We start from the raw sequence: 72,089 nt of genomic DNA, 5'->3' as shown, positions 1-72,089 counted from the left end.
CAGATTCATGAGATTTTTCTATTGAATTTACTATTTTTACTTTAAAATTTTTCTTTGCTTCTCAAATCATTTTTTTTATTTTTAATATTTTTTTATTTTATGGTATTGTGAAACATTTTTTTATTTAATTATTTTTAGATATTTATTTTTTTGTTTATTGATTTTTATTTCAACCACTTTTTTATTTTTTAAATATTTATTTATCTTTAATTTTTATTTATTTTTAAATCCTATTTATTATTTAATTTTTATTTATTTTATTTATAATTTTTATTATTTTATTTATAATTTTTATTATTTTATTTTTAATTTTTATTATTTTATTTTTAATTTTTATTATTTCATTTTATTTTTACTTTTTTATATTTTATTTATCCAAATTTAATATTGATTTTTTATTTATTTAATTTTAAATCATTTTTGTTTTTGTTTTGTTTATTTAATTTTTATATATTTAAATTTTTATCAAATTTAATATTGACTTTTTTATTTGTTTGTTTTTTAATTCATATTTAATATTTATTTTTTATTTATTTATTTTTCTCTATTTTATTTATCATATTTATTATTGATGTGCATTTATTTAATTGTAAATCATGTTTAAACCACTGTGCTGTACCAACAAACAATAATAATAGTAACAATATAGGCGGAAGCAAATCAGTACTAAAAGGTATAGGCCTGACCCAAAAGTTAGGTATCAGCCGACAGCTCATATGCTGTTTGGGAGCTTTCGCAACTGCGAAGAAGTAAGAAAAATACAATGCAAGCAAAACTGTGGGCAGCTGCTGCGTGGCCGAACAGGCACCAACATATGTATGTATGTATGTAATTACATATGTACGAATATTTATGTTATAAAACTTCTTTTATGTATTTTTATTTCGGACACTCGGACTTAAACTTACCCGACAGAACCCAATGACGAAGGCCTTCATGATGTTGTTGCTGTTGGTGATGATGATGTTAATGATGATGATGATTTTAATGATGATGATAAAATGATTGTTTATATACCTTATAGGGTATATTCTTTTGTTTGGTTGTTCACATACACACACATTGTCATAATTATTATTGTTTTGCACAGGGTTTTATGGTGGCTTGTTATTATGTATGAGATTATATTTGCATTATTTATTTATTTATATATATATTTTTTAATTATTGTGTTTCACGTTGATATACCCTTTAAGGCCTAGGGCAATAATGGCCTAGGCAATAATGGCAATAATATATAATAATAATAATAAATAAAAATAGCAAAAAAAAAAAAAAAATAAGTGCCAAATTACAATTGATATTTTTCTTTACTTTTCGTTATCTTTTTCGTTACTTATTATTTTATATGTATGGCAACTAAATTGTTTTAATATATTGACGGCAAATGCAAATCTTTTGCTTTTATTTGGGCTTTTACCCCTTTTACTATTGCCTCTGTGTACAACTATTGTATGACCTTTTCATTTTAACAAACTTATTTTTGTCATACTATTATTCACAAACTTGCACTACACATCTTCACTAGCACTGGCACTGGCACTGCACTGCTGCTGATGCTGCTGCTGCTGAGTGGAGACGGCGAACGATAGAAGCGGCAAACGGGAGAAGTGACGATTCTGGTACAAGAGCCTTGCGGCGGCTCGGCACAGTGGTGCAAGAGTGATCGCCCAGAGATGCACTGCACTTCACTGTTGTTGTTTTTGGTTCTGCAGGCGGCAGACCAGAAATATAAAAAAGGCTTCCGGCACGAAATAGTCGGCCTCCGCTGACTAACATGCGCCGGAATTGTGGAATTCAAATCCACTATAGGTGTAGAATTTATCTATCCGTATTATTTAATTAGAAAATAATGACGGCTTAGACGAATTTTCACAATCTACATATAAGAAAAAATACGAAGTTAGGACCAATGTAAAATTTCATTATTTCATAGAAATAATTACCTTTACGTAGCAAGCGTAACGAGTTGGTGTATTTATTTTGCTCAAGGCAAAAAAGCATCGATGGATGCTGATGATAATGACAGATTATGTTGTCTTTTATATTCTGGTGATGCATGTGTTTTATATTTGTTTTATTAAAAACACCATCAACCAAGAATGCATCCGTCTCTGATCGTAGTCCAATAAGAAAAGAATGAGAGCTGTCGTTGCCAGAGTGACAAAGCTCGTCTCCTTCTCCTACGATCTTTCGCTAGACAATTCACCACGGAGGGAAATTTAATTTGCAGAGGTGTATTGTCCCTTTATCGTGCCATGGTTTGTGTCTTCGCTAACTTTACGCGGCAAATTTAAAATCTCAAAAAGAAAGAGATTTTACGCCCAATTTTTTTATTTGCGACCATTACAGCGCGCAGGCGCAGCCAATTTAAGCTGGGCCGGTTCCGGTCAAATCACTTTTCTGGTGACGGGCTGCGTGTATAGACGCGTATATGCAATTGTGTAAAAATATTTGTGCATCGAGCCACAATTGGTTTTTTTATACCCGCTACCCATAGGGTAGAAGGGTATTATAACTTTGTGCCGGCAGGAAATGTATGTAACAGGTAGAAGGAGGCATCTCCGACCCTATAAAGTATATATATTCTTGATCAGTGTCAAGCCATATAGCCATGTCCGTTTGTCCGTCTGTGTGTCTGTGTGTCTGTCCGTCTGTCCGTATGAAACACTGGATCTAAGAGACTATAATAGACAGAGCTATAATATAATATATATCGACAGCATTTGTTATGTTTGCACGCAGATCAAGTTTGTTTCAAAATTTTGCCACGCCCACTTCCGCCCCCGCAAATCAAAAAAATCGAATAACAAGCGTAAATTGTCGAAGTTATTAAAGAAATACTTTTGTATGGGCAAACACGTCTACTTACTAGGGCTCTTAGTTGCTTTGGGTGACAATCTGGTATATTGTGCTGTCTATGGTATATTTTGAATGCGGTACTACATCGATTTTGGTATTATACCAAAATCGATGTAGTACCGCATTACCGCATTGGTATTACCAAACATACCATTTGGTATATTTTTAGTATTTTTGCAGTATATTCGGTATATTTTGAGAAAATTACCGCAAAATATATTTCTTTTTTTTTAAATGGGTAGCTGGTATCTCACAGTCGAGTACACTCCACTGTAGCTTTCTCACTTGTTTTTTCTCGGATTTGTATCTGGTAAGCATTAATTAGGTTGAATTCTTCTTAGATATTGCATACTTGGTGTTGTTGATTTCGCAGGTCGTTTTCGTTATTTTCTTGGCTTTTTGGTTTGGCTCTTTCTGAGCGCGACAGTGCCTGCACCAGCGACACTGAGCGCCATCTTTGTCACCGCACTAGCGGTTAGCGAAGCGCACCAGAGTGCTCTCTTTGCCGGCGCACTAACGGCCAGAGGAGCGGCACCGAGCGCCATTTTTGCGGCTTACTAGCGGCCAGCGGAGCGTCACTTAGCGCCCTCTTTGACGGCTCACTAACGGCCAGCAAAACGCCTCTGAACGGCATCTTTCTTGTCCACCTTTCGACCGAGCAGAGAGTCTTACTGCGCCGGCGAAGCGCCAAGCATCTGATCGAGCCGCCTGAGCTGCGCACCTGCGAATCATTTTGGACAGCATCTGCTTCTTTAAACCTCAACTTTAGTCATCCACATCAACGACTAGTTCGCATCTACAAAATTCTGTGTGTGTGTTAAAAGTGTTGAGTTAAATCTATGAAAAATTAAAAGAAAAAGTTTACGAAAAGTGACGCGCTCCATTATTTAAAAGAAATAGATAAAAAGATAAAAGTTGAAAATTAATTAATTAGCGTCACTCAGCACAAATTTAAATGGGGAAAAAATGATTAAAATTTAGTAGTGCTAAAAGTTGCACAATGAAAAATTAAAACAAAGAATTAAAAATTGTTGCGCTATTCTGATGTGTTAAAAATTGTAAAAATTTAAACAAATATAAAAAGTTAAAAGTTAAGTGAAAAAAATGATTTAAAAATATTAAAAATAGCGCAGCTGATTTGTTAACAAAGAATACATAAAAGAAATTCAAATTGAAATTTAAAGCTAAAATATTGTACAACAACAAATTAAAAAAATAAAGCGCTTCAAAATTTAACAAATACAAATGTACAGATACAATTTAAATAGTTGATATGAAATTTAAAAAATGTAGCGCAATGAAAATTTAGAATAGTAAAACAATGGTTGAATGTGTTGTGTATAAATGAAAATAAAGTTAGAATTTATAAAATAAAACAGCTAAAAGCCTAAACAAAAAAAAGACAGTGCAAGTTTAAATTAGCTGAAAATTATATATATATATATATATTTTTTTTTTGTCGCAATTGTGCCATATGATGTGTCAATATGTTAGTGGAAATTTTTTCTTTTATACAGCAATGTTCCAGTACTTCGCCGGAGATAAATAAAAAACATTTATAGATTTAAAAAGAAACTATTGAAATATTGCCACCATCTTCTTATAATATTATTATTAATAATTTTGTACGATTTATTTTCTTGTTTATAATGCATTATTGCTTAACATTTATTATTAATTAAATTTTATTAACTATGAAAAAATTTACTCATTATTTAGCCGAAAGAAGCCAGCGACACCATTGTCGTAGGGTTAGAAGGATCACCAGAGCCATGCTCTGATGCAGTGATCGTAGGTTGGGACTCTCACCATTTAACAGCTGTGATGACCTACCCTAATTCTCGCTCTCTCTCTCTCTCACTTTCTTTCTCACTCTCTCTTTGTTTTTTTTTCCTTTTTTTATTTTTTTGAGACATATTTGGATTTTTCTTCCTCTTCCTCTTAGTTTTCTAGCAATTGTTTCTTCGTCGCAGCATGCTCAACTCTTGTCTTTAATTAATAATAGTGCGCAGCGAAGGAAAGGGCTATTGGTATAAGCAAGGCCACTACCCCCAAAGCCGGCGAGCTAGAGCCGGACTCTAAAGCGTGCCCGCAAATACCGATAGCCCTGTCGCCTTGTGCTTCCTTTTCGTTTCACGTTACAATTGTTTTCATTAAAGTTTTTAGCATATTTTGGTCTAGGAGAGACCAAAATTTCCCGTTTGAGACTATTGACGGTTTCAAATTTAGTATTGTTGGCGTAAACTCGCCTAGCTAGGATACCCCATAGGTTTTCTCAATGATTAAGGTCAGGAGAGCAAGCTGGCCAATCTAAAACATTTACGGAATGCTTGTTTAAAAACCGTTGCGTTTCTTTGCTTTTATGGATTGATGCATTATCCTGCATAAAAAATGTCGCAGAAGACCTCTAATACTTTTTGTATTCTGTGCTATTTATGCGAGAACTTGTGAAACACAGATTAAGCGTTCCAGGCACATGGAAGGCTCCCCAAACCATAGCGTATCCACCTCCGAAATTGCGCCTTGAGAACATAAGCGGATCTTTACGCAAATCTGATCTGGACTATCCAGATTAAATTTTTTCTCATCAGAAAAAAATGATCTAAGTGACAAATATTGATTAAATTTGTATAATCCAAATAAAGTTGAAATTCCACACCGAGGCTCAGTTGGTTTCCAAATTCTTTTCAGCAAAATGAAGGCGTGCTTCTTTGTGTTTTGTTTTAGGAATGAAGCCTCTCCTTACAATATATTCCGAGGCTTGCAACGTTCGCCAGATAGTCATCCGAGACACTGGACGACTGTAAGACGTGGCAAGTGAGGCGCATGATAGAAAAGAATTGCTTTCTTTTTTTAATATGAGTCGTCTGTCACGATCGGACAGCTTGGATTTTCTGCCGGAGCTACGTTTAACACCATATCCATCCATATCGCTTAAAAATTTGGTGATACACTTAGCGTGTTCGACCCATTATGATCGATATTTTGCTAATATTGAATCCGGCATCGTTGTAAGCTCTAATTCTTCCCTTTTCTTCTTCACTTAATAAGCAACCACGCGGCATTTTATTCAAAACTTATTAAATGTTAAACAAACCTTGAAAGTAAACAAATTCGCACCAAATCTTTCTCTCCAGCAGCAATAAAAGGAATGTGTCGCATAGTTTTGATACACTAAAATTGAAGCGTGTGAGCTTTTTTACCGTCACTTGAAAACGGGAGTCCATATAGATGATGACAAAGGAATTTGCTAGATCCCCTAGCGCCAGCATTACTAGTCGTTGAAAAACAAAAGGTGCGTTATTGAGGCCGAATGGCATAAATAGAAACTTGTACTGACCATCTAGAGTCACAAACGCCGGATACTCGATAGAATCTGAATGTAAAGGAATTTGGTAATATTCCTGTGTGTGAATTCAGCTCTCTAAAGTCAACACAAAGTCTGTCCGAACCATTTTTTTCTTAACCAATAATATAGAACTTGCATAAGGTGAGCAGCTTGGCCTAATTATATTGCATTTTAGCAGTTCATTAATTTTTTCCCGAACGAAATCTCGCTCGCATGGACTTAAACGATATGGCCTTCTTTTTACGATTTCTGTTGGATCAATCAACCTAATTTTCATTTCACCAATTCTGATTTTAATATTTGGGATACCAGTTAAAAATTAATCTGAGTACTTTGCCAACAATTAAGTTTTACTTATCCCTCAAGCTCAGTATTAATATCGGCTGGTTCATTGGCGGTACGTAAATTAACTACTTTGGTCCTAGAAATTTTAAATTGGTTGGATAAAATAACAATATCAAGACCCTGATTTAGAATTTCACGGCCAATTACAATGTCGTTTTGCATATGGGTAATTCCATGGCGATATTTGTCCCGTGCGAGACTATTTACAGTGCACTGCATTGAAAATAACATAAACTGAAACAATTTTAAAAATAAGTAAATGATATTCTTAAAGCTCTAGATAAGCACTATATTTAGAGCTAAGATTGATTTTAGGAACTTGTATAATTTCGTTCATTTTTTGGTTTTGCGTACGGTTTTGAACGGAATTGGTTAATTTTTGCAATTATCACAACAGAAAACAAAACAGAAAGAAAATTCCAAAACCATTCTTAGCTCTAATTAAAATACTTATCTAGAGCTATAAAAATAAACTTTTTTTATTTTCAAGTATCAAGTCAGCCAAAGGGAAATTTAAATTTCCCTCGGCTGCGCTCTGGAACGTGTACTTGACGTGTCTACCAGACAGTCTGGTGTCCAGGTAATGCATAAAATACTGTGTTTAGATTCTAGTGCGTAGTTCGGAATATTCAAAATAAAAATACGCTCAAAAATATATGCAGTAAATAAAATGTTTATTGTTTATTTATTTAAACTAATCAAAAGAGTACTTAAATTTACATATGGGTATGAAATTTAAAAAATGTAGCGCAATGAAAATTTAGAATAGTAAAACAATGGTTGAATGTGTTGTGTATAAATGAAAATAAAGTTAGAATTTATAAAATAAAACAGCTAAAAGCTTCTCAACGTAAATGCCTAAACAAAAAAAAGACAGTGCAAGTTTAAATTAGCTGAAAATTATATATATATATATATTTTTTTTTTGTCGCAATTGTGCCATATGATGTGTCAATATGTTAGTGGAAATTTTTTCTTTTATACAGCAATGTTCCAGTACTTCGCCGGAGATAAATAAAAAACATTTATAGATTTAAAAAGAAACTATTGAAATATTGCCACCATCTTCTTATAATATTATTATTAATAATTTTGTACGATTTATTTTCTTGTTTATAATGCATTATTGCTTAACATTTATTATTAATTAAATTTTATTAACTATGAAATAATTTACTCATTATTTAGCCGAAAGAAGCCAGCGACACCATTGTCGTAGGGTTAGAAGGGATCACCAGAGCCATGCTCTGATGCAGTGATCGTAGGTTGGGACTCTCACCATTTAACAGCTGTGATGACCTACCCTAATTCTCGCTCTCTCTCTCTCTCTCACTTTCTTTCTCACTCTCTCTTTGTTTTTTTTTCCTTTTTTTATTTTTTTGAGACATATTTGGATTTTTCTTCCTCTTTCCTCTTAGTTTTCTAGCAATTGTTTCTTCGTCGCAGCATGCTCAACTCTTGTCTTTAATTAATAATAGTGCGCAGCGAAGGAAAGGGCTATTGGTATAAGCAAGGCCACTACCCCCAAAGCCGGCGAGCTAGAGCCGGACTCTAAAGCGTGCCCCGCAAATACCGATAGCCCTGTCGCCTTGTGCTTCTTTTTCGTTTCACGTTACAATTGTTTTCATTAAAGTTTTTAGCATATTTTGGTCTAGGAGAGACCAAAATTTCCCGTTTGAGACTATTGACGGTTTCAAATTTAGTGTTGTTGGCGTAAACTCGCCTAGCTAGGATACCCCATAGGTTTTCTCAATGATTAAGGTCAGGAGAGCAAGCTGGCCAATCTAAAACATTTACGGAATGCTTGTTTAAAAACCGTTGCGTTTCTTTGCTTTTATGGATTGATGCATTATCCTGCATAAAAAATGTCGCAGAAGACCTCTAATACTTTTTGTATTCTGTGCTATTTATGCGAGAACTTGTGAAACACAGATTAAGCGTTCCAGGCACATGGAAGGCTCCCCAAACCATAGCGTATCCACCTCCGAAATTGCGCCTTGAGAACATAAGCGGATCTTTACGCAAATCTGATCTGGACTATCCAGATTAAATTTTTTTCTCATCAGAAAAAAATGATCTAAGTGACAAATATTGATTAAATTTGTATAATCCAAATAAAGTTGAAATTCCACACCGAGGCTCAGTTGGTTTCCAAATTCTTTTCAGCAAAATGAAGGCGTGCTTCTTTGTGTTTGGGTTTTAGGAATGAAGCCTCTCCTTACAATATATTCCGAGGCTTGCAACGTTCGCCAGATAGTCATCCGAGACACAGGACGACTGTAAGACGTAGCAAGTGAGGCGCATGATAGAAAAGAATTGCTTTCTTTTTTTTTAATATGAGTCGTCTGTCACGATCGGACAGCTTGGATTTTCTGCCGGAGCTACGTTTAACACCATATCCATCCATATCGCTTAAAAATTTTGTGATACACTTAGCGTGTTCGACCCATTATGATCGATATTTTGCTAATATTGAATCCGGCATCGTTGTAAGCTCTAATTCTTCCCTTTTCTTCTTCACTTAATAAGCAACCACGCGGCATTTTATTCAAATCTTATTAAATGTTAAACAAACCTTGAAAGTAAACAAATTCGCACCAAATCTTTCTCTCCAGCAGCAATAAAAGGAATGTGTCGCATAGTTTTGATACACTAAAATTGAAGCGTGTGAGCTTTTTTACCGTCACTTGAAAACGGGAGTCCATATAGACGATGACAAAGGAATTTGCTAGATCCCCTAGCGCCAGCATTACTAGTCGTTGAAAAACAAAAGGTGCATTATTGAGGCCGAATGGCATAGATAGAAACTTGTACTGACCATCTAGAGTCACAAACGCCGGATACTCGATAGAATCTGAATGTAAAGGAATTTGGTAATATTCCTGTGTGTGAATTCAGCTCTCTAAAGTCAACACAAAGTCTGCCTGAACCATTTTTTTCTTAACCAATAATATAGAACTTGCATAAGGTGAGCAGCTTGGCCTAATTATATTGCATTTTAGCAGTTCATTAATTTTTTCCCGAACGAAATCTCGCTCGCATGGACTTAAACGATATGGCCTTCTTTTTACGATTTCTGTTGGATCAATCAACCTAATTTTCATTTCACCAATTCTGATTTTAATATTTGGGATACCAGTTAAAAATTAATCTGAGTACTTTGCCAACAATTAAGTTTTACTTATCCCTCAAGCTCAGTATTAATTTTGGCTGGCTCATTGGCGGTACGTAAATTAACTACTTTGGTCCTAGAAATTTTAAATTGGTTGGATAAAATAACAATATCAGCATTTAGGGAGTCTGAGCAGCAGGCTGATACTTCACGAAGACGTATACGTAGACGGGATACACTGTACAGGACCAACGAACAAAGACGAAACTCGGCATTAAGGGCAGCGAGACGGACAGATCTTGAAAGGCGTCTATTAAAAAGGGAACTAGATCGGGTTAATAGGTCACAGGTTAGAAATAATCTTACTAGGAGGATTATTGAGCAGGTGCGCAACACCGGTGCGCGTCGAAGTGCCCGGTTATTGGCGCGACAAGCAGCATTTGATGCCTCAAGACGACTTAGCCAAAGAGTTAGCCAATATAGAGAAAATATTGAAAATAGATTACCAGAAAACCGTCGAAATGCTGCCCATAATAGAGAGGAACGTGGGAATAGTCTTCAGGAAGAGAATTCACCCAGACCAACTAGAATAGAAGCTCTGATTGAGAATTTTAATAGAGTTGTCAAGCTGGGCCCCAACAAAATTTGCCTTTCTTGTAAAGGTCTCTGGTTTCCTCATCAAGTAAGTAGGATACCTAGAACCATAATTGAAGACAATTATGAGTTTTCTGCGGAGATTTTCGATGTTGAGCTTCAGTTCCCTTCATCTTGCGATCAGATAAAAATTGTGGAAGGTTTTAAAGAAATACTTTTGCATGGGCAAAAACGCCTACTTACTAGGGGTCTTAGTTACTTTGGCTAAAAGCTGGTGTATTGTACCGTCTATGGTATATTTTGAATGTGGTATTATATCGATATAACAAATATACCGTTTGGTATAATTTTAGTTTATTTGTATTTTTGGTATATTTTGATAAAATACCGCAATATTTTGCATTTATTTTGACATCGATTTACAATATTGCAATATTGTATGTGTATCAGACAACATCAAGGGTGGCAAATTTCAACACTAAACTCATACCCATAAATTTTTGAGTGCCGGTGTTACTTAGTACTCGCAAACCGAGTAAGAGGTACACACATACTCAAAATCATGTGAGTACTGCAAGTGTGAGTGATTGTCATACTCAGGCCTTTCTTGCACTCTCCTATTTGGCACCCGATCATTTTAGACACTCGGCTTGTAGACACTTGTGTTTTGCCGGTGGTTGTTCTTCGTGCTGCCGATCATTTTTGCTCTCATGACGAAATGGCTTGTGTCTTATAAGCATCTGCTCAAATTCTCCGAAACAACCGAGTATGCAAGTGTTTTGCTCAGACACCCGAGGTTCTGACCAAATTCTCGGGTGTTTTTCCCCCACCCCTATTGATGCTTGTGTGTCGCGGCTCGCGGTTAGATTTTATGACTTTTGACTTCTTTGAATGACTTTTGGGTGATTTTTTTTCCCGGAATTTATGGAAATTGCACAAATTTGCAAAATACCATTTTGTAATTATATAGGCTTTTACAATAGGGTTATAAACATGTAATAAAATTTCGGATTTTCCGGTTATGATGATGAATGAAATCTAAAAACTCGTAAAACATGTACAATTGCACCAGAAAAATCCGGATTTTCCCCTTTTTATTGAATTATAATATTAATTAGGTAAGAATTGGCGTTACATTTCGCTGGGTCAGGTCAGTTTGGAAAATTTAGTTGTTGAACCTTTTGAAATTTTATTGTTCTTTACCTAGAAAACACTAAAATCATAAAAATATATGCACTTGTCACCAAACAGAGGTATTGTTCTATCTCATTGTTAATCCTTTCGTCAGTTCGAATTGTGCGTTATTTGTGATCGTTTGTGAAAAAGTCATTAACATTGTGAGTTTTAAAACGTGATTTTCATTACGAAAAAATAAATTAAATTAAATAATTTTCTACGTGTTGTGAACAATTTGCATACGTTGTCAATCCATTCGTCAATTCGAATTGTGCGTTTTTTGTGATCGGTTGTGAAAAGTTTTAACATTGTGAGTTTTAAAACGTAATTTTCATTACGAAAAAATAAATTAAATTAAATAATTTTCAATATATATCGGATGTGGAAATAAATAATTATCTTTTTGTTTGAAAAAAAAAATATAAATCTTTTATTCCATTTTTTAAATGTATTAAAAACTATTACATTAGAGGCATAATCGTTCATTGTGTATCGTGTATCGATAGTGCTAATCGTTCATTGTGTATCGTGTATCGATGGTGCCATTTATTGCCTCTTTTGCATCGTGCCCTGCCTAGGAGTTACACCGTATGTAAAATTTCATATTTAATATTTTTGTAAAACTTTTAAAATATTGTCTAAATTCATATATTTAATATATATTATAAGCGTATAATAATTACTAATAGTTATATTTAATATTTAAGTGCAGATATTTTGTAGAAATGCCACGAGTTAGTCGACAGTCTGCATCACAAAGAGCACGCTCTAGGCAGTTAATAAATAGAAGAAATAGGGAAAATAGCGATTATGTTGTAGAAGAGAGGGAAAGCAATGCAAGTTCGAAGAGGAATCGTAGAGCTGATCAGGAGTATAGGAAAGCGAACAGATTAGAAATAGTCAGCGACGTTTAGTAAGGAGACGATCAGCACGAGTTAGGCAGCATGAGCAAACGACAGATACAGACCATAGAAGATTGAGACGCACAGACGCCGACTATCGACAAAGCGAACAATCGGACAATACAGAAAATAGAAGACAACGACGGACGAATTCAGTGTATCGGCAGCCAGAACAGGTGGCTGATACTCTGCGACGATCGAACCGTAGGCAGGACTCTGACTATCGACGAATCGAACAAACAGAAAACTCAGAATTTAGGAGACTACGACGAACAACAGTAGCTTTTAGAGAGCCTGAACAGCAGGCTGACACTTTACGAAGATCGAGACGTAGGCAAAACTTAGACTACAGGACAGTAGAACGGACTCAGAACTCTGAATATATGAGAGAGCGACGGGCGGACGTAGCTTTTAGAGAGCCTGAACAGCAGGCTGATACTTTACGTAGATCGACACGTAGGCGTAACGTAGGAGCACTAGGAGGATTATTGAGCAGGTGCGCAACACCGGTGCGCGTCGAAGTGCCCGGTTATTGGCGCGACAAGCAGCATTTGATGCCTCAAGACGACTTAGCCAAAGAGTTAGCCAATATAGAGAAAATATTGAAAATAGATTACCAGAAAACCGTCGAAATGCTGCCCATAATAGAGAGGAACGTGCGAATAGTCTTCAGGAAGAGAATTCACCCAGACCAACTAGGATAGAAGCTTTGATTGAGAATTTTAATAGAGTTGTCAAGCTGGGCCCCAACAAAATTTGCCTTTCTTGTAAAGGTCTCTGGTTTCCTCATCAAGTAAGTAGGATACCCAGAACCATAATTGAAGACAATTATGAGTCTGCGGAGATTTTCGATGTTAAGCGTCAGTTCCCTTCATCTTGCGATCAGATAAAAATTGTGGAAGGTTTTAAAGAAATACTTTTGCATGGGCAAAAACGCCTACTTACTAGGGGTCTTAGTTACTTTGGCTAAAAGCTGGTGTATTGTACCGTCTATGGTATATTTTGAATGTGGTATTATATCGATATAACAAATATACCGTTTGGTATATTTTTAGTATATTTGTATTTTTGGTATATTTTGATAAAATACCGCAATATTTTGCACTTATGTTGACATCGATTTACAATATTGCAATATTGTATGTGTATCAGACAACATCAAGGGTGGCAAATTTCAACACTAAACTCATACCCATAAATTTTTGAGTGCCGGTGTTACTTAGTACTCGCAAACCGAGTAAGAGGTACACACATACTCAAAATCATGTGAGTACTGCAAGTGTGAGTGATTGTCATACTCAGGCCTTTCTTGCACTCTCCTATTTGGCACCCGATCATTTTAGACACTCGGTTTGTAGACACTTGTGTTTTGCCGGTGGTTGTTCTTCGTGCTGCCGATCATTTTTTGCTCTCATGACGAAATGGCTTGTGTCTTATAAGCATCTGCTCAAATTCTCCGAAACAACCGAGTATGCAAGTGTTTTGCTCAGACACCCGAGGTTCTGACCAAATTCTCGGGTGTTTTTCCCCCCACCCCTATTGATGCTTGTGTGTCGCGGCCCGCGGTTAGATTTTATGACTTTTGACTTCTTTGAATGACTTTTGGGTGTTTTTTTTCCCGGAATTTATGGAAATTGCACAAATTTGCAAAATACCATTTTGTAATTATATAGGCTTTTACAATAGGGTTATAAACATGTAATAAAATTTCGGATTTTCCGGTTATGATGATGAATGAAATCTAAAAACTCGTAAAACATGTACAATTGCACCAGAAAAAATCCGGATTTTCCCCTTTTTTTATTGAATTATAATATTAATTAGGTAAGAATTGGCGTTACATTTCGCTGGGTCAGGTCAGTTTGGAAAATTTAGTTGTTGAACCTTTTGAAATTTTATTGTTCTTTACCTAGAAAAACACTAAAATCATAAAAAAATATATGCACTTGTCACCAAACAGAGGTATTGTTCTATCTCATTGTTAATCCTTTCGTCAGTTCGAATTGTGCGTTATTTGTGATCGTTTGTGAAAAAGTCATTAACATTGTGAGTTTTAAAACGTGATTTTCATTACGAAAAAATAAATTAAATTAAATAATTTTGTACGTGTTGTGAACAATTTGCATACGTTGTCAATCCTTTCGTCAATTTGAATTGTGCGTTTTTTGTGATCGGTTGTGAAAAGTTTTAACATTGTGAGTTTTAAAACGTAATTTTCATTACGAAAAAATAAATTAAATTAAATAATTTTCAATATATATCGGATGTGGAAATAAATAATTATCTTTTTGTTTGAAAATAAAAATATAAATCTTTTATTAAATTTTTTAAAGTTATATAGTTATATTTAATATTTAAGTGCAGATATTTTGTAGAAATGCCACGAGTTAGTCGACAGTCTGCATCACAAAGAGCACGCTCTAGGCAGTTAATAAATAGAAGAAATAGGGAAAATAGCGATTATGTTGTAGAAGAGAGGGAAAGCAATGCAAGTTCGAAGAGGAATCGTAGAGCTGATCAGGAGTATAGGGAAAGCGAACAGATTAGAAATAGTCAGCGACGTTTAGTAAGGAGACGATCAGCACGAATTAGGCAGCATGAGCAAACGACAGATAGAGACCATAGAAGATTGAGACGCACAGACGCCGACTATCGACAAAGCGAACAATCGGACAATACAGAAAATAGAAGACAACGACGGACGAATTCAGTGTATCGGCAGCCAGAACAGGTGGCTGATACTCTGCGACGATCGAACCGTAGGCAGGACTCTGACTATCGACGAATCGAACAAACAGAAAACTCAGAATTTAGGAGACTACGACGAACAACAGTAGCTTTTAGAGAGCCTGAACAGCACGCTGACACTTTACGAAGATCGAGACGTAGGCAAAACTTAGACTACAGGACAGTAGAACGGACTCAGAACTCTGAATATATGAGAGAGCGACGGGCGGACGTAGCTTTTAGAGAGCCTGAACAGCAGGCTGATACTTTACGTAGATCGACACGTAGGCGTAACGTAGGAGCACTAGGAGGATTATTGAGCAGGTGCGCAACACCGGTGCGCGTCGAAGTGCCCGGTTATTGGCGCGACAAGCAGCATTTGATGCCTCAAGACGACTTAGCCAAAGAGTTAGCCAATATAGAGAAAATATTGAAAATAGATTACCAGAAAACCGTCGAAATGCTGCCCATAATAGAGAGGAACGTGCGAATAGTCTTCAGGAAGAGAATTCACCCAGACCAACTAGAATAGAAGCTCTGATTGAGAATTTTAATAGAGTTGTCAAGCTGGGCCCCAACAAAATTTGCCTTTCTTGTAAAGGTCTCTGGTTTCCTCATCAAGTAAGTAGGATACCCAGAACCATAATTGAAGACAATTATGAGTTTTCTGCGGAGATTTTCGATGTTAAGCGTCAGTTCCCTTCATCTTGCGATCAGATAAAAATTGTGGAAGGTTTTAAAGAAATACTTTCTTTAAAAAAACGCCTACTTACTAGGGGCCTACTTACTAGGGGTCTTAGTTACTTTGGCTAAAAGCTGGTGTATTGTACCGTCTATGGTATATTTTGAATGTGGTATTATATCGATATAACAAATATACCGTTTGGTATATTTTTAGTATATTTGTATTTTTGGTATATTTTGATAAAATACCGCAATATTTTGCATTTATGTTGACATCGATTTACAATATTGCAATATTGTATGTGTATCAGACAACATCAAGGGTGGCAAATTTCAACACTAAACTCATACCCATAAATTTTTGAGTGCCGGTGTTACTTAGTACTCGCAAACCGAGTAAGAGGTACACACATACTCAAAATCATGTGAGTACTGCAAGTGTGAGTGATTGTCATACTCAGGCCTTTCTTGCACTCTCCTATTTGGCACCCGATCATTTTAGACACTCGGCTTGTAGACACTTGTGTTTTGCCGGTGGTTGTTCTTCGTGCTGCCGATCATTTTTGCTCTCATGACGAAATGGCTTGTGTCTTATAAGCATCTGCTCAAATTCTCCGAAACAACCGAGTATGCAAGTGTTTTGCTCAGACACCCGAGGTTCTGACCAAATTCTCGGGTGTTTTTCCCCCACCCCTATTGATGCTTGTGTGTCGCGGCTCGCGGTTAGATTTTATGACTTTTGACTTCTTTGAATGACTTTTGGGTTTTTTTTTCCCGGAATTTATGGAAATTGCACAAATTTGCAAAATACCATTTTGTAATTATATAGGCATTTACAATAGGGTTATAAACAGGTAAAAAAATTTCGGATTTTCCGGTTATGATGATGAATGAAACCTAAAAACTCGTAAAACATGTACAATTGCACCAGAAGAAACCAGGATTTTCCCCTTTTTTTTATTGAATTATAATATTAATTAGGTAAGAATTGGCGTTACATTTCGCTGGGTCAGGTCAGTTTGGAAAATTTAGTTGTTGAACCTTTTGAAATTTTATTGTTCTTTACCTAGAAAAACACTAAAATCATAAAAAATATATGCACTTGTCACCAAACAGAGGTATTGTTCTATCTCATTGTTAATCCTTTCGTCAGTTCGAATTGTGCGTTATTTGTGATCGTTTGTGAAAAAGTCATTAACATTGTGAGTTTTAAAACGTGATTTTCATTACGAAAAATAAATTAAATTAAATAATTTTGTACGTGTTGTGAACAATTTGCATACGTTGTCAATCCTTTCGTCAATTTGAATTGTGCGTTTTTTGTGATCGGTTGTGAAAAGTTTTAACATTGTGAGTTTTAAAACGTAATTTTCATTACGAAAAAATAAATTAAATTAAATAATTTTCAATATATATCGGATGTGGAAATAAATAATTATCTTTTTGTTTGAAAATAAAAATATAAATCTTTTATTCCATTTTTTAAATGTATTAAAAACTATTACATTAGAAGCATAATCGTTCATTGTGTATCGTGTATCGATAGTGCTAATCGTTCATTGTGTATCGTGTATCGATGGTGCCATTTATTGCCTCTTTTGCATCGTGCCCTGCCTAGGAGTTACACCGTATGTAAAATTTCATATTTAATATTTTGTAAAACTTTTAAAATATTGTCTAAATTCATATATTTAATATATATTATAAGCGTATAATAATTACTAATAGTTATATTTAATATTTAAGTGCAGATATTTTGTAGAAATGCCACGAGTTAGTCGACAGTCTGCATCACAAAGAGCACGCTCTAGGCAGTTAATAAATAGAAGAAATAGGGAAAATAGCGATTATGTTGTAGAAGAGAGGGAAAGCAATGCAAGTTCGAAGAGGAATCGTAGAGCTGATCAGGAGTATAGGAAAGCGAACAGATTAGAAATAGTCAGCGACGTTTAGTAAGGAGACGATCAGCACGAATTAGGCAGCATGAGCAAACGACAGATACAGACCATAGAAGATTGAGACGCACAGACGCCGACTATCGACAAAACGAACAATCGGACAATACAGAAAATAGAAGACAACGACGGACGAATTCAGTGTATCGGCAGCCAGAACAGGCGGCTGATACTCTGCGACGATCGAACCGTAGGCAGGACTCTGACTATCGACGAATCGAACAAACAGAAAACTCAGAATTTAGGAGACTACGACGAACAACAGTAGCTTTTAGAGAGCCTGAACAGCAGGCTGACACTTTACGAAGATCGAGACGTAGGCAAAACTTAGACTACAGGACAGTAGAACGGACTCAGAACTCTGAATCTAGGAGAGAGCGACGGACGGACGTAGCTTTTAGAGAGCCTGAACAGCAGGCTGATACTTTACGTAGATCGACACGTAGGCGTAACGTAGGAGCACTAGGAGGATTATTGAGCAGGTGCGCAACACCGGTGCGCGTCGAAGTGCCTGGTTATTGGCGCGACAAGCAGCATTTGATGCCTCAAGACGACTTAGCCAAAGAGTTAGCCAATATAGAAAATATTGAAAATAGATTAGCAGAAAACCGTCGAAATGCTGCCCATAATAGAGAGGAACGTGCGAATAGTCTTCAGGAAGAGAATTCACCCAGACCAACTAGAATAGAAGCTCTGATTGAGAATTTTAATAGAGTTGTCAAGCTGGGCCCCAACAAAATTTGCCTTTCTTGTAAAGGTCTCTGGTTTCCTCATCAAGTAAGTAGGATACCTAGAACCATAATTGAAGACAATTATGAGTTTTCTGCGGAGATTTTCGATGTTAAGCGTCAGTTCCCTTCATCTTGCGATCAGATAAAAATTGTGGAAGGTTTTAAAGAAATACTTTCTTTTGCATGGGCAAACTAGGGGCCTACTTACTAGGGGTCTTAGTTACTTTGGCTAAAAGCTGGTGTATTGTACCGTCTATGGTATATTTTGAATGTGGTATTATATCGATATAACAAATATACCGTTTGGTATATTTTAGTATATTTGTATTTTTGGTATATTTTGATAAAATACCGCAATATTTTGCATTTATGTTGACATCGATTTACAATATTGCAATATTGTATGTGTATCAGACAACATCAAGGGTGGCAAATTTCAACACTAAACTCATACCCATAAATTTTTGAGTGCCGGTGTTACTTAGTACTCGCAAACCGAGTAAGAGGTACACACATACTCAAAATCATTTGAGTACTGCAAGTGTGAGTGATTGTCATACTCAGGCCTTTCTTGCACTCTCCTATTTGGCACCCGATCATTTTAGACACTCGGCTTGTAGACACTTGTGTTTTGCCGGTGGTTGTTCTTCGTGCTGCCGATCATTTTGCTCTCATGACGAAATGGCTTGTGTCTTATAAGCATCTGCTCAAATTCTCCGAAACAACCGAGTATGCAAGTGTTTTGCTCAGACACCCGAGGTTCTGACCAAATTCTCGGGTGTTTTTCCCCCACCCCTATTGATGCTTGTGTGTCGCGGCTCGCGGTTAGATTTTATGACTTTTGACTTCTTTGAATGACTTTTGGGTTTTTTCCCGGAATTTATGGAAATTGCACAAATTTGCAAAATACCATTTTGTAATTATATAGGCATTTACAATAGGGTTATAAACAGGTAAAAAAATTTCGGATTTTCCGGTTATGATGATGAATGAAACCTAAAAACTCGTAAAACATGTACAATTGCACCAGAAGAAACCAGGATTTTCCCCTTTTTTTTATTGAATTATAATATTAATTAGGTAAGAATTGGCGTTACATTTCGCTGGGTCAGGTCAGTTTGGAAAATTTAGTTGTTGAACCTTTTGAAATTTTATTGTTCTTTACCTAGAAAAACACTAAAATCATAAAAAATATATGCACTTGTCACCAAACAGAGGTATTGTTCTATCTCATTGTTAATCCTTTCGTCAGTTCGAATTGTGCGTTATTTGTGATCGTTTGTGAAAAAGTCATTAACATTGTGAGTTTTAAAACGTGATTTTCATTACGAAAAAATAAATTAAATTAAATAATTTTGTACGTGTTGTGAACAATTTGCATACGTTGTCAATCCTTTCGTCAATTCGAATTGTGCGTTTTTTGTGATCGGTTGTGAAAAGTTTTAACATTGTGAGTTTTAAAACGTAATTTTCATTACGAAAAAATAAATTAAATTAAATAATTTTCAATATATATCGGATGTGGAAATAAATAATTATCTTTTTGTTTGAAAATAAAAATTTAAATCTTTTATTCCATTTTTTAAATGTATTAAAAACTATTACATTAGAAGCATAATCGTTCATTGTGTATCGTGTATCGATAGTGCTAATCGTTCATTGTGTATCGTGTATCGATGGTGCCATTTATTGCCTCTTTTGCATCGTGCCCTGCCTAGGAGTTACACCGTATGTAAAATTTCATATTTAATATTTTGTAAAACTTTTAAAATATTGTCTAAATTCATATATTTAATATATATTATAAGCGTATAATAATTACTAATAGTTATATTTAATATTTAAGTGCAGATATTTTGTAGAAATGCCACGAGTTAGTCGACAGTCTGCATCACAAAGAGCACGCTCTAGGCAGTTAATAAATAGAAGAAATAGGGAAAATAGCGATTATGTTGTAGAAGAGAGGGAAAGCAATGCAAGTTCGAAGAGGAATCGTAGAGCTGATCAGGAGTATAGGGAAAGCGAACAGATTAGAAATAGTCAGCGACGTTTAGTAAGGAGACGATCAGCACGAATTAGGCAGCATGAGCAAACGACAGATACAGACCATAGAAGATTGAGACGCACTGACGCCGACTATCGACAAAGCGAACAATCGGACAATACAGAAAATAGAAGACAACGACGGACGAATTCAGTGTATCGGCAGCCAGAACAGGCGGCTGATACTCTGCGACGATCGAACCGTAGGCAGGACTCTGACTATCGACGAATCGAACAAACAGAAAACTCAGAATTTAGGAGACTACGACGAACAACAGTAGCTTTTAGAGAGCCTGAACAGCAGGCTGACACTTTACGAAGATCGAGACGTAGGCAAAACTTAGACTACAGGACAGTAGAACGGACTCAGAACTCTGAATATATGAGAGAGCGACGGGCGGACGTAGCTTTAAGAGAGCCTGAACAGCAGCCTGATACTTTACGTAGATCGAGACGTAGGCAGAACTTAGAGTACAGGACAGTAGAACGGACTCAGAACTCTGAATCTATGAGAGAGCGACGGGCGGACGTAGCTTTTAGAGAGCCTGAACAGCAGGCTGATACTTTACGTAGATCGACACGTAGGCGTAACGTAGGAGCACTAGGAGGATTATTGAGCAGGTGCGCAACACCGGTGCGCGTCGAAGTGCCCGGTTATTGGCGCGACAAGCAGCATTTGATGCCTCAAGACGACTTAGCCAAAGAGTTAGCCAATATAGAGAAAATATTGAAAATAGATTACCAGAAAACCGTCGAAATGCTGCCCATAATAGAGAGGAACGTGCGAATAGTCTTCAGGAAGAGAATTCACCCAGACCAACTAGAATAGAAGCTCTGATTGAGAATTTTAATAGAGTTGTCAAGCTGGGCCCCAACAAAATTTGCCTTTCTTGTAAAGGTCTCTGGTTTCCTCATCAAGTAAGTAGGATACCTAGAACCATAATTGAAGACAATTATGAGTTTTCTGCGGAGATTTTCGATGTTGAGCGTCAGTTCCCTTCATCTTGCGATCAGATAAAAATTGTGGAAGGTTTTAAAGAAATACTTTTGCATGGGCAAAAACGCCTACTTACTAGGGGTCTTAGTTACTTTGGCTAAAAGCTGGTGTATTGTACCGTCTATGGTATATTTTGAATGTGGTATTATATCGATATAACAAATATACCGTTTGGTATAATTTTAGTTTATTTGTATTTTTGGTATATTTTGATAAAATACCGCAATATTTTGCATTTATTTTGACATCGATTTACAATATTGCAATATTGTATGTGTATCAGACAACATCAAGGGTGGCAAATTTCAACACTAAACTCATACCCATAAATTTTTGAGTGCCGGTGTTACTTAGTACTCGCAAACCGAGTAAGAGGTACACACATACTCAAAATCATGTGAGTACTGCAAGTGTGAGTGATTGTCATACTCAGGCCTTTCTTGCACTCTCCTATTTGGCACCCGATCATTTTAGACACTCGGCTTGTAGACACTTGTGTTTTGCCGGTGGTTGTTCTTCGTGCTGCCGATCATTTTGCTCTCATGACGAAATGGCTTGTGTCTTATAAGCATCTGCTCAAATTCTCCGAAACAACCGAGTATGCAAGTGTTTTGCTCAGACACCCGAGGTTCTGACCAAATTCTCGGGTGTTTTCCCCACCTATTGATGCTTGTGTGTCGCGGCTCGCGGTTAGATTTTATGACTTTTGACTTCTTTGAATGACTTTTGGGTGATTTTTTTTCCCGGAATTTATGGAAATTGCACAAATTTGCAAAATACCATTTTGTAATTATATAGGCTTTTACAATAGGGTTATAAACATGTAATAAAATTTCGGATTTTCCGGTTATGATGATGAATGAAATCTAAAAACTCGTAAAACATGTACAATTGCACCAGAAAAAATCCGGATTTTCCCCTTTTTTTATTGAATTATAATATTAATTAGGTAAGAATTGGCGTTACATTTCGCTGGGTCAGGTCAGTTTGGAAAATTTAGTTGTTGAACCTTTTGAAATTTTATTGTTCTTTACCTAGAAAAACACTAAAATCATAAAAAATATATGCACTTGTCACCAAACAGAGGTATTGTTCTATCTCATTGTTAATCCTTTCGTCAGTTCGAATTGTGCGTTATTTGTGATCGTTTGTGAAAAAGTCATTAACATTGTGAGTTTTAAAACGTGATTTTCATTACGAAAAAATAAATTAAATTAAATAATTTTGTACGTGTTGTGAACAATTTGCATACGTTGTCAATCCTTTCGTCAATTTGAATTGTGCGTTTTTTGTGATCGGTTGTGAAAAGTTTTAACATTGTGAGTTTTAAAACGTAATTTTCATTACGAAAAAATAAATTAAATTAAATAATTTTCAATATATATCGGATGTGGAAATAAATAATTATCTTTTTGTTTGAAAATAAAAATATAAATCTTTTATTCCATTTTTTAAATGTATTAAAAACTATTACATTAGAAGCATAATCGTTCATTGTGTATCGTGTATCGATAGTGCTAATCGTTCATTGTGTATCGTGTATCGATGGTGCCATTTATTGCCTCTTTTGCATCGTGCCCTGCCTAGGAGTTACACCGTATGTAAAATTTCATATTTAATATTTTGTAAAACTTTTAAAATATTGTCTAAATTCATATATTTAATATATATTATAAGCGTATAATAATTACTAATAGTTATATTTAATATTTAAGTGCAGATATTTTGTAGAAATGCCACGAGTTAGTCGACAGTCTGCATCACAAAGAGCACGCTCTAGGCAGTTAATAAATAGAAGAAATAGGGAAAATAGCGATTATGTTGTAGAAGAGAGGGAAAGCAATGCAAGTTCGAAGAGGAATCGTAGAGCTGATCAGGAGTATAGGGAAAGCGAACAGATTAGAAATAGTCAGCGACGTTTAGTAAGGAGACGATCAGCACGAATTAGGCAGCATGAGCAAACGACAGATACAGACCATAGAAGATTGAGACGCACAGACGCCGACTATCGACAAAGCGAACAATCGGACAATACAGAAAATAGAAGACAACGACGGACGAATTCAGTGTATCGGCAGCCAGAACAGGCGGCTGATACTCTGCGACGATCGAACCGTAGGCAGGACTCTGACTATCGACGAATCGAACAAACAGAAAACTCAGAATTTAGGAGACTACGACGAACAACAGTAGCTTTTAGAGAGCCTGAACAGCAGGCTGACACTTTACGATGATCGAGACGTAGGCAGAACTTAGACTACAGGACAGTAGAACGGACTCAGAACTCTGAATATATGAGAGAGCGACGGGCGGACGTAACTTTAAGAGAGCCTGAACAGCAGGCTGATACTTTACGTAGATCGAGACGTAGGCAGAACTTAGACTACAGGACAGTAGAACGGACTCAGAACTCTGAATCTATGAGAGAGCGACGGGCGGACGTAGCTTTTAGAGAGCCTGAACAGTAGGCTGATACTTTACGAAGATCGACACGTAGGCGTAACGTACAGTACAGGACAGTAGAGCAGATTCAGAACTCTGAATTTAGGAGGGAACGACGGGCGGACATAGCATTTAGGGTGCCTGTGCAGCAGGCTGATACTTCACGAAGACGTATACGTAGACGGGATACACTGTACAGGACCAACGAACAAAGACGAAACTCGGCATTAAGGGCAGCGAGACGGACATATGTTGAAAGGCGTCTATTAGAAAGGGAACTAGATCGGGTTAATAGGTCACAGGTTAGAAATAATCTTACTAGGAGGATTATTGAGCAGGTGCGCAACACCGGTGCGCGTCGAAGTGCCCGGTTATTGGCGCGACAAGCAGCATTTGATGCCTCAAGACGACTTAGCCAAAGAGTTAGCCAATATAGAGAAAATATTGAAAATAGATTACCAGAAAACCGTCGAAATGCTGCCCATAATAGAGAGGAACGTGGGAATAGTCTTCAGGAAGAGAATTCACCCAGACCAACTAGAATAGAAGCTCTGATTGAGAATTTTAATAGAGTTGTCAAGCTGGGCCCCAACAAAATTTGCCTTTCTTGTAAAGGTCTCTGGTTTCCTCATCAAGTAAGTAGGATACCTAGAACCATAATTGAAGACAATTATGAGTTTTCTGCGGAGATTTTCGATGTTGAGCTTCAGTTCCCTTCATCTTGCGATCAGATAAAAATTGTGGAAGGTTTTAAAGAAATACTTTTGCATGGGCAAAAACGCCTACTTACTAGGGGTCTTAGTTACTTTGGCTAAAAGCTGGTGTATTGTACCGTCTATTGTATATTTTGAATGTGGTATTATATCGATATAACAAATATACCGTTTGGTATAATTTTAGTTTATTTATATTTTGGTATATTTTGATAAAATACCGCAATATTTTGCATTTATTTTGACATCGATTTACAATATTGCAATATTGTATGTGTATCAGACAACATCAAGGGTGGCAAATTTCAACACTAAACTCATACCCATAAATTTTTGAGTGCCGGTGTTACTTAGTACTCGCAAACCGAGTAAGAGGTACACACATACTCAAAATCATGTGAGTACTGCAAGTGTGAGTGATTGTCATACTCAGGCCTTTCTTGCACTCTCCTATTTGGCACCCGATCATTTTAGACACTCGGTTTGTAGACACTTGTGTTTTGCCGGTGGTTGTTCTTCGTGCTGCCGATCATTTTTGCTCTCATGACGAAATGGCTTGTGTCTTATAAGCATCTGCTCAAATTCTCCGAAACAACCGAGTATGCAAGTGTTTTGCTCAGACACCCGAGGTTCTGACCAAATTCTCGGGTGTTTTTCCCCCACCCCTATTGATGCTTGTGTGTCGCGGCTCGCGGTTAGATTTTATGACTTTTGACTTCTTTGAATGACTTTTGGGTGTTTTTTTTTCCCGGAATTTATGGAAATTGCACAAATTTGCAAAATACCATTTTGTAATTATATAGGCTTTTACAATAGGGTTATAAACAGGTAATAAAATTTCGGATTTTCCGGTTATGATGATGAATGAAATCTAAAAACTCGTAAAACATGTACAATTGCACCAGAAAAAATCCGGATTTTCCCCTTTTTTTATTGAATTATAATATTAATTAGGTAAGAATTGGCGTTACATTTCGCTGGGTCAGGTCAGTTTGGAAAATTTAGTTGTTGAACCTTTTGAAATTTTATTGTTCTTTACCTAGAAAAACACTAAAATCATAAAAAATATATGCACTTGTCACCAAACAGAGGTATTGTTCTATCTCATTGTTAAGCATCAACATGGCATGTTAGTTTTGCTAAAAGTTGTGTAATAAAATAAAAATTGTGTGCAAGCTGCGCAAGTGTACCGCGATTATTATTCCATTATTAATTATTATTATTATTAATTTTGCATCGCAGAGAATAATGAGTCATTGCGTCACGGAGAGGCAGAGCCGCTATCGCCACCGGATGCACCGGAGCCACTGCCAATATTCCTAAAAGAACTAAATCGTCGAATTCTTCAATCGCGCATTAGCCAAACGCTTGGTTGGCTGGAGGAAATCACTGAGAATTCAAACGATTCAGTATTGGCACACGTAGATGGTAAATTGACCACGATGTAAAAGGAGTTGCTATTTACTCCTCAGCAGCAGCAGCCGGAAAGCACAATTGTATACGCGCTGACTGGAAGCGAAAAAAACATTAAAAATATGCTGCATGCGGCAGAAATGTACGGAGTTAAATCTTTCTTTGTACACAAATATTAAACACAACTACCACACAATACAATTGTCAGTTGAAAAATAAAAAAAATAAAAATAGGGATTGCGCTTTTGATGCACATGTTCTATAACCAATCGTTTCGATTCGCGTGTGGTCTAAGCCAATATATATAATAATTATTATTTATATATATATATATATAGTAATATACCAGAATAATTTCCGGTACATGACAAACACTCATAATTATTCCCCTATCTTCCAAATTCTTTCCCACAAATCATATCATAAACATAAACATTTGTCGCGACGGCACCAACTGTCACAAACAAAAAGATCCTATTACATTGGCGATCGTGCCACTTCCAAAAAATCCAAAGTCCATTAAAATTTTCCATTTGCAACTTGAAGACTCAGCATTACTGCACTAACACAAACACAAAACATCACACGTATGTTAGCCCTAAGTCGTAATAAGACCTTTCATGTTAGAGCTCAGCATATTGTGAGTTCAGTTTTTAAAGACACTTTCCTCACTTAAGACGCGTAGCCCGCGAGCTTATAAATAAAAATAAAGTAGTCTATTAAGTAAACAAAAATAAATCCTTGTGTTTTATTTTTATACCCGCTACCCATAGGGTAGAAGGGTATTATAACTTTGTGCCGGCAGGAAATGTATGTAACAGGTAGAAGGAGGCTTCTCCGACCCTATAACCCTATATTCTTGATCAGCGTCAACAGCCGAGACGATCTAGCCTTGTCCGTCTGTCCGTCTGTGTGTCCGTCCGTCTGTCCGTATGAACACCTAGATCTCAGAGACTATAAGAGATAGAGCTATAAATTTTTTTTCGACAGCATTTGTTATGTTTGCACGCAGATCAAGTTTGTTTCAAATTGATACTTAATCGGTACTATATCGATATACCAAATATACCATTTGATATATTTTTAGTATTTTTGTAGTATATTCGGTATATTTTGAGAAAAATACCGCAAAGTATATTTCTTTTATTCAAAATGGGTAGCGGGTATCTCACAGTCGAGTACACTCAACTGTAGCTTTCTTAATTGTTTTTTTTACTGTTCGTGCACCGCGAACATCTAATTATATATGTTATATATACGTTAACATACACACTAAATGTTGTTTGCATATTGTTTGCTTGCTGCATATTGTTTATTTTTGTTGAAATCAACGCAAAACCTAAAAATTCGATATATTAATTAAATATTATTAAAAACTAGTCGAAAAAAAATTGTTTCATTTTGTTTGCTTTTCTTTTTTTTTTAATATACATATATATAGATGTTCAGTTTCGTAATATATATATTCTATATATATTATATATATATCGTAGATATTATATAAGCTGTCATAATTTCTTTTAAAAAAATTGGTGCTCCCGTTTTCACTTTCACAAGATTTTTTCGAATTGCAAAACGAGAAAATTTGACTTGCCGAAATGAAAAGTAAATGGCTTTTTCTATATTAAATCGGATCTTATTTGCAAAAGGAAAAAAAAGTAGTTGACTTATTGGTTTATTGTCGTTCTTTTAAGACCTCTAGAAGATCAATTAGTCTTGTAATTATTTTTAAAACGAGTAATTTCTGACCCCACCTCAAATTTGGATATCAAATTTTGCCGTCGGCAACAACAATTTTCGTTTTGGTGAGCGACCGATAGGTCCGACACCATGAGTTATCGCCTAAGCTGCCATACTTTCGATAGAATGAAAAAGCAAGTTAAAAATACTTGTATAATCAAACGGATGGCGATAAATTTGTTGAAGTTGGGTAAAATATGTTTTTTAAAAATTAATTAATTTAATTTAATTAGTTATGTGCTAAAAGTGTATAAAAAAAATTGTTGGAATAACCGGAATGAAATGCATTAAAAAGGTGGCATCCCCATTTTTTGTGGGAAACAGCTGATTGCCGTTCAACCGAATTTTAAAAATGTGAGTAAAAAAAGTTTATTTTTATAAAAAACAAAAATACTAATATATTGTTTGCAGGGGAAAACACAAATCAACATTCCAGGATGAAGTCATTCTTAATTTTATGCAGGACAATGAAAGTATGGCGCGTGGATTCGCCAAAGGCGATCGTGTGGCTGCAGAAGCTAAATGGAGCGAGCTTGCCGGTGCATTGAACGCAATTGGACCTCCAATTAAAGATGTTGCGGGATGGAAAAAGGTATGAGTATCCCCAGAATTATGACAAACTAATATATTTCATAATATTACATTCCAGGTTTGGTGCGATTGGAAGGCGAATATTCGCAAGAAAATTGCCCAGAATAAGGCAGAGGTCAGAGCTACGGGCGGGGGTCCTTACTGCCAGCAACCGCTGACAGCCATGGAGAAGGACGTGGCAAAGCTCTGCGGGCTCTTTGAGATGGTCGATGGAGTTGGTGCTGTGGCATATGGAGCACCAACCACCATAATAGAAGAAGAGGTGGCTAAGGAGGAACCGAGCCGCAAGCGTCGCCGCACAGCTGCTGAGGTTCATTTGCAGAGTCTGTGCGTAGCTCAAGTTGAGGAAATGAAGTTAATCAATTCAACAATGTCCAAGCATTTCCAAAAATGGTAAGTCTTGCACAAGAGGACTTGCATTTAAAAAAGGAGCATTTCCAAAAAAAGAAAAGTCTTCAACAAGAAGATTTGAATTTAAAAAGGAGCTACTCTTAAAGTTAAAACAAATTTTAAAAAAATAAGAATAAATACATTTTAATAACTAAAAATTGACAGAGACACAGCAATTTCGTCGCGTACAGATGGTCCGTCATCATTTCCTTCAATGTCGTTATCATTTATAGCCTGTTCAATATCCTCCAATTGAAAGTCTTCACTTATTGACAAATTCCGTCTTCTACATATGTTGTGCAGAGCACAGCATACGTTAATAATTTGACAGCAAAAAATGGGCTGATAATTTAAGCATCGTTGTAAACAACGGAAACGGCTTTTAAGAACACCAATTGTTCGTTCTATTATGTTTCTGGCTGCAGCATGTCTTAAATTAAATCGATGCTGCGTCCCAATCTCTGCGCTCCTGTAGGGAGTTAACACAAAACTCTCCTGTGCGTAGCCAGAATCTGCCAAAACATAATATTCATTTATTGTTCTCGACAAATATTCCCTGGCGCTTGAATGATTCCAAATGAAAGAATCATGACAGGATCCGGGGTGCGTCGCATCAATAGCGATAATCTCCATATTATAGTTGCAAACCTGTAGGTAAAAGTAAAATCTTAACGTAACTATAACCAATTTAGACATTCTACTTACAACCATGGCGTTCATGCTGTAATAGCCCTTTCTGTTAAAAAAAAACAGAGGCATTATTTACAGGTTTCAATATTTTTATATGAGTTCCATCCACTATTCTTGGCAGTTGATATCTGCTAAAGAAGTATTCGCTAGATTTCCGCATTTGCTGGCTAGACATCTGAAGGCAAATTGTGTCCTGACAAAGAAGCTTGTCCAGCAACGGAATAAATATATGGAGAATTTTCCCAAATGTGCTTCGTCCTATATTTATATGGTGGTCCTTGGCGATTGAGAACTGATAACATCCAGTAGCAAGATATCGCAACACAGAAGCGTGTCGTTACTTTTAAATGTGGCTTTAAAGTGTCTTTATCAATCCTAAATGATTGGACAAATCTGCAATAAACATAAATTAGAGGCAAAATTTTGAATGTTGCAAGTGTGACTTACCGGTCGTCAGACATATTAAAAACATATGTATTACATCTTAATTGCTTAGATTTTCTTAAGTCAATTAACTTTTGCTTTCTTTTGGCTTCAAAAGATGCAATTGAAAATAAAAAAGGCATTTTTTCGAGTTGTTTGCTGCTGACCAAACCTCAAATCAGCTGTTTCGGCGGCAAGAAATGATGAGAAATGAAACGTTTCGATAGCAAAACGATAACTAAAAGCTTGTGAAAACCGGAGCACCTAAAAACGAAAATCTCGGTTTTGGTCCCAAAACGAAAACGAAAAGTGAAAACCGGAGCATGCCTGTATAATTGAAAGTTGAGTTATTTTCATATTTTTTCCTGTTTTGTTTTTTTTTTCTTGTATACAATTTACTTAATAATATTTACAATTAGAATGCGCCACAAGAACACACGCAATATATAGGCGTATCTTAAATAACCCACGACATCCACCAATGTACATACATATGTAAAACTATTTCAACATTGTATCTTGAAAAACTCCCATAGCCGAAACATATTGTATTACTATAAGAGTAAGAAACAATACAAATTTTCTTCTGCCCTCTGCCGGCTGACGGATGAGTTCCTTATCAACAAAATACTAGAACCACTTGAGAATTGCAATAGGCAAATAAGTAAAATTTACTATTTACGTTTTTTAATTTATGTAAACAAACCTGCAAGTTTGCCACACAAATTTGTAATTGGAGAACGAAATATTGAATTTTTTAAGCTGATCATGCCAATAACATAAACAAGTTAGAAAGCTACAGTCGAATGGTATATTTGGTATATCGACATAGTACCACATTCAAAATATACCATAGACGGCACAAAACACCAGATTGTCAGCCAAAGCAACTCAGACCCCTAGTAAGTAGGCGTTTTTTGCCATACAAAAGTATTTCTTTAATAAATTCTACAATTTCTATCTGATCGCAACTAAATTTACAGGAATCATAACTGCTATAGTTATTATCATATGTACCAAAATTTTGATTTGCGGGGGCGGAAGTGGGCGTGGCAAAAATTTGAAACAATCTTGATTACAACAATTATATCTCCATCTCTTATAGTCTCTGAGATCCAGTGTTTCATAAGGACAGACAGACATTCCTAGATCGTCTCGGCTGTTGACGCTGATCAAGAATATATATACTTTATAGGGTCGGAGAAGCCTCCTTCTACCTGTTACATACATTTCCTTCCGGCACAAAGTTATAATACCCTTCTACCATATGGGTAGCGGGTATAAACAGCCAAGATCGTCCAGCACGATCTTCACGATCTCCAACCTCGATCTAATTTCAACTCAGAAAAATCCCCAACCTGTCGGGCTTGCAAACCACCAGCAGAGCCAACGTGGTCCTTCTGCAGGCGCCATTTAACTGCAAACATCTAGAATGCGAGCAATTGTTGTTGTCCTCCTCTTCGAGACTTTCGTCGCGGCAAAACAAAATTGGCGTGCGCTAGCTGCTCGTTTGCGAGTCAACCGCCCGTTGCAAAACTTCACATGCATACACATACTGATATAGGCGAGCATGTAGATACATACACGCATACATAGAAACGAAAGCAGAGCGCAACGAAATACACCCGTGATCATCGATACGCAATTGATCTGCGACTGAACTGAACGCTGCGCGCTGCGTTCGAACTTCGAATTTTCGAATGAGCCGAAGAGGCTCTGGTGTTCGAATCGCAGCGCTCGGCCCGACTGGGGTTGCAATAATACTGTTTTTAATGATACCTTTTGGTTGTATGACGCATCTATGTATTGTATGGTTAGTGATAATACTGTATCAATGTACCTAGAAAAGCCTTTGGTAAATTTCGAGTATTTGGGGTCATTTTGGTATATTAAAACAAGTAAGAAAGTTACAGTCGAGTGTGCTCGACTGTGAGATACCCGCTACCCATTTTTAATAAAGGCAAAATACTGCGGTATTATTTTCAAAATATACCGAAAATACTAAAAAAATATACTAAAAACATGCCAAATGGTATGTTTGGTATATCGATATAGTACACCATTAAAAATATACCATAGACGGCACAATGTACCAGATTGTCGGCCAAAGCAACTCAGACCCCTAGTAAGTAGGCGTTTTTGCCCATACAAAAGTATTTCTTTAATAGCTTCCACAATTTTTATCTGATTTAAGGAATCATAACTACTATAGTAGTTATTGTATATACCAAAATTCGCATCTCTGGCTTTAAAATTACGCTTGGTATTCGATTTTTTTGATTTGCGGGGACGGAAGTGGGCGTGGCAAAAATTTGAAACAAACTTGATCTGCGTGCAAACATAACAAATGCTGTCGAAAATTATGGCTCTATCTCTTATAGTCTCTGAGATCTAGGTGTTCATACGGACAGACGGACAGACACACAGACGGACATGGCTAGATCGTCTCGGCTATTGACGCTGATCAAGAATATATATACTTTATAGGGTCGGAGATGCCTCCTTCTACCTGTTACATACATTTCCTGCCGGAACAATGTTATAATACCCTTCTACCCTATGGGTAGCGGGTATAAAAATATTATATATTTTGCCTTTATTCAAAATGGGTAGCGGGGGTCTCAGAGTCGAGCACACTTGACTGTAGCTTTCTTGATTTTTTATGTTCTTTAAATGATCAGCTTAAAAGTATGCAATATTTCGTTCTCCAATTACAAATTTGTATGGCATAATTACAGGTTTGTTTACATAAATTAAAAACGACGAATAGCAACTTCCGAGAGGCTAGAGGCTCCTAAAAATCCGAACACAAGGCTCCAAAAGCGCCTCCAAATTAACCCACCAATTCATGTAAAACTATATCAACACTGTACCTTAAAATTCAGCCTATTGTTTCTTGTTTTTTTTGTACTTGTGAATGTAATGCAACTGCTAGATGAATAATAAACAAATATATAATTTATTTATTCAATACTGAATTAAGAAATAATAATTTCACGCGAAGTAGTTAACCTACTTCTCTTTTCTGTAGAAGTAGCATCAGCCATAGAAAAAAGACGCTCTGCCCGGTACCGAAGTGCCAATAAGGAAACAATACAATACAATATATCATATAGCTCAGCTTTAAATTCTGAAGCTATTAGTAGTATATTTGCAATATTTCAACTTTTTCTCGGATTATAGTGTCGCGAATATTTTGTAGTATAATCGATTAATGATTCAATTAATCGAAACCTATTTTTCCATACAATTAAATCGCTAATTGAAACAGATTAATCGATTAATGTGTATCATATGATTAATCATCCCATCGCTAGATATGTGTGTTTAATCTGATTGAGAAAAAATGTGCGAAGTGCATACTTTCTTATGCAATTTTTAACAAAATTGAATATACCAGGGCTGTCTGATAAATAACCGACCATGATGCACGCGACTTTTTCAAAATTTTTTTTTTTTCTACGTAGTCTCCTTGTAACTCCACACACTACTCCCAGCGATGCTCCCATCTGCAACCCTTCCAAATAGTACTTGGCGTCTTTGTCTGCAAAATACGAGTTCATGAAAGAGATTGCCTCCTCATTTGACGAAAATCTCTTTCCGCCGAGCGCAGTTTTACGTTGAGGAAACAAAAAACCGCTTGGTGCTAGATCCGGTGAATAAGGTGGATGGTCAAGCAGTTCGAACCGCAATTCGTGGATTTTCGCCATGGCGACTGTTGAGATGTGAGATGGTGCTTTGTCTTGGTGGAACAAGACTTTCTTGTTTTGCAAATGTGGCCGATTTTTCGAAATTTCTTCCTTTAGATTGCCCAATAATGATGCGTAGTATGCCCCTGTTATAGTTTTTCCTTTTTCAAGATAGTCGATAAAATTAATTCAATGGCTGTCCCAAAAAACACTCGCCATTACTTTCCCAGCCGAATACATAGCTTTAGGTTTTTTTGGGGCCGGTTCCCCCTTTTCAATCCACTGTTTAGACAGCGCGGACAGCTTTCTCATGTCCAAATCTATGTTTAATATGTGACAAACATGTTTTTTTGACATTTTCATAATCTCAGCTATTTCCCTAACTTTAATCTGTCGGTCGTCTAGTACCTATTGATGATCTTTAGTAATTACAGTTTTTGGACTACCAGGACGTTCATCATCTTCCAAGCTCCTGCGACCACGTTTAAATTCAGCTGCCCAAAATTTTACGGTGGTAAACGATGGTGCAGAGTCACCATACATAGAGTCCAACTCATCTTTGATTTGTGATTGCCTTTCAAAAATAAAAATTTAATCATAGCTTGATATTGAATTTTTTCGATTTTGGGGAAATCACCGAAATAGACTCACAAAAACGACTGTCAACAGATAATTGCGCAAGATAAATTTCTGAAATTTTGGCGAGTAGCTATTATAATGTGCACAATTTGAAGAAGAAACTTTTTTTTTCAAATGTGCCGCTAGCTTCACCTTGAGGTCGGTTATTTATCAGACAGCCCTCGTATGTAATGTAGAAGTTACGCTTGGCTGTGTGCGTGTGTATGTATAGAAAGACAAAAAGATCGCCGAGCACGTCTGCTATGTACGAAATTTTATTTGCGACTGACATCGTTAAGGTATCGTTACAATCGGGTAGGGTTACAATAATCGATAAGCTGCAAGTTACGCGCGCAATGAATCGAACACATAGAGTTTCAATACCCTTCCTCATTGCGAGCACGTTTACAAATATATACTTCAAATTCATTTTATTAGTAAATTCTGTAAGTTTGAGTTTCTGCAGATTCTCGGTTAAAATGTCAAATGCAATCATCAAAAATGTAGAAACGTATTTCAAAGTTACATGCCCTTCCTTAACGACGTCTCTTACGAAGTGGTGGCGAATATCAATATGCTTAGTCCTTGCATGTTGAAACGTGATTAACACCTGCCATGAGTTCGCTATGTGGATCCTGATTGCGTTGCGCCAACTTTGCTACAGAATGCAAAATAGCCGGCCTTGTAGTCAATGCAATCCACATCAGCTCACCGATGATTGATTGATACTCCTTGGTATCCACTCTACGACAGTCCTTACTATCGCAAGCTACCTGGTGCCCAGCCTGTAAAGGCGTTGCTGTCGACCTGCAGCTCTCTATTCCATGTAGCTTTAGCAACTCCTGAATATACTGCGTCTGACTTAGGGTGATTTCGCCTAATTCACCTTTTCTGCCGATCTCCATCCCAAGAAATTGATGCAATGGACCCTTGTCCACACACTCGAACGCCTCTGAGATCTTGGTCTTTGATTGTAGGGGGGATGCTTGTTCGTCGAAATAAAAACATTTTCACTTTTTTTCTGTAGAACTTGTAGTACTTTTTATAACTTTTATTGGAACACTTGAAAATATACTTTCACATGTGCTTGAGAAAATTTGAACAGTAGAGAAAAAGGCGGAATAGAAAAAAGCACTAAAAAATGCAGGGTGACCATCTCTAGGGGAAACCAGGAACAGTGTGGCTGCGCGTATGACACGGTCACACGCACAGTATACCAGCTTTGTCGCTATCGATAACTTGCGATCGCGACCACACTGTCAGCTGGCCTGAGTGGTCACACCTGCAGTCATCTGGCATCAACAGTCTTGATTGCTTTCAACTCATCTATACTCTAGCATGCAATAATCAGATCATCTACGTACACCAATATTAACGTTAGATGTTCTCCGTTATTCTTCTTGTATAGACATGGTTCGTTGCTACATGAGATGAAACCAATTCCTGTTAAGACTCCATCCAGACTCCATCCATCCACTCCCTTTCAGATTGTTTTAAGCCATATATGGCCTTCTTTAGACGTAAAACTTGCTTGGAATCGCATTGACCGGGGTATCCTTCAGGTCTTTTCATGTAAACTGTATACGTTAAAGTGCTGTTGAGGTACGTCTGATGTAAATGCAACTTTAACTCTGCAGCCAGCGGTAAAACAATCCGCATACTCTCTAATCTACAAACAGGCCAAAATGTCTCGTTATAATTAACGCTATACTGCTGTGAGCAACCTTTTGCCACCAGCCTTGCTTTGTAGCGCTCTACTTCGCCACTTGGTCCTCTTTTGACGGTATACACCCATTTATAGTTGATCGTTTGCTGCCCTTTTGGCAAATCCGCCGCTTCCCAGGTTTCGTTTACCAACAGTGACTTGTGCTCTTTATCCATGGCCTCACGCCAAAGCGATGCATTAGCTCCTCCAATCGCCTCCTCTAAGAGGATGGGGATCTCGCCAGCAGTCGCAGCTCCAAGTAGATAAAATTGCTTACGAGGTCGTCCACGCATGCCCGTGCGAACTATCCTTGGCCGTCCAGGACCTACACGCAAGTCTTTCTCTGCGCTGAGGAACTCGTCTACACCATCGCCATTAGCGATCTGATCCTCGGATCCTTGAATGCCCATTGGCATATCAAATATAATCGAAGCCTTTCGATTCTGCTCAGTATCGCCAAGTTCGCTAAACAGCACGTCCCTCTTTTCGACCACTTGCCCTGTGCTTGGGTCGTAAAGCCTGTATGCTTTGGCAGTCCTGGAATAACCCACCATGTGGTATTCCTTGCCCTTAGCGTCGAACTTATTTTTTCTGTGGCCTTTCTCTAAAGCTACTGCAAAAGAACCAAAAACTTTCAAATGAGAAATTGAAGGCTTTTTACCATTCCACGCTTCCATTGGCGTCATGTTCTTCAGTGCGCTAGTTGGTGACGCTAGTTTACTGCCTCTCCCCACAGTGAAATCTTCATTCCAGATTGTACCAGCAAGCATCGTGACATCTCAACTAATGTCCGATTTGCCCTCTCCGCAACTCCGTTCTGCTGCGGTGTGTACGGCACCGTCAGTTGCCGTGCTATGCCATTCGCCTTCAAGTACTCGTCAAAAACTTTGTTTACATACTCGCGGCCGTTGTCGCTGCGAATGCATTTTATATTCTTGCCAGTTTGCCGTTCAACAAGTTGTTTGAATTCAACGAACTTCGTGAACACTTCGTCTTTGAACCTTTTTCGATAAGTAGACAAATATGCGCCGTGACTTGTCATCGATGAACGTCATATAAGTATCGATTGCCACGTCCCTCTTTTCGCACTTGCCCTGTGCGTATCGATTGTGTATCGAATGACCCGCAAACATCATTGTGAACTAGTTCCAATACTTCGCTCGCCCTCTGTTCAGATGACTTAGGGTACTTCTGAGTGTGTATTTTACTCAACATGCATGTTTCACATGACCCATTGGATGTGAAGCTTGTTCCTTCCAGTCCGCGCACCATGTTGTTTTTCTCTAGATCCTTCAAGCTACGATAGTTGAGATGACCGTACCGCTTGGTCCATAAAGATCCATCATTATTAGCAGCACAAAAACACTTGCTTGTTTTGCCTTTAAAAACGTATAAGCTGCCAACTTTCTTTACGAGCAAGATGCACTCTCCGTTCTGTATGATCTTCGCCTGATGTTCACCGAAATGCACTACATTGCCATTAGCCACTGTTTGACTAACCGACATGAAATTTCGCTTCATCTCTGGCACATACAATAGGTTGTTCATAACAATCGTATATCGATCTGCCTTCAACTTTACTTGACCTATTCCTTTCGCAACTAGGAAACCGTCACCAGCTAGACCTATCCTCCCGGAGTGCTCTTCCAACTTTGTAAACATGCTCTTTTCGCAACACATATGGTTTGTTGCTCCGCTGTCTACGCACCACTTTGATCGTTCGAAAAAAATGAGCGTCAGCTGCACATAGCAAACTACAATTTTTATTGTCTTCTTTGTTCGTTCTTTCCTTCGTTTCCTTTTGTACGCATTCACTTCGACATTGTGCTTTCTTGTGACCACGCTTGCCACACTTAAAGCAAACTACGTTTTTTGCCGAATTCCTCTTTATACCGTTGTTTTTATTTGTAACGGTGAATGCCTTTTCGTCGTTGCTTTGCGATTCTGCCTGCGCTTTGCGCTCTACTTCTTCCCTCACTTTTATGCATAGAATTTCATAACTTGGCAAGTCATCGCGAGTTTCGATCGCCACCACGAAATTCTCATAATTTCTTGGAAGACTGGAAAGCAGAATGATTGCTCGTAGCTCGTCACCAATCTGTATCCCAACTCCTGAAAGTTGATCAAGAACTTCTCCAAATGTCTGCAAGTATCCATTGACATCTCCACATTCTGACATCTTAAGTACCAACAACATCTTGTACAGTGCGACCTTCCGTACTGGTCCACTAGGCAGATGCACTTCTTTAAGTTTTGTCCAAGCAGCAAATGTCATTGTACAGTTCATTATGTAACTTAACTGTGATATTTTCACACTTAGTGTGATCATGGCTAAAGCCTTACTGTCTTTGCCATGCCAATCAAATTCTGCACTAGCATCCTCGAGCTTCAGAGCACCCGATGCCAGCTGCCACAATTCCGCATGTACCAAAACACACCGCATGTGAATGCACCAAGAATCGTAATTCTTTTCTTCAAGTTTTTCAATTTGGTATAGGGAATTCATTTTTAATCGTATTAAAAATTTACTTTCGGTCGCGTCCATTGTTCGTTAACAAGTCCAACTTTTCGTATACAAGTTATTAAGATTATCAGCTCCAGTGTTGCCAAATAGGTGTCCGCTGGGAATCCTTGATCCTGGGTGACGAATTATGGTGGAGGAAACTAATCCCCTTTAATCATTGGCCTTGTGGCTCAGTGAAGTTTTCAAATAATTAATCGATCGATATAACGACAAGTGCCGGAGCATTTATTCATCAGACAAGGCTGCTGTGTAGAACAAAACTGAATTCTTATAAAATAAACCTCTACAGCTACACAGTACAAGTGGAAAAGTACTGGCTCCTCCTACAAATCCGTCGTTGCTTGCTAAGGATAACGGTGCTTAAGTAAGCATTGCGGCACATGAGACTTATGCGCGCGGGTCGCTTAATAAGTTGCCGGACCTCGCATGCGAGGGCTGTTCGTTTAATGTTTGGAAGTGTTGCTTCTTAACTTTCATACACAAAAGCACCGCGCACGTCTGCTATGTACGAAATTTTATTTGCGACTGACATCGTTAAGGTATCGTTACAATCGGGTAGTGTTACAATAATCGATAAGTTGCAAGTTACGCGCGCAATGAATCGAACACATAGAGTTCCAATATGTAATGTAAGATGTCTACATTTTTTTTTAAATATCGTGTCAATGATATTCTCTATTTAAAAAAAAGTATGAAAATTAGGGATGTCGAAGATTTTAAAAAATATCGTTTTAAAAATACTTTTTTATAAACAAAAAAAAAATTATAATATTTAAAATATTACTTAAAAATGTATATCTACATTTATATCTATATTTAATATTTTTTGTGTTAAATACAACAAGTAAGAAAGTTACAGTCGAGTGTGCTCGACTGTGAGATACCCGCTGCCCATTTTGAATAAAAGCTAAATATTGCGGTATTTTTTCAAATTATACGGAAATACAAATATACTAAAAATATCCCAAACGGTATATTTGTTATATCGGTATAGAACCACATTCAAAATATACCATAGACGGAACAATATACCAGATTGTCGGCCAAAGCAACTAACAGCCCTAGTAAGTAGACGTTTTTGCCCATACACAGTATTTCTTTAATAACTTCCACAATTTTTATCTGATCGCAATTTTCAGAAATCAATAATACTATAGTTATTATTGTATATTCAAAAATTCACAGCTGTAGCTTGAATTAGGCGTATTATTCGAATTTATTGATCTGCGTGCAAACATAACAATTGCTGTTGAAAAAAAAAATTATAGCTCTATCTTTTATAGTCTCTGAGATCATACGGACAGACGGACATAGCTAGATCGTCTCGGCTATTAATGCTGAACAAGAATATATATATTTTATAGGGCCGGAGATGCCTCCTTCTACCTGTTACATACATTTCCTTCTACCCTATGGGTAGACCCTATGGGTAGCGGGCATAAAAAACAGGATTTCGTATTTTCATGATTTTTTTAACACTTAATATTTCCATCATTACTATTGCTTAGTGCTTAGTGTTGTCTACGTTCAGACCCATTTCATCCCATAATCTCAGTTGAATACTTTTTTTCCGTAAAGCAAACTCATCCTTGTCTGAGCCTGTGACTCGCCATTTATTTATCTACATTCTGTATGCTACTTTTAACATTTATTAGAAGAAGGACTTATTATGGCCATATTATGGCTATCAGTGTACATCTGAAAGATTATTGACTCAATATTTTTCGCCTTTCAAAGTCTATTTGGCTTAGCAGCACATAATGGGTAGGATTGGCATGAATTTGTACCAGTTAACACATTAAAACTGTGCCATCAATTAAAGTCATATTCTTTATGTTTCACTAATATTTTTTGGTTGAGAAATTACATTTTTATGTATTTCAAATATGCGGTCAGCAAAATGATTTAATAAATTCTGCAGCGATACTTCAACTTTAGATTCAGAATAAATTATTTTATATTGTTCTGGTCCGCATTCTTATTTCATTACACTTCTGAATAAGAGGGATAAATATGGCATCCATGCAGCTTACTTAGGGCTTTTATATTCGTTTAGTTAGATTGTTCTCTACTAAAAAGGCTAAAGCATTTTCAGGATTTATTGATGTCATCTCATTCTGCTTAAATTGGTTCGCTATGCCAGCTATATTTTCTCTATTCAATACTTTTTGCAGAACAGTGTCGTTCAATTTTTTTCAATTTTTTGGCCAATGCAGAAGATGCATGCAACAACTGTGGCATTGAATCTTCAGTTTTTTCGATCAGATCAGATGCCATTTTTCGCTTTAACCTTGGTCTTGCTTCAGTGTATGTCAGTGTACGTTTAGCACTGAAAGCTCAATTGGAACAAAAGCACAAAAAGAGCTTTAGTTACTAGAGTGCTTTTTTACGCATGGCAGACGTGCCATGACAGCTGTCTTCAAAACTCACATGCACTAGCCGCCCCATAGCGCCGCCAGCATGTGTTTAATGGCTGATGAGTAATGGATTACTCCGTGTAATGGCTGAAGATTGCTTCATGGTGTCTGCTGCTTCCTCTAAGGTATCTGCTGCTGCTGTTCGTCGAGATCAATGCTGCCTGGGTGTGATTGCTGGCCACGCAACAAGTGCGCTTTATGCTTAATGGCAGAGAACTATATATGTAAGTATGCATCGGTTTGATTGCTGCAAATTGCAATATTTTTTATTTGGACGTTGACGTACTAGTGGCAGTGTCATCAAGTGGCCCAGCGATACCAAGCAAACTAATTTGATTTAACAGCTCCAAAGAGTCTATTTCACCATTACTTAGTCTCTTTATGAAAACAGTACCTAAACGAAGGTTTAGTAATAAAAGACTTCTGCGATAAGGTGGTAATCTAATATTATTGTTTTAATTTAAACTCCGAAGTGCAAATATCAAAAATTGTTTCTGCACCGACTCAATCCTATCTTGATAAACCCTATACTGGGGATTCCAGACAGGAAATCCGTACTCAATGATAGGACGAACCAGTGAGACGTACAAAGTTTTAGTAGTGTAGGAATTGTTGAACCACAGTACACCCATGGCCCTACATACAAACATACAGACAGAATATGTTTATCAAATTTTAGTTTTGCATCAAGTAGAACCCCTAAGTCATACACAGAGTCAATCTGTTCTAGAGGACTATCATATAAAACAAAGTTTTATACCTGGGAAGAAGGTCATAAGCTTACATTTATTTCAATTAAGATGTAACATATTTACCCTTCATAAAGATTCTAGACAATTAGATCACATTGCAACAGAGAGCTCGCAAGACTATCGTTAAATGTCAGGCAAATCTTAACGTCATCAGCGTACACGGCAGTGCTCTATAACAAAAGGAAGATCATTTATGAACAAGGTGAACAATAGAGGACCTAAATGACTAGCCTGGGCCACACCAGAAGTAACTTGGACACATTTAGATACAAAGCCATTATAATAAACATTCTGTATTCTGTTGGAAAAGTATGAGGAGATCCACTTAATTAGGCTATGAGGAACCATAAAATATTAAGATTATACAGTAAGAAGTTTCACATTTCCGGATCAGACTCGACAACATCCTCACCTCGGGAATAATCCACTTCAACAGTGACTAATTCTGACACATCTCGGGGTGACTCTTGGTGGTCGATGCCCAAATAGATTTCCTGTTTTAAATCGGGGCACATAAAGAAATCGATTTGCTCCGACTTGTCGCCTTATGACACTGGCAGATTGACTTGTCCTAGGATCGGTCGGCTGGCTTCTGCAGCAGTGGTGGCTATGGACGCGTACGGCTGAACATTCTAGTCCATCTTACTGACCAGCTCTCGGCACTCTCGCCCCAGCAGGCTAACGGATGCGCCGGAGTCCAGAAGGCTTTTTAAAGCCTGTCCACCGATAATAACGTCTACAAATCGGTATTCTCCACTCTCCGAACTGCTTCCACGACTTGTCTCCTCGTTAACCTTTGCCGACGAAAACGAGCGCGTGCCTTCACAACGCGTTTCGTGACCAGTGTCATTCCTTCACACTGCCGCTCACCAAAAATTTTATTTCGGGCCGACATGTATGCCCGAACACGTTCTTCATATGGTAAGCTTCCTTTTACTTTCACTAATGTGTTCCTTCTTCATCCGCGATATATCTCCTTAACCTAGTTGTAATTCTACTAAACCTATGTTCTCCATTCGCAGTCTTATCCTCTCCTTGTTCCTGTTGGCACGCCACTCCGGTTTCTGGTCGGTTCTCGCCTCCGTACTCGTCTGCCCCGGCTTCATCGCGTTCGCCCAGGTGTTTCCCGAACAATTGACGCATTAGACCAATTCGGGCTTGCAACCAAGCAGGTGTCAGGCTTGCCGCACCTAAAGCAATGTTTTTACCATGCAATGCTACTGCTCGTAGTAAAACATAAAATACACGGAAATACAGTCCAGTTTTGTTTTGCAAATAGCTATAAACTGTGACTAGGTTGCCTGCAATTCCAGCACTCGTCTCGCGGGTCTTCGCTGCTACCTCCTCCACTTCCTGGGATGGACTCTCGTCGCGCTGAGGTGGGACTTCAACCTCATAAACTGCCGGTTTGACTCCAACGGATACCAAGTTTGTTGTCCCTGCGATGAGCGTCCTCGTCGATTCATGTATCGCTCCACGTCGATACATTCTTGGCGCAACTCGTCCACCGTAAGTATATCCATAGCATATACATATCTTGCCAAGCCTTTCTTTAACCCGCGCTTTATTATTTTTACCAGTTCACGGTCTCGGAGAGGCTTCTGGAAACGAGAAGCTAGCCGCACCATGTGGTGGATGTAATCATCTACGCCTTTGCTAGACTGCTGTTCCCTTTGTAGCAGGTCTTGCATGAGGTCATCCTCGGTTTGGTAGCCCCGAAACCGATCCAGCATTGCTTGACGCAACTGAGTCCAGCTGTCCACTCTGAAGTGCCTCACATACATCCAGTACCATTCCCTGGCTCTGCCCTCCAACAGTACATGGAAGCCGCGCAGCACTTCTTTCCATGGGCATTGATATTGTCTTTGCAAGAACTCGATGCGGAAAACAAAATCCTCCACAGCGTGAGTGGAATCAGCGCCATCGAATCGCACGTTCCACCGTTCCAGCTTCAGGTAAGTTCGGTCCCTCGACGACTCCGTTTCCATGCCTAATTCGATCCTTCCGTCTCCAGTATCTGAACGCATGTTGGCATGGGGATTCCGCCAGTTCCTTGCGTGCGGATCGTACACACACACGTAATCACGATCAGAAAGCTTGTTAGAAATGTTATTAGTTATAGAAAAATGAGCTGAATACAGAGCTCATCTGAAGCAGGGGGGATAAACGAACAAGAAATAAAAATGTTAAAACTACCAAAGGATAATTTTACAGACACTGGCTCAATATTAGAAGTGTGATCTATCAATTCTGAAGCAAATTGAGCATCTACTGCAATTAAAACTTCAACACCACGGCGTAGCTTGCGATTACGATATATAAAGAAAATCTACTAGGAATAATTTCAGTATCAAGAATGTCATTCTTTAACCATGTTTCAGTAAAGGCAATGACATTGAAAGGAAAAGATATACTATTTAAATATAGGTCAGTAAGTTTATTGCAATGACCTTTAACATTTTTATATCCAAGAAGTAAAGAGGATGTTAGTTTTTAAACTGACAGGCATAGAAGAATTCTTGTTACTATTAGCAGTGATGTCCTTTTTCCGGACAGATCTGTCCTGTTTTTAACGCTTTATCCGGAAAAAATTGAAAATCATCCACATGAAAACTGTCCTTTTTTTTTGGATTTTTCATCCGGAAATCTGTCTTTTTTTTAATTTAATATTGTTTTTTTTTTAAATAGTTTCGCGCTCAAATTTAAATTTATTATCAGCTGTAAAATATGAAACAGGTGGCAACTTTTCGCGGTTGCCATACTTATATCGAAAGCTTGGTAAAAATTAATCGAAATACAACTCTATTTACCGTTTACTTGCACTCTCTGTTTTGGTACTGAACGAGCAATTACAAAATCTGTGTTAAATTCAAAATGCCAAAAGAAATATATAAGCACAAGTTTCGGGATTGATGGCTACTGCAGCCCGATTTTAAAGATTGGATTAGCCGACATAATTCGGACATTCACAAAGCTTATTGCAAATACTGCAAATGCAGTAAAACTGTAAAATTGACCAATTAAGAGCGCATATGACGACAAAAAAAAACATGTGCAAATACGTCAAGTTTAGTAAAACGAAATTAAATTAGTTTCGAGCCGGTCAAAGCATCAGAAACTTGTCGCCAAGAAGCTGCGATAGCTATGTTTATAGCCCAGTATTGTGCTATTGAGCCGGTTGGTCACCTAAGTAAATTGCTAAAGACACATTTTGACGCCAAGAAGGTTAAATTGCACAGAACCAAGTGCACTAACCTTATTAAAAATGTAGTGTCTGTGCACTTTAATGAAGATCTGGGTCTTGACCCGGGCAACGAAAAGTTCAGTCTGCTAATTGGTGAGTCTACCGATATAAGTATTACCAAGCTTCTAGGTAAGTAACAGTCGTTAATGTAGCCAAATATATTTAAATTTTTGTGTTTTCAGGGGTTGCTATAATATATTACAGCGCTCAATGCGAGAAAATTCAATCGACGTTCCTTTCACTTGTTTCAATTGAAAGTGGAGACGCTCTCAACATTACCAAGTGCCTCCTGGATGAGCTGTCTCGTCTTAAAATTCCCGTTTATACATTATTAAAGGATAACGTGCCGTCGTTGATTCTTGTTAAATGTGTGTGCCACTCAGTGCAATTGTCTGTCAATGCAGCTTGCAAGGTGGTTTAACCGGAAGCACTTGAATTTCTTATAAATGAAACGTACGCTTGGTTCTGTAAGAGTTCAAGTAGGCAAATTGCCTATAGAGAACTATATAAATGCATTAATAGTGATGAGGTATTTTCGTAAATATGTTTTAACGTATAAATATGTGTTTTAACATCTGTAAGGGATTACTATTGTGTTTGTTTTAATATTAACTATACTAAAATTTGTTGTTGTTTGTTGTTCGTACTTGTCCTAGTAGTTTGTAGTAAAAAACAATTTATACAATTTTATTTAAATATTATCCTATTTAATTTTATATATTTCATTTAAATTTATACATAAGAAGGCTCCTATTAAAATCACCAGAGTCGCTGACACAAGATGGATGTCTAATGGACATCGTCAAGGGTGGCAAATTTCGACACTCAACTCACACCCATAAATTTTTGTGCTGCGAGTATGAGTCATTGTCATACTCAGGCCTTTCTTGCACTTGCCTATTCGGCACCCGATCATTTTAGGCACTCGAGTATTTGATCAAACACTCGGGTGTTTTTCCCCTACCCCTATTGATGCTTGTGTGTCGCGGCCCGCGGTTAGATTTTATGACTTTTGCTTTGTGAGTGATTTTTGCGTGTTTTTACTTTTACAAATGATCAAAGAAAATATCAGATGGTTTTTCTTGAAATTTATGGAAATTGTACAAATATGCAAAATACCCTTACCATTCACAATAGTGTTATAAACAGGTAATAAGATGTCTGATTTTCCGGTTATTGATGAATGTAAAAAACCCAAAAACTCATAAAACAGATAAATTACACTTAATAAAACCGATTAGGTGGATTTTTACTTGTTTTTGTTCCTTTTCAACATATACAAATTCTTTAAAATTATTTTTTATTAATTATATAAGTCATCAAATAAATACACTAGACAAAGCCAAAAAAATAGTTTTCGAATTTAAATTTTCGAGAAATAAAATGAGTGCAAGAGCGCATCAGCAATAACAAGAACAATACAAAAAGCCGACGGCAATTCTTGCATCTCAACAAACATACATATATATGTATGTACATACATACAATCGTGCCGGTCCACTCATAATTTTTTACCAAGTATATCGGATACACTTACCAAAAACCACCGGCACCGGCTTTACCCGAGTGCATAGAATCACCGATCGCAAATTGCCGAGTATGCCGCGGCACTTGCACAATAAGTGTCGGGCCTTTCTTGATACTCACACTCATGAGTATAAGCCTTTCGATACACTTATGCTCAATTAATTAAATTTGTCCACCCTAACACTGGCTTGAAGTTTGGACTTAATATAAGCCCAAACATAATCAGAAGTCGTATCAGGGGCAAGCCTTGAGACAACAATCTGCTTAAGCGGTGGCACCGCAACTGAACCGTGTTGTGGACAACTAAAACTGGAACTGTAGGCGATTCTTAAATCGTTGAAGAATGATCTCAACAGAGGTTTGTGATGGTTGAATTTCTTCAACCGTCTCCATCCCATCCGTCACCAAACTGCACTGCGACACTGCAGTAGCAGACGATTCCATACTTAATGACGTAATGTCATGGTGTTGAGCTACCGCGAGTTGTGGAGAGGGTGAACTAACATTACATTAATTCGCCAGCAGATAGTACGGATAAGCTTGAAACATCTACAGGAGCTTCTTAAAACCAGAATCCAATGCGGAGAAGCTATCAGAGAGTTTTTAAAGCCCACCAATACATCTTTAAAATCAGTTTGCCGTATAAACCCAGCGATATCGCGTTCGGGGTCCCTACCCATTTTGGCACCATTTTTTTGTTATAGCAGACTAACATATTGCTAAAACAAAGTTAGTTAAACCAAACAAAAACAAAAATAAGAAATATTAACAAAGTATGATAGGTAAATGAATTGCAAACTAAAATGATCTGTACTTACAAATAGCACAAAGCACAAAAAGTAAGCGCCGGTCGAACGAGACGCAAGATAGTCGATACCCAACTACAACACCAAGAGGGGAGAGTCACCAATGGTGGTGAGTCACCATTCTAAACAGCGTTGAGAGCACGAGTTATAAAGCACAATCACTGAGAGAGCGCGGGCCGAGCGAGACACAAGATCAGCGTTGCCAATTTAGCTAGTGATCTGTCGGTTTTCAAAAGCAAAAAGCGGGATAAATTGAAAACTAGCGGCTAGCGGGAATTATCGCTATTTTCAAAACAAAACTGAACGGAACTTTAATTTTTTAAAAACATCTGGTGCCTTCTTGTAATTTTATGTTTTACGAAGCCGCACCTTAATAACTTCCAGTATTTTTGCATTGCAATGGTAAAAAACTTTGATATGCCAAAAGATCTTTACATTTTTATCGATTTTTACTAGTTTTATATCATGACCATCCGGGTATTTCACAATTTCCAAAATGATTGTGTGTGACAGTTAAACTGACCAAGATTTATAAACAGAAACCGCGATGGTTACAAGATCCCGTGTTTAAGGATTGGTGAACTCTAGATGCAGCCGATGATCAAAAATGCTTTTAAAAATATTGCAAATCCAGCACTAATGCACTAACCATAAGTCTTCGTCATCTCCGTTTTCACAGACGAACAAAATAACGTTTGTTCCGTACGCATTCATTGGTCAGACCCATTGACCATTTGGGATTGTTGTGCGCGAACAATTTTCAGGATGACGGTGCTATATACATACATACATATCTTTATAGAACAAAGTGCACCAGATTAGAACATGATTGACGAAATTTACTACTCAAAAATACTTAATAAATAAATCAAGTTACTAACGTAACTTTATATTTTGACTATCATCCTAATTTTCTGGCGGTTTTTAGCTTTTATCATATGTTACTTTAGCTTTTTTATGACCAGAAGAGTTGGCTACACTGCACAAGATAGCCAACAACAACACCAAGAGAGGGAGAGTTAACTTTTGTAATAGCGTTGAGCGCGCAAGAATAGCAAATGAAAACAAAAAGCAGCAGCAACGAAAACAGAAATATTGTTTTGCAAACAAAGCAAACCAAAGTTTCACCACACAGTTTGTTGTTATATTTTCGTGAAAATTTTTTTTTTTTCGTTTAATTTTTTATTTACAATCTGTCTTAAGACAATAAGAAAATTTTATGACTAATATTTACATAACAGGAATAGCAGATTTCCAGTGAAACCTGCTATTACCGTGAAAATTAAAATAATATATGTATGTACATAATTAATACAGGTATTAACGATTTAACAATCAGTAGTTAAACACAAGTAAGAGAGTAAATTAATGTTAAATTGACTGTTAACAAATATTAAAGTGTATGAAAATCAAAAATTTTTATAGGGAAGAAAAAAAAACACGTCCGACTGCGACGTTCTATGAAAAAAAAATTTAACTGCAACTGCAACATTGAGCAATGCCGTAAATCAGGCAAAAAACGGGCGAAAGTGTTCACCACTATTTAATTGTTAACAGTTTGGTTAAAAACATTCACCTTTAAAATTGCCTCGACTGGCCTAGACTCACAAGTTACACTCCACAGAATCACAGATACATTTATTAGCAGCGCACAGTAGTTGATCTTGTAAGTCAAAGGCTGTACTGCTAGAAAGAAAAAAATTATTAAACAAGAGCAAAAACTATACGTTAAAGCCGTAAAATATTACAAAATAACATTTTAAAACTTAAATTCAATTGCATACTTCCAGGCTACGGAATTTCCTAATTAAGAAAATATATTTTATTTTAATGTTATTATCCATATAAAAAATAAAAAAAAATAATTTATTTAAATATATAGCGCTTTGTTTAATACATTATCAAAAACATTTTTTGAAAGAATCGTTTTACATTTTGTTGTAATATTTAATTTATAATTCCAAAATTTACACAAAAAAATTTATGTTTTAAGTTTCTTTTTATTTGTATCGCCACACCAGCACCACACAACTTGTCTCCTTGACGATTGAACAATAAAAGAGAAGAGGAGCGGTCAGTGTGACCGAAGGCTACGTATTAATTAAAGCCTTAAAAGTATATATACTAAATTGTATTTCTGAATAGGAATCGTGGTATTCCAACACGCCCCTCAGAAATAACATCTATAAATAATAAACTTATCATAATACATTCATTAGTAATTTGTTATGTACTTAGTGTGGGTGGTGTGCATTCTGGAAATAGTTACATATGTGATCCAGCATTTGCTGCAAGGATACGGGGAAAACCCAGAAAAACCCGTTCAGATCACTCTTATAAATACATACATATGTTTACATTTCAAATTTCAGTAACTTAATGCTTAAGAGAACAAAAGTATTTCAATGAGATTAATTAAATTTAAATATATAAGAACAAAAAAACTTCAGCATCAGCAAACAGTGGATTAGTCATCTCGTAGTAATCCCAATTCACTTCGAGGCGGGCAATGGCTTTGTGAAGATATCGGCAAGTTGATTCTCTGTGGAAATATACTCAAAACAAATAGTGTTACTTTCAATTTGTTCACTGGCAAAATTATATTTGATATCAATATGTTTGGCTAGTTTGTGACATGAAGGATTATTTACTGTACTAATACAGCCTTGGTTTTCTTCGTTTAATTGGTTTATCGAGATTCATATTAAGACTGGTCTTGGTTTTCAATCTTACACTTCCTCTACTCGTTATTTCAATATCATCAGTTCCAATTGGATTCTTAACAGATCCAGTTTCATCTAAGTATTCAGCTCTTTCATTCTCCCTACTCTCATTCGGGATGTAAGATCCCTTACTTTCATTCAGAAAATGTTCATTCGTTTCCTTACTATCATTCATGAATTTTTATGTTGTCGTAATCCTTACTTTCATTCGGGAATTTCGTTTCTGTAATTTCCTTACTTTCATTCGGGAATTTTTATTTGTACTTTCCTTACTATCTTTAAGGAATTTGATTGTTTTCGTATTCCTTACTTTCATTCGGGAATTTCGTTACTGTAACTTCCTTACTTTCATTCGGGAAATTTTATTTGTACTTTTCTTACTATCTTTCAGGAATGCTGTTTCAAATTTAACAGCTCCAGAATTATCCATATTGGTTTCATCGACAACCACATCTCTTTCAACGGGAAATTTTGTATTAGCAGCATCCCACAGTTTAAAAAAAAAAAACAATTGCTTCATAGCCCACTAAAAAGCTTTGCTTGATTTATCATCGAACTTTCCTTTTTGATTTTATTTTTCACATATACAGTTGCATCAAACACTCTCGAATATTTTAAATTGGGCTTTTTATTATGCCACATCTCATAAGAATTCGATTAATAAAGTAACGTACACAATAGTGTGTAAACTGATCAACAAAGATTAATAAGTAATTTTTTTATCCTTTAATGTAACTGGAGTAATGGGTCCATAAATATCTGAGTGCACAACAATTAAGGGTCTTTTAATATAGGTTTTATCTTTCAATTGTTAAACGGTAACCTTGCATTTAAACACGCAAATTTCATACGTTGGTCTACATTATTAAAAAAACTGTTATCACTAAATATATTATTTCGTAGCATTTCTAATAACTTGTCATTGCTTATATGAAAAACCTCTCATGCCATAACCGAAAAATTATTTTTATGTTTCGCATCTATATTATATGCTTGAAACTGAACAATTGATATATTGTTAAACATACCTGAATTCTTGACCACTGTCAATCCATTCTTGGAAATGGTTATTCCATTCTTGTCAAATTTGATTGACATTCCAGCCTCCTGTAGGCGCTTCACCGACATCAGGTTTCCAGCAGCCTGCTCGGAAAACAGCACATACTCCAGCGTCATTTCGTGATCATTACGCAAGCGCACAATGCCACGCTTAGAAGCGTAAATATATTCGGCTTGCTTGGCGACAGCGATCTTAAGCGGCGGCACCAATTCCACGCTATCGATGTACAGCGACTCATCATTTATCAGATGATCGCTTGCACCGGAATCAAGTATAAATCCACATTTACCTACCGGAAAGTTTTCTTGTGCTTTTACCATAAATGCAATGCCTTGTGATGTTGCGGTTTTAGCTTGTTTTTCATCATTTTTATTTTCTTTATTTCTTTCATTTTTGAATTCTTTTTATAGTGGTAGCAATCCTTTTAATGTGTCCTCTTTGTCACAGTGGTGACATCTAACCCTATTCTTGAAATTCCCTTAAATGTCTTCTTATATTTAGTTATACGATTTTTAGATGAATTGTCTTTATTGCTGTAGTCATTATTTTGTGTAATCGTACTTAAAACTTTCATGCTAGTGTCATTATGTTCATTGTTAATTTTAATTTCCTGATCCAGCAATCTATTCTTAACAAACGCTAATGTTAATTTATCCTCCGATAATGTCTCTATGGCTGTAATAACACCATCTTAAGCAGAAGGCAAAGTCATCAACAAATGAGACACTTTATCCATCTCTTCTATTTTTGCACCTGCGGCAACAACTCACTTATTAAATCATCAAAAATAGTAAAATGGGATAATAGGGACATTTCACTAGATAGCTTAAGAGAAAGCAAACGTTTTCGAACTGCCACCTGCCAGACTTTTTCGCTCATATACAGCGTCAAATTCCCAAGAATTTTGCGCGCAGTTATATCGCTTGCAGCAAAGTTCAAAAAGAATCACTAAGGTACTCTATTAACGTACTTTTGCACAACGCTCTGCTTCCTTCCATTGCTCATCCACTTGGGCAGGTATGTCTTCGTCAATGACCCTAAGTACGTTTAGTTCAGTTAATAAAGCCTTAATTCTAAATTTCCAAATTGAGTACTTCTCGCCATTGAATGGCTGTATATTACGTTTTGCCCTATCCATTTTACTGTGCATATATATGCAGTTGTACAAGTATGGGTATACACACGCGGAACTCAACTTATTTTAATTTCACAAGAAGTCGCAATTTTACAACAATTATAAATTTTCAAGAAACTAAAATAGGACTTTTTTATATATGAATTGTTTATAAAACTTAATTGTTTATAAGGCATGGACTGGGCCCATAACCTGTTGTAATATTTAATTTATAATTCCAATAATTACACAAAAGAATTTATGTTTTAAGCAAAAATGCTATATAACTGTCGTCGCATGCAGACGTGTATTTATTGTGCTCCGGGAAAAAATATTCAATAAAATAACATAAGTGCAGTGACTGATTTAAAAAAAAAAATCTACAAAACGCGAAAAGACGCTCTTTGCGATGAAATCGCTAATGTTTATATTGATTGATTAATTAATTAATATAAATCATAACAATTAAAACTCTAACTAATCAATCTCGATTGCAATGAGTCAAAACGACACTCGTGCACAACGTCACCGTGAGCAAGACGAGACGGCTCTCACAACGAAGAAACAACGCGTACTTCTCTTTTAAAGCGACCGAAAATAATGCAAGCTCTGATCAAGTGCGGTCAATTACCCCAACTCGATCGACCTCTTAAACGTAGAGAGCAATAGAGCGCGCTCATGCTCTCCCTCACTTCCATCGACGTCTCTGCAGCCTAAGAGCGCAGTAACCAGCACCGCAATTTCGCTGACAACGTCAACTGTAACAACAACAACAACAACCGCAACTGTATCGACAGCGCGTTTAACGACATCATCAGCTATTAGCGCAAACATTACTACGTCTGTCGCTGCGCTGCCTGAAAAACAGAACAAAACAATGAACTTATTAAGCCGGCTGAGCAGACTGGTATGGATCGCTACATTCAAATTAAAAGGAAGATGAGCCCTCTAAATTCTCAACGCAAAAAAACCCGTGGCAATGCTAGCCTAGCTGCAATAGAAACGGACATGAACTCGAACCGATTCAAAATCTTGGCAGACGCCTATGAGGTTGAGGCGGCCGAATCTACTGAAGTCGAGAAAAGGAAGCCAAAGCCTCCGCCTATTTATATACGAGAAAAAAGTTCCAATGTTCTCGTCAACAAAATTATAGAGCTTATTGGCAAGGATAACTTCCACATAATACCCCTTGTAAAGGGCAACATTCACGAAATAAAAGTTCAAATGAAGTCTGAAGACAATTACAGAGTACTATCGAAATATCTTACCGATAATAGAAAGAACTTTTACACGTATCAGCTTAAAAGCAGCAAGGGTTTGCAAGTCGTACTTAAGGGTATAGAATCCGAAGTAACGCCTGCAGAGATAACAAAGGCACTACAAGAGAACGCAAAGACAGTCTTCAATATCCTTAACAGGGATAGAAAGCCGCAGCCACTCTTTAAGGTTGAGCTCGAGCCAGAAAATAGACCCCTGAAGAAATACGAAGAGCACCCCATATATAATCTTCAGTTCCTGCTGCACCGCCGAATTACAGTTGAGGAACCGCACAAACGCAATGGTCGGTACAATGTGCGAACTGCCAAGAATATGGTCATACAAGGTCATACTGTAAACTGCGCCCGGTGTGTGTAGTTTGTGGAGAGCTTGATGACTCCGCACACTGTCCAGCGAGTAAAGATGACTGCAACTCGAAAAAGTGCGGCAACTGCGGTGGCAATCACACTGCTAACTATAGAGGTTGCCCAGTTTATATGGATCTGAAAAGCCGCATCCATCAGAAAGAAATTACCGCCCGCACCCAAAATAAAACATTGAAAGTCTCCAGATCAAACCCTGAAGTCTTCTTCTCGACTGCAGCCAGATTCTCACTAGGACCTATTAACTCTGAAAAAAGTGTGACATACGCAAGCGCTTTAAAATCAGAACCGGCTACCCCTGCCCCAAAAAGTTAATTTCTGCAATCAGCATACCAAGAATCGAACATGACTCAGCAGCATCAATCGCCGGAGCAGCCAAAAAGCAACTTCGAAGCTATGATATGCAGCTTACAACAAAGCCTAACAGAATTTATGTCATTTATGCGCACAACTATGCAAGATTTAATGCGAAACCAAAATCTATTGATTCAAATGCTGGTTACACAACAATCCAAATAATGACTCCCCTACGGATCTCTACGTGGAACGCTAACGGCGTTTCACAGCATAAACTTGAGTTAGCTCAATTCCTACTCGACAATCAAATCGACGTAATGCTGCTTTCAGAAACACACCTTACAAACAAATACAACTTTCAACTACGAGGATATACTTTCTACGGAACAAATCATCCAGACGGTAAAGCACATGGGGACTGGAATTCTAATCAGAAGCCGTATTAAGCATTACTATCATAACAAATTTGCTAAAAACTACCTACAGGCCACATCTATAAATATAAAATTAAATACTGGCAACCAACTTACACTAGCCGCCGTATACTGCCCCCTCGCTTCGCTATAGCTGAAGATGAGTTTATGCAGTTTTTCAACTCACTAGGAGACCACTTCATAGCAGCAGGAGATTACAATGCCAAGCACACACACTGGGGATCCTGGGTCGTCATGCCACATCTCATAGGAATTCGATTAATAAAGTAACGTACACAATAGTGTGTAAACTGATCAACAAAGATTAATAAGTAATTTTTTATCCTTTAATGTAACTGGAGTAATGGGTCCATAAATATCTGAGTGCACAACAATTAAGGGTCTTTTAATATAGGTTTTATCTTTCAATTGTTAAACGGTAACCTTGCATTTAAACACGCAAATTTCATACGTTGGTCTACATTATTAAAAAAACTGTTATCACTAAATATATTATTTCGTAGCATTTCTAATAACTTGTCATTGCTTATATGAAAAACCTCTCATGCCATAACCGAAAAATTATTTTTATGTTTCGCATCTATATTATATGCTTGAAACTGAACAATTGATATATTGTTAAACATACCTGAATTCTTGACCACTGTCAATCCATTCTTGGAAATGGTTATTCCATTCTTGTCAAATTTGATTGACATTCCAGCCTCCCGTAGGCGCTTCACCGACATCAGGTTTCCAGCAGCCTGCTCGGAAAACAGCACATACTCCAGCGTCATTTCGTGATCATTACGCAAGCGCACAATGCCACGCTTAGAAGCGTAAATATATTCGGCTTGCTTGGCGACAGCGATCTTAAGCGGCGGCACCAATTCCACGCTATCGATGTACAGCGACTCATCATTTATCAGATGATCGGTTGCACCGGAATCAAGTATAAATCCACATTTACCTACCGGAAAGTTTTCTTGTGCTTTTACCATAAATGCAATGCCTTGTGATGTTGCGGTTTTAGCTTGTTTTTCATCATTTTATTTTTCTTTATTTCTTTCATTTTTGAATTCTTTTTATAGTGGTAGCAATCCTTTTTAATGTGTCCTCTTTGTCACAGTGGTGACATCTAACCCTATTCTTGAAATTCCCCTTAAATGTCTTCTTATATTTAGTTATACGATTTTTAGATGAATTGTCTTTATTGCTGTAGTCATTATTTTGTGTAATCGTACTTAAAACTTTCATGCTAGTGTCATTATGTTCATTGTTAATTTTAATTTCCTGATCCAGCAATCTATTCTTAACAAACGCTAATGTTAATTTATCCTCCGATAATGTCTCTATGGCTGTAATAACACCATCTTAAGCAGAAGGCAAAGTCATCAACAAATGAGACACTTTATCCATCTCTTCTATTTTTGCACCTGCGGCCAACAACTCACTTATTAAATCATCAAAAATAGTAAAATGGGATAATAGGGACATTTCACTAGATAGCTTAAGAGAAAGCAAACGTTTTCGAACTGCCACCTGCCAGACTTTTTCGCTCATATACAGCGTCAAATTCCCAAGAATTTTGCGCGCAGTTATATCGCTTGCAGCAAAGTTCAAAAAGAATCACTAAGGTACTCTATTAACGTACTTTTGCACAACGCTCTGCTTCCTTCCATTGCTCATCCACTTGGGCAGGTATGTCTTCGTCAATGACCCTAAGTACGTTTAGTTCAGTTAATAAAGCCTTAATTCTAAATTTCCAAATTGAGTACTTCTCGCCATTGAATGGCTGTATATTACGTTTTGCCCTATCCATTTTACTGTGCATATATATGCAGTTGTACAAGTATGGGTATACACACGCGGAACTCAACTTATTTTAATTTCACAAGAAGTCGCAATTTTACAACAATTATAAATTTTCAAGAAACTAAAATAGGACTTTTTTTTATATATGAATTGTTTATAAAACTTAATTGTTTATAAGGCATGGACTGGGCCCATAACCTGTTGTAATATTTAATTTATAATTCCAATAATTACACAAAAGAATTTATGTTTTAAGCAAAATGCTATATAACTGTCGTCGCATGCAGACGTGTATTTATTGTGCTCCGGGAAAAATATTCAATAAAATAACATAAGTGCAGTGACTGATTTAAAAAATCTACAAAACGCGAAAAGACGCTCTTTGCGATGAAATCGCTAATGTTTATATTGATTGATTAATTAATTAATATAAATCATAACAATTAAAACTCTAACTAATCAATCTCGATTGCAATGAGTCAAAACGACACTCGTGCACAACGTCACCGTGAGCAAGACGAGAGACGGCTCTCACAACGAAGAAACAACGCGTACTTCTCTTTTAAAGCGACCGAAAATAATGCAAGCTCTGATCAAGTGCGGTCAATTACCCCCAACTCGATCGACCTCTTAAACGTAGAGAGCAATAGAGCGCGCTCATGCTCTCCTCACTTCCATCGACGTCTCTGCAGCCTAAGAGCGCAGTAACCAGCACCGCAATTTCGCTGACAACGTCAACTGTAACAACAACAACAACAACCGCAACTGTATCGACAGCGCGTTTAACGACATCATCAGCTATTAGCGCAAACATTACTACGTCTGTCGCTGCGCTGCCTGAAAAACAGAACAAAAACAATGAACTTATTAAGCCGGCTGAGCAGACTGGTATGGATCGCTACATTCAAATTAAAAGGAAGATGAGCCCTCTAAATTCTCAACGCAAAATAACCCGTGGCAATGCTAGCCTAGCTGCAATAGAAACGGACATGAACTCGAACCGATTCAAAATCTTGGCAGACGCCTATGAGGTTGAGGCGGCCGAATCTACTGAAGTCGAGAAAAGGAAGCCAAAGCCTCCGCCTATTTATATACGAGAATCCAATGTTCTCGTCAACAAAATTATAGAGCTTATTGGCAAGGATAACTTCCACATAATACCCCTTGTAAAGGGCAACATTCACGAAATAAAAGTTCAAATGAAGTCTGAAGACAATTACAGAGTACTATCGAAATATCTTACCGATAATAGAAAGAACTTTTACACGTATCAGCTTAAAAGCAGCAAGGGTTTGCAAGTCGTACTTAAGGGTATAGAATCCGAAGTAACGCCTGCAGAGATAACAAAGGCACTACAAGAGAACGCAAAGACAGTCTTCAATATCCTTAACAGGGATAGAAAGCCGCAGCCACTCTTTAAGGTTGAGCTCGAGCCAGAAAATAGACCCCTGAAGAAATACGAAGAGCACCCCATATATAATCTTCAGTTCCTGCTGCACCGCCGAATTACAGTTGAGGAACCGCACAAACGCAATGGTCCGGTACAATGTGCGAACTGCCAAGAATATGGTCATACAAGGTCATACTGTAAACTGCGCCCGGTGTGTGTAGTTTGTGGAGAGCTTGATGACTCCGCACACTGCCCAGCGAGTAAAGATGACTGCAACTCGAAAAAGTGCGGCAACTGCGGTGGCAATCACACTGCTAACTATAGAGGTTGCCCAGTTTATATGGATCTGAAAAGCCGCATCCATCAGAAAGAAATTACCGCCCGCACCCAAAATAAAACATTGAAAGTCTCCAGATCAAACCCTGAAGTCTTCTTCTCGACTGCAGCCAGATTCTCACTAGGACCTATTAACTCTGAAAAAAGTGTGACATACGCAAGCGCTTTAAAATCAGAACCGGCTACCCCTGCCCCAAAAGTTAATTTCTGCAATCAGCATACCAAGAATCGAACATGACTCAGCAGCATCAATCGCCGGAGCAGCCAAAAAGCAACTTCGAAGCTATGATATGCAGCTTACAACAAAGCCTAACAGAATTTATGTCATTTATGCGCACAACTATGCAAGATTTAATGCGAAACCAAAATCTATTGATTCAAATACTGGTTACACAACAATCCAAATAATGACTCCCCTACGGATCTCTACGTGGAACGCTAACGGCGTTTCACAGCATAAACGAGTTAGCTCAATTCCTACTCGACAATCAAATCGACGTAATGCTGCTTTCAGAAACACACCTTACAAACAAATACAACTTTCAACTACGAGGATATACTTTCTACGGAACAAATCATCCAGACGGTAAAGCACATGGGGACTGGAATTCTAATCAGAAGCCGTATTAAGCATTACTATCATAACAAATTTGCTAAAAACTACCTACAGGCCACATCTATAAATATAAAATTAAATACTGGCAACCAACTTACACTAGCCGCCGTATACTGCCCCCTCGCTTCGCTATAGCTGAAGATGAGTTTATGCAGTTTTTCAACTCACTAGGAGACCACTTCATAGCAGCAGGAGATTACAATGCCAAGCACACACACTGGGGATCCTGGGTCGTCATGCCACATCTCATAGGAATTCGATTAATAAAGTAACGTACACAATGGTGTGTAAACTGATCAACAAAGATTAATAAGTAATTTTTATCCTTTAATGTAACTGGAGTAATGGGTCCATAAATATCTGAGTGCACAACAATTAAGGGTCTTTTAATATAGGTTTTATCTTTCAATTGTTAAACGGTAACCTTGCATTTAAACACGCAAATTTCATACGTTGGTCTACATTATTAAAAAAACTGTTATCACTAAATATATTATTTCGTAGCATTTCTAATAACTTGTCATTGCTTATATGAAAAACCTCTCATGCCATAACCGAAAAATTATTTTTATGTTTCGCATCTATATTATATGCTTGAAACTGAACAATAGATATATTGTTAAACATACCTGAATTCTTGACCACTGTCAATCCATTCTTGGAAATGGTTATTCCATTCTTGTCAAATTTGATTGACATTCCAGCCTCCTGTAGGCGCTTCACCGACATCAGGTTTCCAGCAGCCTGCTCGGAAAACAGCACATACTCCAGCGTCATTTCGTGATCATTACGCAAGCGCACAATGCCACGCTTAGAAGCGTAAATATATTCGGCTTGCTTGGCGACAGCGATCTTAAGCGGCGGCACCAATTCCACGCTATCGATGTACAGCGACTCATCATTTATCAGATGATCGCTTGCACCGGAATCAAGTATAAATCCACATTTACCTACCGGAAAGTTTTCTTGTGCTTTTACCATAAATGCAATGCCTTGTGATGTTGCGGTTTTAGCTTGTTTTTCATCATTTTTATTTTCTTTATTTCTTTCATTTTTGAATTCTTTTATAGTGGTAGCAATCCTTTTTTAATGTGTCCCTCTTTGTCACAGTGGTGACATCTAACCCTATTCTTGAAATTCCCCCTTAAATGTCTTCTTATATTTAGTTATACGATTTTTAGATGAATTGTCTTTATTGCTGTAGTCATTATTTTGTGTAATCGTACTTAAAACTTTCATGCTAGTGTCATTATGTTCATTGTTAATTTTAATTTCCTGATCCAGCAATCTATTCTTAACAAACGCTAATGTTAATTTATCCTCCGATAATGTCTCTATGGCTGTAATAACACCATCTTAAGCAGAAGGCAAAGTCATCAACAAATGAGACACTTTATCCATCTCTTCTATTTTTGCACCTGCGGCCAACAACTCACTTATTAAATCATCAAAAATAGTAAAATGGGATAATAGGGACATTTCACTAGATAGCTTAAGAGAAAGCAAACGTTTTCGAACTGCCACCTGCCAGACTTTTTCGCTCATATACAGCGTCCAAATTCCCAAGAATTTTGCGCGCAGTTATATCGCTTGCAGCAAAGTTCAAAAAAGAATCACTAAGGTACTCTATTAACGTACTTTTTGCACAACGCTCTGCTTCCTTCCATTGCTCATCCACTTGGGCAGGTATGTCTTCGTCAATGACCCTAAGTACGTTTAGTTCAGTTAATAAAGCCCTAATTCTAAATTTCCAAATTGAGTACTTCTCGCCATTGAATGGCTGTATATTACGTTTTGCCCTATCCATTTTACTGTGCATATATATGCAGTTGTACAAGTATGGGTATACACACGCGGAACTCAACTTATTTTAATTTCACAAGAAGTCGCAATTTTACAACAATTATAAATTTTCAAGAAACTAAAATAGGACTTTTTTTTATATATGAATTGTTTATAAAACTTAATTGTTTATAAGGCATGGACTGGGCCCATAACCTGTTGTAATATTTAATTTATAATTCCAATAATTACACAAAAGAATTTATGTTTTAAGCAAAAATGCTATATAACTGTCGTCGCATGCAGACGTGTATTTATTGTGCTCCGGGAAAAAATATTCAATAAAATAACATAAGTGCAGTGACTGAATTAAAAAAAAAATCTACAATAACGCGAAAAGACGCTCTTTGCGATGAAATCGCTAATGTTTATATTGATTGATTAATTAATTAATATAAATCATAACAATTAAAACACTAACTAATCAATCTCGATTGCAATGAGTCAAAACGACACTCGTGCACAACGTCACCGTGAGCAAGACGAGAGACGGCTCTCACAACGAAGAAACAACGCGTACTTCTCTTTTAAAGCGACCGAAAATAATGCAAGCTCTGATCAAGTGCGGTCAATTACCCCCAACTCGATCGACCTCTTAAACGTAGAGAGCAATAGAGCGCGCTCATGCTCTCCCTCACTTCCATCGACGTCTCTGCAGCCTAAGAGCGCAGTAACCAGCACCGCAATTTCGCCGACAACGTCAACTGTAACAACAACAACAACAACCGCAACTGTATCGACAGCGCGTTTAACGACATCATCAGCTATTAGCGCAAACATTACTACGTCTGTCGCTGCGCTGCCTGAAAAACAGAACAAAAACAATGAACTTATTAAGCCGGCTGAGCAGACTGGTATGGATCGCTACATTCAAATTAAAAGGAAGATGAGCCCTCTAAATTCTCAACGCAAAATAACCCGTGGCAATGCTAGCCTAGCTGCAATAGAAACGGACATGAACTCGAACCGATTCAAAATCTTGGCAGACGCCTATGAGGTTGAGGCGGCCGAATCTACTGAAGTCGAGAAAAGGAAGCCAAAGCCTCCGCCTATTTATATACGAGAAAAAAGTTCCAATGTTCTCGTCAACAAAATTATAGAGCTTATTGGCAAGGATAACTTCCACATAATACCCCTTGTAAAGGGCAACATTCACGAAATAAAAGTTCAAATGAAGTCTGAAGACAATTACAGAGTACTATCGAAATATCTTACCGATAATAGAAAGAACTTTTACACGTATCAGCTTAAAAGCAGCAAGGGTTTGCAAGTCGTACTTAAGGGTATAGAATCCGAAGTAACGCCTGCAGAGATAACAAAGGCACTACAAAGAGAACGCAAAGACAGTCTTCAATATCCTTAACAGGGATAGAAAGCCGCAGCCACTCTTCAAGGTTGAGCAGAGACGTCGATGGAAGTGAGGGAGAGCATGAGCGCGCTCTATTGTTCTCCCTCACTTCCATCGACGTCTCTGCAGCCTAAGAGCGCAGTAACCAGCAGCGCAATTTCGCTGACAACGTCAACTGTAACAACAACAACAACAACCGCAACTGTATCGACAGCGCGTTTAACGACATCATCAGCTATTAGCGCAAACATTACTACGTCTGTCGCTGCGCTGCCTGAAAAACAGAACAAAAACAATGAACTTATTAAGCCGGCTGAGCAGACTGGTATGGATCGCTACATTCAAATTAAAAGGAAGATGAGCCCTCTAAATTCTCAACGCAAAATAACCCGTGGCAATGCTAGCCTAGCTGCAATAGAAACGGACATGAACTCGAACCGATTCAAAATTTTGGCAGACGCCTATGAGGTTGAGGCGGCCGAATCTACTGAAGTCGAGAAAAGGAAGCCAAAGCCTCCGCCTATTTATATACGAGAAAAAAGTTCCAATGTTCTCGTCAACAAATTTATAGAGCTTATTGGCAAGGATAACTTCCACATAATACCCCTTGTAAAGGGCAACATTCACGAAATAAAAGTTCAAATGAAGTCTGAAGACAATTACAGAGTACTATCGAAATATCTTACCGATAATAGAAAGAACTTTTACACGTATCAGCTTAAAAGCAGCAAGGGTTTGCAAGTCGTACTTAAGGGTATAGAATCCGAAGTAACGCCTGCAGAGATAACAAAGGCACTACAAGAGAACGCAAAGACAGTCTTCAATATCCTTAACAGGGATAGAAAGCCGCAGCCACTCTTTAAGGTTGAGCTCGAGCCAGAAAATAGACCCCTGAAGAAATACGAAGTGCACCCCATATATAATCTTCAGTTCCTGCTGCGCCGAATTACAGTTGAGGAACCGCACAAACGCAATGTTCCGGTACAATGTGCGAACTGCCAAGAATATGGTCATACAAGGTCATACTGTAAACTGCGCCCGGTGTGTGAAGTTTGTGGAGAGCTTGATGACTCCGCACACTGCCCAGCGAGTAAAGATGACTGCAACTCGAAAAAGTGCGGCAACTGCGGTGGCAATCACACTGCTAACTATAGAGGTTGCCCAGTTTATATGGATCTGAAAAGCCGCATCCATCAGAAAGAAATTACCGCCCGCACCCAAAATAAAACATTGAAAGTCTCCAGATCAAACCCTGAAGTCTTCTTCTCGACTGCAGCCAGATTCTCACTAGGACCTATTAACTCTGAAAAAAGTGTGACATACGCAAGCGCTTTAAAATCAGAACCGGCTACCCCTGCCCCAAAAAGTTAATTTCTGCAATCAGCATACCAAGAATCGAACATGACTCAGCAGCATCAATCGCCGGAGCAGCCAAAAAGCAACTTCGAAGCTATGATATGCAGCTTACAACAAAGCCTAACAAATTTATGTCATTTGTGCGCACAACTATGCAAGATTTAATGCGAAACCAAAATCTATTGATTCAAATGCTGGTTACACAACAATCCAAATAATGACTCCCTACGGATCTCTACGTGGAACGCTAACGGCGTTTCACAGCATAAACTTGAGTTAGCTCAATTCCTACTCGACAATCAAATCGACGTAATGCTGCTTTCAGAAACACACCTTACAAACAAATACAACTTTCAACTACGAGGATATACTTTCTACGGAACAAATCATCCAGACGGTAAAGCACATGGGGACTGGAATTCTAATCAGAAGCCGTATTAAGCATTACTATCATAACAAATTTGCTAAAAACTACCTACAGGCCACATCTATAAATATAAAATTAAATACTGGCAACCAACTTACACTAGCCGCCGTATACTGTCCCCCTCGCTTCGCTATAACTGAAGATGAGTTTATGCAGTTTTTCAACTCACTAGGAGACCACTTCATAGCAGCAGGAGATTACAATGCCAAGCACACACTGGGGATCTCGTCTCGTGACTCCAAAAGGAAAGCAGCTCTACAATGCCATTATCAACGCCAAGAACAAGCTCGACTATGTTTCTCCTGGCACACCTACATACTGGCCGGCAGACCCAAAGAAACTGCCCGATTTAATAGACTTTGCGATTACCAAAAACATTCCAAAAATCTGATAAGCGCCGAATGCCTTTCGGATCTTTCTTCTACTCCGGCATCCAGGATTATTGGAACAATCATTAAAATTGACCTCACAGAAAACCAATTGGATTAAGTACAGAAAGTATATTAGCTCACACATTGAGCTAAGTCCCCATCTCAACAATGAAGCCGACGTAGACAGCTTTGTTAATTCACTGGAGTCTGTACTTGTCTCGGCAGCCCAAGCCTCAACACCTCAAACCTTAAACACACAAAGCAATCGAAAGAAGACAAATCTACAAATCGAGCTGCTCGTCCTCGAAAAGCGACGCTTACGTCGAGAGTGGCAATTCCACAGATCGCCATCTGCTAAGCAACGTTTAAGACATGCCTCTCGTGAACTTTCTAAAGCTCTACAGCAAGAAGAAGCATATGTCCAACGCCACTACATAGAGCAACTGTGTACTTCTAGTACAAAAAACTCACTGTCTCACTAGCTCACCCAACTCTGAGCTCACCGAAAGAAACCGTGATGCCTATTAGAAATCCCACAGGAGGCTGGGCGCGCAGTGATGCAGACAGAGCCAGCACGCTTGCCAACCACCTTAAAAATGTATTCCAACCAAATCCTGTCACAAGTGAGTTTACTTTGCCGACTATCCCATATGAGCCTCAGCTTCAACATGAGCCAATCGAATTTCGCCCAAATGAAATCGTTAACATCATCAAAAATCAACTGAATCCGAAAAAATCTCCGGGCTGCGATCACATAACTCCCAAAATGATCATCGAACTCCCATATTGCGCCGTTTGCACTATCACCCAGCTTTTCAATGCCATCGCAAAACTTGGCTACTATCCAGTGAGATGGAAAAAGTCAATTATAATAATGATAGCAAAGCCGGGAAAAGACCACACAATCCCCACGTCGTATAGACCTATAAGCCTACTTTCATGCTTATCTAAACTCTTTGAAAAATGCGTTTTGACTCGGATAAACACATACCTAAGACTTCAGGAAGGAATCCCGTCACACCAATTTGGGTTTCGCGAAAAGCACGGAACAATTGAGCAGGTCAACCGGATAACATCAGCAATTCGGAACGCGTTCGAAAAATGAGAGTATTGTACTGCCGTATTTTTAGATGTCTCTCAAGCATTTGATAGAGTCTGGCTAGAAGGTCTAATGTACAAGAAAATGCTCCCCAGCAACACCCATAAGCTTTTAGAGTCTTACCTTTACGACAGAAAATTTGTTGTGAGATGCAACACTGCTATATCTCATGATTTCACTGTTGGAGCTGGAGTTCCTCAAGGTAGTGTGCTAGGGCCAACACTATACGTCCTTTACACAGCAGACCTCCCGACAAGCACACGAATAACAACATCTACGTTTGCTGATGATACAGCTATTCTTAGCCGCTCAAAATGCCCGAAGCAAGCAACTGCGATATGGTTCATACGACTTCATATGGTCGATGTTGAAAAATGGCTATCAGATTGGCGAATTAGAGTGAACGAACAAAAATGCAAGCTCGTTACATTCACCCTAAACAGGCAGAACTGCCCGGCGCTAACGTTAAACAACACTCTACTCCCGCAAGCAAACGAAGTGACATATCTAGGAGTACACCTCGATAAAAGAGACAGCTAAAAGCCAGCAGCCTCCATTGGCTTATCAACGCTCGGTCTCTCCTTAGCCTTGAATATAAATTCCTGCTGTATAACTCGGTACTAAAACCTATATGGATATACGGCTCCCAGTTATGGGGGAAAGCCAGCAACAGTAATATTGACATAGTCCAGCGAGCTCAGTCGAAGATCTTGAGAACCATCACCGGGGCACCGTGGTACGTTCGCAACGAAAACATACAACGCGACTTAAACATTCTACCAGTCAAAGAAGTGATCGCAGAACAGAAGAAAAAGTACTTTACCAAGCTACTGTTGCACCCTAACCACCTGGCGAGAGGTCTAACAAGGTTGAGCAACCAATCACGTCTTCGTCGTAATGACTTACCTACCCAGCAACTGACTTGAGGGACGTGCAACCGGAATGCAATCTTAACACACTGTTAAACGGCAAAAAAAGAACAAGCTCCGATATTTTCATGCCATAAAGAATATTTTTCTTACAAAACAAACCGTTGATGTCGCAAAAACATTTAAAGCTGAAATATGCTAGATGAATTTTAAAATAAGCTATATTTCAAGCTATAAGCTAGATGTAAATTTTACAAGCTTTTCCATTTTCAAATATGCTAGAACTAGCTTATAATAAGCTAACCTGGCAACACTGCCAATGTAGAACGATGAGCACGAGCGAATTTCGTCGTTTTCGTATTGGAGTCAATTAAAAACGTTTTCGAGAAAATTCAATTTTTGTGATTATTTTACAAAATTACAAATCAATTGAATTTGGCATGGCGACGCTTAAAATCTGCGAAGCTGGTACAAAGTTAGCGTCGAATATTTGTTTTGCAGATTTCTCAACATATTGTCTATGTACATAATTGCTCAATACTTTAAAAAATAGCCAATTAACATATGTATCATTTCCCAATATATACTACATAGCAAATTATCATAGTTTCCAAGAAAATTCAAAATAACATCTAAATTTTTCGATTTTACGCTCTCCTAGACTTTTTCAGAGAAGGCGCGGATTGCTATATTATAAACATAAAAAATTCGAATGCTTTGCAATTTGTTTTATTCAAATCGTGTAATACGTTTTCGAGAAAATCACATTTTAGTAGAATAGTAAACATTTCTGAATTTTTGCGCGTTACCTAAAGTAGTCAAAACGTTGCCAAATTTAAAAAATGGCGTTCATGCATATACCTATTTATCATATTTATTACCCATATATATCCCCAACTTATCGGCCATGTCGCGCTATTTCATTCTATTCGAATCAAATAGACGAATATTTTGCTTTTTGTTTTATTCAAATCGGTTAAGCCGTTTTTGGGAAAATTCAATTTTTGTGATTATTGCGAAAATTACAAATCAATTTCAATTTGGCATGGCAACGCTTAACATCTGCGAAGCTAGTACAGAAACTGCAAAATTACGATTTAAATAGGAATATAAAATTGCGTATATTTATTTAAATTATAATTATAACAAAGCAATATATATGTAAATAGAGTATTTAAATGTAATTTTAAATTATAGTTATAGTTGTTTCATTTAGTTATTTTCTGCAAGTATTTGAAGTCCCGCCAAAGTCCAAATGGTGTTATTTAACATTGACTGGTTCCACGCTGGTACCAGTTATTTGATGCACCTGCGAAATGAACTTGTTTTTTGCGGGTTAGGAAAAGGTCAATTTTCTCAAAACAGATAATTGGATTTCAACCAAACTTGCTATATATCTTCCTTATAGTTGTATCTACGAAAGTATAATGTGCGCTATGGCCGACAAGAAAGTCAAAAAAGTTACGGTCATTAATCGGCAGCATTGATTTTTTGTGCTCATTTTGTATGGGGCTGGAGCTGAGGTTATCGTACTTTTTCTCAAATATCTCAAAAACGAAAAGTTTAAAAATTATGAATTTTTGAGGGTATATTTATAAAACAATACTCTATAACTTGTTATAAGCCGATTTGGCCGACAACTCGTCAAAGCCGAGATATTTGCAAAAATGTTGCTACCCCAATTTTTCAATCACGATTTTAGTGAATAAATACTGCATGAAATTTGACGAACATGGATTTAATAGAAAGATAATTTAATTTTCTATTGATTTGCATTTAAACTTTTTTAATTTTAGTTTAAATACCACGTAAAAGACGAAAATAAAAGTTTTTTAGCCGATATTTTTTATCGATATGTGACGCTAAAGTTGCGGAGCTATCTTGACGCACATACTTTTTAAATAGTACCAATAGCGCTTCTATCGATAGAATGCATTTTGAGGTTCACTCAAAAAATTTGCATTATCGATTCTGTTTATAGTTCATGTTCGTTCACTCATGAGCTAGATACAAATTGTGAAATTGTGAAACGGTGAAGAAGCTGTTAAGAGAAATACTGTTGAAAATATTTCAAAAGATACGTAAGATAACGCCGAAAGTTATTTATAAACAACATTTCCGAAACGCGTGGTTGCAGAATGAAGAGTTTAAGGATTGGATACGCAAAGATGTGACAGATACAACGAAGGCATACTGCTGCTACTGCAAATCCAGTTTTGGCGCGAAGCTGCATGACATCAAGTCGCATGCAAATACAACACTTTTCAATGAGCGGCAGCTTTAAAACAAAAAACAAACTCCAGTTTTCAGCGGTGCCCACTAAAACATCGGAGCAGGAAGCAGCATTATCATATATGTTGCGGAATACACATCTATATGCGTACAAAAGTTTAAGGAGTACTCTGCAGCTGCAAATATTAAACTGGGCCGCACTAAATGCACTACACTAGCATTATTCGGGCTGTTTTATTTTAATGAAAACCATTTAAAAGTAACACACAAAAATTAGCAATTTTATTTTAGGAGTTTTATATTTTATTTTTTTTAGCTATTTCTAGCATATTTTTTCTATCAATTTAGCTATTTCAGTTCATAAAATTCTGGCAACACTTTTTTTCACTTTCTATCATAAAGTTCAAACTTTTATGTCTATATTAATATTTACATCCCTACATACATAAATATTTCTTATGATTTAAAATAGCTTGTATTATTGTGTCATGGTCTAGCGCGGCGCGCAGCGTACGTCACACACTCAGTTCAGTCGCAGATCAAATGCGGAACGATGAGCGTGAGCGTATTTCGTTGTGCAGTGCTTTTGTTTCTATGTATGCGTGTATGTATCTACATATGTAGGCGTTTAAGACAGAGTGGATAGCTTTTTGTTTGAAAACTAGTTTTTAATTCCTTCTCTTGCAGCCAAAAGTCGTTATATCGTTACTTCGCGGAATCGAACTCAGCTACGAAAATGACGAAGACAGCGCCCATGTAGGCGTTTAAGAAAGAAAAACGGAATCCCTGATCATAAACAAAACAACTGTCAATCTACTTGTAGTTTGAAACTAGAGATGTGCTATATATAATATTTTTAAAAAAAGGTCGATGTCGTGTCGATAATGAATGATGAAATATTTACCGACGAGAATAAGATGTAAAAAAATGTAAAAATTCCCGCATTTTCCCCACATAATGCCAATCCCCAATCAACTTAAAATGGGGAATTCCCCACAAATTGGCAACGCTGGGTCCCATGTTTCACTCTAGTATGTTCTAGCGTTGCCACTCAACTAACGTCACAATTTGATTGTCATTTCCACTTGGCGTTACCACTAAGGGAACGAGCTAGAAACAAAAACATTTATTTTAATTTTTTGTAAATTAATGCTCACTTCAGTATATTTATGCAAAGCGTTGCCACTAAGTTGTAATATAACATTGCTGTTTGAACGTTTGAACGCCAATGTAAAAAAACTCAAATAATTCCTAGAGGTTGCAAAAATTGTAATAAAAAAAGTGTGGAGGGGGGCGTCTTTCCAATAAATAAAAACACTTTCAATTCTGATACGTAGTGGGTTTGTTCACTTTACAAACTTTTTATTCGACACTTGAAAAATGTACTTGTGCATGTGCTTGCGAAAATTCGAATATAAAGGTAGAAGGCGGAATAGAAAAAGCACTAAAAGGGCAGGGTGACCATCTCTAGAGGAAACCAAGAACAGTGTGGCTGCGCGTATGACACGGTCATACGCACAGTATACCAGCTTTGTCGCTATCGATAACTTGCGATCGCGACCACACTGTCAGCTGGTCTGAGTGGTCACACCTGCAGTCATCTGGCATCAACATCCTCCCCCCCTTGCAATGAGTTGCAACCGGTATCATTGTCCAAATGGACCGGACAGAATCCAACCCAAGGTGGAATTCTGGGACATCAGCCAGGTTGGATGATGTGAGGATACACATCAGTGCCGAGCACCAGGGACACCATCGATGGCTGGAACCAGCGTTCGTCGGCGAGCGTAATCCTGCGGAACTGCTCCAAGTTTTCGCCATCGTCGGGTCAGAGGGGGTGCGGCAGCAGAGTTGAGAGTCCACCTGCAGCAGCACCTTTCGACGGAACTCGGATGTCCGCGAGCGGATGATCTCCGTGCAGACGCCTTCCGTGCCAACGCGGGTGACGGATAGCCGGTAGGCCGTTGTCAATGATGCGCTGATACGGCTGGTTGCCGCGCACGGGTCGATCAGCGCTCGCATCTCGAATGTCTTACATCCGGTGTCGATTAGGATGTTGGCCGTTGGAAGGATGCTCACAGCCTTGTCCTGCAGCAAGGATGCGAGCGACGTCGGAAAAGCCCCCTCGGGCGTAGGCGAGGCCGGTCGATGGGGAGACGGCGAGCGGGAGCGTGACCGTGGCGAACGTTGCCATGTTGGGGTTCGCGAACGTGGCCGTGTTGCGGTTCGCGACCGGGTGGAGACCGGTTGGTCATCGCCTCGCCGCTGACGGTTGGGATGAGCGCTGCGTGCCTCCTTGAAGTGCAGCAGTGTGTGGTGGTCCCCCCGACACACCCTGCACCTTTCCGCGCTGCGGCAGGATTGCCCGGAGTGTTGGTGGGCCAAACAGTTAGAGCAGTAGTCGTTGATGAGTACTGCTCTCAACCGTTTCTCCGCTGTCAGCCTCAGGAATCGCCGACACTTCCGGAGTGGGTGAATCCCACGGCACACGCGACACCGGAACGAGTGGGTGCCAGCGGGGTGGTCCTGGTGGGTGGATGTATGTGATGGCATACTACATGAAATGAAACAAGAAAAAAACAAACGATTATTGTAGTAGCCTCTTTGCAGTGTCAATGACACACGGAACAGGACAGCATAGGACAACACAGGACGACGAATAGGAGTACGAAATAGGATGTTATTCGTCCTTCAGTCCTTCTGACGTGGAGGGGTCAGTCTTGCTGTCCATCGGGAGTAGAATGAGTTTGGCAACGGGTCTTCGGATAGTACCCCGCGCCGTGAGCACATCTACAACTCGGACCTTGGCATCGGTGCCTGGACACGTCGTCAGCACCCGTCCTAGGCGCCACTCGTTTGAGGGGAGGTTGTCTTCTTTTATGACGACCATGTCACCGATCCGAAGGTTCCGTGTAGGGGGATTGCCATTTCGTCCGTTTGTGCAGCTCCTTCAGGTACTCATCTTTCCAACGGAAACAAAATTGTTGGTGAAGAGCCTTCAGTCGCTGCCACCGATTGAGGATGGAGGTGGCCGTTTGGTTAATTGGTGGTTCCAACAGCGAAATAGGAGGGCCACCTATGAGGAAATGGCCAGGAGTGAGCGCTAGTAAGTCCGAAGGATCCTCGGACATAGGGGAAATCGGCCTCGAATTCAGGCAGGCTTCGATCTTAGCGAGAAGAGTGGACAACTCTTCGAACGTATACTTCGGAGGTCGCCTTGTAAAAGAGTGCCTTGAAACTCTTTACGCCGGCTTTCCATAATCCACCCATATGCGGGGCGCCCGGCGGGTTGAAGTGCCAGGATAGGCTCTTGTGGGCGTGTTGTGCGATGATGCACTCCCTCGTCGCTTCCAAGAAGTCGTAGAAGATCACTTTGTCAGCTCCAACGAAGGTTTTCCCGTTGTCCGAGTACATCTGGTATGGACACCCGCGCCGTGCGATGAAACGGGAGAATGTGGCCAGGAATTTCTCCGTCGTGAGATCCGATGTTGTCTCCAAGTGGATCGCCTTCGTGCTGAAGCACACGAAGACGCAGACATACCCTTTGGTGATGGGATCACGCAAACCTTGGTGATTGTAGATCACGCAAACCTTGCAAGAGTTGATGGTGGATTTGACGAGTACCTTCAATTTCGGAATCCAGAATCTGGAGCGGATCAGCCGCGTGCCGACTTGGTTACCCCCATGTAAGGATATACGATGGGTGAATCGAACCAGTAGTCGTGCAAAGGACGAGGAATACGAGAGGACGATTGGATGATTCTCATCATAACGCAGCGAGTGGGACGCCCTCAGACGCCCACAGGCCCGTAGAATCCCCTTGCCATCGAGGAAAGGGTTCAAGTTTCGGATTGAACTTGAGGAAGGAACCTGCTGCTTGGACTGCAGTGGTATTCTTGTTGAAAAGTTTGTCGTTGAGCCATGACGATTAGCCGCTCTTGGATCCGTGACAGCTCATCCGCTTGGACCACGGTAGAGCT

The 72,089-nt window shown here is 38.0% G+C and overlaps 5 protein-coding genes across 5 annotated transcripts in view; 3 read left to right on the top strand and 2 right to left on the bottom strand.

Moving 5' to 3' along the window:
- The first annotated feature begins 27,566 nt into the window (after positions 1-27,566).
- Positions 27,567-28,773, top strand: LOC133839559 (uncharacterized). Its single transcript, XM_062271164.1, has 2 exons — positions 27,567-28,377; positions 28,435-28,773. The coding sequence occupies exons 1-2, from the start codon at positions 28,243-28,245 to the stop codon at positions 28,771-28,773; spliced, it is 474 nt and encodes a 157-aa protein (XP_062127148.1). The 5' UTR covers positions 27,567-28,242.
- Positions 28,774-28,910: 137 nt separating this feature from the next.
- On the bottom strand, positions 28,911-29,603 carry LOC133839558 (putative nuclease HARBI1). The gene is made up of 2 exons (XM_062271163.1): positions 29,472-29,603; positions 28,911-29,414 (listed from the first exon to the last, which is right to left on the bottom strand). The coding sequence occupies exons 1-2, from the start codon at positions 29,523-29,525 to the stop codon at positions 28,911-28,913; spliced, it is 558 nt and encodes a 185-aa protein (XP_062127147.1). The 5' UTR covers positions 29,526-29,603.
- Positions 29,604-42,589: 12,986 nt separating this feature from the next.
- LOC133839554 (uncharacterized) lies at positions 42,590-43,242 on the top strand. Its single transcript, XM_062271158.1, has 3 exons — positions 42,590-42,693; positions 42,898-43,093; positions 43,165-43,242. The coding sequence occupies exons 1-3, from the start codon at positions 42,590-42,592 to the stop codon at positions 43,201-43,203; spliced, it is 339 nt and encodes a 112-aa protein (XP_062127142.1). The 3' UTR covers positions 43,204-43,242.
- Positions 43,243-44,330: 1,088 nt separating this feature from the next.
- Positions 44,331-45,249, top strand: LOC133839553 (uncharacterized). The gene is made up of 2 exons (XM_062271157.1): positions 44,331-44,957; positions 45,011-45,249. The coding sequence occupies exons 1-2, from the start codon at positions 44,729-44,731 to the stop codon at positions 45,247-45,249; spliced, it is 468 nt and encodes a 155-aa protein (XP_062127141.1). The 5' UTR covers positions 44,331-44,728.
- A 25,751-nt stretch (positions 45,250-71,000) lies between these two features.
- Positions 71,001-72,089, bottom strand: part of LOC133839543 (uncharacterized) — a 3,992-nt gene continuing 2,903 nt past the window's right edge. The window contains exons 3-5 of the mRNA XM_062271144.1: positions 72,061-72,089; positions 71,314-72,004; positions 71,001-71,276 (exon numbers count right to left, since the gene is read on the bottom strand). The exon at positions 72,061-72,089 is cut by the window's right edge and continues 663 nt beyond it. Coding sequence (XP_062127128.1) covers positions 71,001-71,276; positions 71,314-72,004; positions 72,061-72,089 — 996 coding nt within the window. The remainder of the gene's footprint in view (positions 71,277-71,313; positions 72,005-72,060) is intronic.

Source organism: Drosophila sulfurigaster, chromosome 2R, assembly GCF_023558435.1.
Source record: "Drosophila sulfurigaster albostrigata strain 15112-1811.04 chromosome 2R, ASM2355843v2, whole genome shotgun sequence".
NCBI lineage: Eukaryota > Metazoa > Arthropoda > Insecta > Diptera > Drosophilidae > Drosophila > Drosophila sulfurigaster.
The sequence above is the reverse complement of the archived record's forward strand: the minus strand, read 5'-3'. Positions and strand labels throughout refer to the sequence as shown.

Excerpts from the sequence above, each read along its gene's own strand:
- LOC133839554 (XM_062271158.1), top strand. The coding sequence starts at position 42,590 with ATGTTCTCCATTCGCAGTCTTATCCTCTCCTTGTTCCTGTTGGCACGC. Across the intron at positions 42,694-42,897 it reads GTCTGCCCCGGCTTCATCGC|CACTCGTCTCGCGGGTCTTC; the intron begins GTTCGCCCAGGT and ends CTGCAATTCCAG. Across the intron at positions 43,094-43,164 it reads CTTGGCGCAACTCGTCCACC|TTCACGGTCTCGGAGAGGCT; the intron begins GTAAGTATATCC and ends TATTTTTACCAG.
- LOC133839559 (XM_062271164.1), top strand. The coding sequence starts at position 28,243 with ATGCAGGACAATGAAAGTATGGCGCGTGGATTCGCCAAAGGCGATCGT. Across the intron at positions 28,378-28,434 it reads ATGTTGCGGGATGGAAAAAG|GTTTGGTGCGATTGGAAGGC; the intron begins GTATGAGTATCC and ends ATTACATTCCAG.
- LOC133839558 (XM_062271163.1), bottom strand. The coding sequence starts at position 29,525 with ATGCCTCTGTTTTTTTTTAACAGAAAGGGCTATTACAGCATGAACGCC. Across the intron at positions 29,415-29,471 it reads ACAGCATGAACGCCATGGTT|GTTTGCAACTATAATATGGA; the intron begins GTAAGTAGAATG and ends TTTTACCTACAG.
- LOC133839553 (XM_062271157.1), top strand. The coding sequence starts at position 44,729 with ATGTTTATAGCCCAGTATTGTGCTATTGAGCCGGTTGGTCACCTAAGT. Across the intron at positions 44,958-45,010 it reads AAGTATTACCAAGCTTCTAG|GGGTTGCTATAATATATTAC; the intron begins GTAAGTAACAGT and ends TTGTGTTTTCAG.